Source organism: Apteryx rowi, unplaced genomic scaffold, assembly GCF_003343035.1.
Source record: "Apteryx rowi isolate R43461 unplaced genomic scaffold, aptRow1 scaffold_1313, whole genome shotgun sequence".
Taxonomy (NCBI): Eukaryota; Metazoa; Chordata; class Aves; order Apterygiformes; family Apterygidae; genus Apteryx; species Apteryx rowi.
The window spans coordinates 2,299-73,315 of NW_020447546.1; the positions used below are offsets into that span (position 1 = coordinate 2,299).

The following is a 71,017-nucleotide window of genomic DNA, read 5'->3' on the forward strand; positions in this document are numbered from 1 at the left end:
TGGTAGATAAGTATAGCTAACATTCAGTAATTAAAGTGAAAAAGCTGAATGAGATCTTAATGTTTCAAGAGTTTTAAAAACCTATGTTCAAAGGTAACTTCCTTTGAAAGCATATTTCAATAAAGAGACTGTAATGGTTTATTTTAAAATAGCCTGTATTCAGATCAGTGCCAGCTTATTTTGATTATTTTGTGGTATCTTTGAAATTCAGCAAACAAGCCAAAATATAATTAATTAGAAACCTGCAGTTACATTTTACATATTTAATAACATAGAAACAGAACAACAATTGTTATTGTCATATCAGATTGATTAATTTCTGAGAATGGTGAATTTTCTTATTGATACATTAAACTTCTGTGTGTCTTTATGTTTGTAAATAATAAATATTATCATCTCACTAACTTCATGCATAGTTTAATGCATGTTTTTAAGGCTTCCTTAATAGAAGCAGCACTACAGAAATTGCTTGGAGCAATTCTTTGGTAGTTGGCTTTGAATATGACCAAATATCTTCTCCTTAGGCACCACAGTTGCCCGCCCACAGATGCTTTGAAGATGAATTTATTATTGTAACAAAAATCAACAGTGTGTGGTGTAAGTTTATTCAGATAGCCAAGCTCTTTTTAAAACTGCATATGTAATTTCTCGGTCACTTCCAGGGAAAACTTAATGAGTTTGCAAACATTCTGCATTATGTGTTTAAAGCTGGGGGGGGAGGGGAGGGAAGGAACTAATCACTTCAGACTTTCTGTTTTGATCTATAAAATCCTGGTGGACTTTATAGAAATGTGAAGTGCTTAAGGTAAATCTTACAGATGCTATTAGAGCATTTGGTCAAAAAACTTAACTGCCACTTTTGTGGATGAAAATGAAGACTGATTCTCTAAAATAGATTAGGTGAATGTCCTGCTGTACTTCAGCGTCGTGTTGAGTACAAGAGGATGTGCTTTTTCCACTGGTGGCAAATGCTCGGCGGCTTCACCTTGCCTGTTGCATCTTGTTAGTGCAGCTGGGGCAGCAGCAGCCAGGCTGGCCACCAAGCACTGCTSCCGGCTGAGTCTGTTCTTTTGCTCTGCGCTGTTAGTCTTTATGAAGCATTGGCCATCAGGAAAGTTTGTTACGGTGAAAAAGCTGTTATAATAAATTAAGCCCTTTTTTGGCTTTCATAATTTGGGTTTGGAGCAATTTGCACATCATCTGGCATTAGAATAAATAGCTCTACATCTTCTTCTAGGATCATAACTTATGTCATGTTTTTAAAAGTTGTTCTGTGATATCACARTTGAAAGACCCTTCCATTTGTGATTTCTCTCTCTCTTCATCTTCCCCTTTCTCTCAGTAGTGTGATGCATTGCACACCATAATGCAGCTTTTTTGCGTTCCCTTCGGTTGCTTTCACTGGTTCCATTTTCCGTAGTCTTGCGGTTAAGCCGTGGGCTTGTCAGTTACTTGATGTGCTTAAAACAAAGCTGGGAGGGAATTACAAAAAAAATGAGACCTGCCTTTTTTTTTTTTTTTTTTTAACAAGCCAGCCAAATTTGGTTCAGTTTGGTTTCTTTGTGTGGACATTAGATGTAGAAAGCTATAAGTAGAAGGCTGTGCAGAAGAACAAAGTCTATGAAAGCAGATTTCAGATATACGATCATGAACAACAAAAACGATTCTAAACTTCAGGACAGGGATATGACGAAATGCCAAATGTGCCCTTGAACGGTATGCCCAGAGCCCCAGGGATACCCGTTTGCCTGGATTTGGTGACAGCGGAGGGCCCTGCTGTTGCTGCCCCGCTGGAGAGCGGGCCTGGCTGCGGCCGTCGCCTCCTTCCCCTGGCCCCAGGCGCGCGGGGCTGAGCAGCAGTGTTTGAACAGTAGCCGTCTGCCTGCTCTAGGGATCCCTGGAGATTTAGTGAGGTTGATTTTAAACTGATTTTAACTAAACCAAGGAACCTTTTCCTTTTTAGAGGCAAGGTCTGTGGCTAGCCTTTGTAGACTGTGCCAAAGTGTATCCAGTCTTAGAAAGACTGAGCTTTTCCTGGGTTCTGCTGATTTGTTCTCAAGTTTTGACTGTCGTTTTGTATATAAACTAAAAGAATTAAATTCTGAAGAACATTTTGTTCAAGTATAGTTCCCTTGCTTCAAGAACAGCTTCTATTTGTTATGATTTCTATTAAATTACTCCCAGTAGAGCATTTCACTGTCTTTTTATAGTAGACAGGCTGATAGGACTTCATAACCTTTTTTATTTCTAATTTCTGTGATGCTTTTTCCTCTGGCAAATAAAAGATAACATAAGAGACAGCTGGGGTATTTTAATTTATGGTGATAGGTAGCAAAATACTGAAACTTGACTGTAGTCCCATGGTAAGATGCCAATATTGTAGTATGTGGAAAACGTTTAAATTGCTTTTGTTGAAGGTTGTTTGAGAAGATATAGTGAATGTTAGGAAATGTCCACTGGGAAGTTTCAGCTATTGTGCTTAAGTGTTTTGTATATCATGTCATTCTGATGAGGTATGTATGAGACTTCTCCAGGGAGTTGTTGAGATGTTTTTATCATGTGCAAATGTATCAGTGTAAAAGTTGACAAAGGGTTGTGATTAGAAGTGAATATTTAATATGTGTTAATGTGGATTGTCCTATATTACATGTGTGTGTGGGGGGGAAGAAACTTGCTTTTTTGAAACACCTCTGTGTCAGCGATCAGGATTATTCTAATGCCTGACGTTCTGGCAGTTGATTCTGTTTTGCTGCATAGAAGGTGGCTGATCAAGGGCATAATTCAGATAGTCACTAGATCCCTTTGAAGGGTGATTCTGGCCAGGTCAATATGTTTTTGTGATACAAACTGGCTGATGGTGCAGAGCTTGTGTTCCCATTGATTGTTTGCAGAAGAGAACAACGGAATACCTTTTTACTAGCAGTAAATCCATAAGAAACTGAAAGTAGTCACCATGTTGGCTTTTATTTTTTAACTCTTGGCATGCCTGACATTTTTTTCAAATTGCCCATAAATTTTGTACAGCAATATACAGAAAACAAAGCCGAGCTACTGAATTTTAATCTTCCATTTTTAATGTTCTTTTTTTTTTCCCCAGATCTTTCTATTCTGCTCTGGAAGCCATGAATCTATCTTTTCATCTATGTATGCAAAGTATCTGGGGGGAAATTGAGCTATTGAATTGAGGATCTTTTCTTAATAGCATTAATATTGCAATAATAATATTAAATATGTGGTGATAATAGTTTCTGAGGACTGATAGTCCTGATGCAAAACTTTTGTTATTAATTCCTATGGTTTGGACAAAAAGTAGTGCAATAAATCTAAATGAAAAATTATAAAATATCTTTTTAGTCTGTGGCTGAACATCCATCATTCCGCTACAGATTCACTTCTGTTCTGGAAGCAGGATCTGGAACACCTTGCCTGTGTTAATAAAACATGAATATGAACACGAAACTGGATATGAGCAACAAAAGATACATGCAAAATTTCTCTGCAAGTGTCGTTCTCTTTTTAATGCAGGTTCAGTGCTATACTAGATGTGCTTGTACGTCTGAAAATCATTCTGGATCAGAGATGCTAAAGTTCTATGCTTTATCATGGTGCTAAGTGAGTTGAGAATGCAGAGAACTACTATGAATAGGGAAGATGTTGTGATTCATCATACACAGCTTTGTGTCCTGATGGACATAATTATATTAGTGAATTCACCTAAAAGCAGGTGCAAATTCTTTAGAAAGTGAATGAGTACACACAGAGTTCTCCGATAACAGCTTTTCTCCTCTTCGCACAGCATGGTCAGTGTCTTTGTTTTGTTGAAAAGGAAACTGATGCACTGTCTGAAATTCCTGGAATAATTACTTTCAGATGCTACAATATTTTAAGCCTAGAAAATTGCAGAAACACTTTAATGACTTCCCCCCCCCCCCCTTTCCAGATGATCTGGAGCACTTAATACCTGCAGGCTCTCTTCGTAAAAAGAAACTGGCAAAAAGACCTGGATACATGAGACCAGAAGCTCAGCAACAGAGAGAGTCTCAGTCCCTGAGTGTCTGCAAGCCATTCAACCCAGAAGAGCTCAAACATGGCAGAAAGCATTGTGAAGGCTTTGAAAACTGCCCTCTATGCGGACAATGCAAAAATAACTTTGAATTCTTATGCTGTCGTTCAATTGCAAATAGTGCTGTAGTTCCCACTGACGTGGTAACAACGTTGGCCACTGCTGGAAATATGCCAGGAAGCTGCAGAAATCTTTCAGGTTACAAGAGTCTGCAGGCAGAAAACATAATTACACCGGTTTATCCTGCCACAGCCACAAGCAAAGGAAACATTTCTACTGTATGCCGTTCAAATGCACGTCAGACAACCCATAGTGCTAAAGTAATTGAGCCCCAAAAGATGTGTGCTTTGGATGAGACAGAAGTGAATAGCAACTGTGAATATCAGAGAAAAGAAGTTGCTTCTCATTCCGTTGGTCCACACAATAGCTTTAGTTCAAGCTTCAGCTTCATACAGCTCTCCCTGAACTCAGCCTCTGGAGTAAGTGATGCTGAAGGCACATCAACTGCCAAGGAAACCGAGTATGTTCTGCATCCCAGCACCATGGGAAAGCTGCAGAAACTAGAAAAGAGGGAAATAGCTTGTGAGCACTCAGGAGCTTTGCATTGTTTCTCTAGGCCCAGTGAGGATTTGAAGTATGAAAATGAGACCACAGTGAATGATAAACTACAGGATTGTGAGACTGTCTCTCTCTCAGATACAGATGCAACGTTTTCATGTTCTACAGATTCCTCAGATGCAGCATCTGCTGGTTCTTCCGTCACCTCAGGCTATGAAAGTAGCTTTACTGTTAGTGACCATAACTGGGATACTTTGATGAAAAAATATGAACCAGTGCTACTGGACTGCCTGCTTGGCAACCACACTACATTAAAGGTTTGTAGTCTTACTTCTTCATCTTTTATTCCTCTCTCCCCCTCCTCCCCCCCCCCCCAATTCCCCCAAACCTTCATATTTATAGTGCCAGTACCAATGTCGAAGTTGATGCAGGAGTCAGGATATTAATGACTTTTGTGGCATTTGTTCAGAGGTTTACAGTAATGTGTTAGTATGCAGCGTGTTAAAAGTAGCATGCCAAAAGTGAGGGAACCCTGTTTTCTTTCCCTTTTGGTTGTTTGAAATAAAGTGATGTTGTTGCAATACTTGGTTCCTGTGTTCTACTGAAGTTATGATCCTTGATCCTTGTGTCTAGTATGTCGTACGTCAGTTTCTGAATTGAAGTGCTGTGCCCTTTCAGAGGGGGCTGTTTTGTCTGCTGTTTGGAGTATATGTAGCAGGAACTTTGGGAGTGGGAAGAGCTATTTGCTGGATGCATCATGATTTAATAACACTGAAGTTTGTAATCGGAAATGCGTAAGTTTAGCTAGAGATTTCTTTGAGTGAGGCACCCGTGAAAACAGCTAGTAATGGGTATGTAGATAAGTGTTCTCCCAGCAGGAAAAAAATGGAGTCCAAGTCCCTGCTCTAACTTAGGCTAGGAATTGGGCCTTCTTTTCTTCCACCTCAGAGTACTGTACTGTTGGGTAAGGAGTCTGCCTTCTTGCATGTATATCTGCCAATGTATAGACATGCAGCCTCATTCATTGAATTCTTGGGCGGAGGGAAGCCTTGGAAAGGCTCATTTATGTTCCATCATAAAATATGGTGGTGTTTTTATTTATTTATTTTGATCTCAGGTATTTTGGAGAGTGCAGGGGGGCACCAGAGGGAAACTAATCTGAGCCTACCTATGATAAGGAGCCAAATATGGGCTACACTGTGCATATAGAAAACAGTAATGGGGAGATTAGTGTGGACAGGATAGATTTCATAAATTGGGCGGTGTGTGTTTTTAAGAGTCTCTCCCTAGTGCCCTGGGTGTTCGGAGCAATGTCTAGGATGTCTGTGCACTGCAGGTATGCAGGCACACACAGCTGAGCTAGCGCTGCCTATACTGACTGTGCTAAACCCGGGATGGGCAGCCCTGCAGAAACCCCAGTTCCTGTGACTTGGCTCAGCCGTGCCTGCTGAGATGCGCTGTATCGTCTTTAGGCCTGGCGAGACAACCTGTGCTGGGTCAGCCTGCGGGGAGACCGCGCAGCCCTTCTGCTTAGGGGAGGCAGAAGCCGAGAAACATTGTGGTCACGAAACATTGTTCTTTCTTTACTATATCTATCATCTGACCTGGGCTTGTAACCCTCTCTAATATTTATTTTTCATAGAGGTTGCGTGTAGGACTCAGATTAGGTTCTCTTATGTACTTTTGCAGACTTCACACACGTTGACATGGGGCAGTTTCTTTGACTTCATGTGTGGAATGACAACGCGCTCAAAAGCTGGGATTTTTGGGGAAGTTATTTCTCTGCAAATTTGGGAATATATAACAAAATACAAATGGTTTTCTCTCTTTTTAGTATGCTTTTTTGACAGACAAAGGAAACATTTCTATCTTTAATTTCTTTATCCATTAATTCATGGAATGGAGAATTGGAGATTTGTGTCCTTAGATGTCTGTGCTGTTGGTTAGCCAATTGTGTATGTTTAATTTGAATCACCTTCCTATTGTAATGATAATGAGAGAGTTCTCAAACTTTTCAGAAAGGAACCAAAGAAACTGTAGACAAGAAAAGGAGACAGTGCTTTAGTGAAATTGTTTAAAAATATGCTTTTTCGTATTTAGAAAAGCGGTGATCACATGGTACAGATATAGGTCATGCCACTCTGAAGTGACTGAGCTCTAAACCTCTTATTAGCCTGCAAATAGAAAGCACTTTATTGCGACAGCATCAGTCAGATAGCCGTGGGCATGTGTGTGCTGCAGCACCCCAGCTGCTTTTAAATGAGCTGCCAGGGTGAGTGCATGATGGGGTAAGCAGTGCAGAAAGCAGCAGTGCTGTACTCTAGCTATAGATGGTTATAATATATCATATATATGAAAAAAGTGTCATTTGAACCATTCCCATGGCAAGCTTCTTTAGAACTCTATCAAAAGTATGGCATAAAATACAGAAAATAATTTATGGCGAGGATTCAGAGCTCCTCCCTTCACTAGGTTATGCATTCCTCACCAGCCTCAGTGACAAAAGATTGGTGTTTCTGGGTGTGAAAAACAAATTAAAAAAAAAAAAAAAAAAGCTTGAAGGGGAAGGATATATATGTATGTTTTTTTGGTTTTTTGCTTATGTAGTATTACGTTTGGAGGATCCTATAGCATATTATTAATCAACCATTTTAAATTCTTTCCTGGCTTTGGCTTTTCTTGTTCTTTTCTGACTAGCCTACTTTCACTTACCATATTTAGTAGGGATACCATTAATTTAAATGCCTTGCCTAATTTGTGTGTTGATTGTGTAGTCAAGATAACTGAGTATTTCTATTAAGTTGCTGATTGACTGTACCTATTTTTCGGTGTGAAGTCTAGAAATTTAAAAGTAGAGGTTAAACTGTGAAGTAAGGAGTTAGTGGGGAGGGAAGTCTTTTGTAGAAGCAGAATGTCTCAAATATGGATTTTCTTGCATTGGAAAATGCTTTTCCAAGCGCTTTCAGGCTTTGGGCTATGACAATATATATGCTGTTTGTTTTTCCAGGCATACTTTTCTCAGTGCTGATAACAACTTGTTGGTGTAGGTCATGTACAAATTTAATAAGAAGAAAACATTTTTCAGTTTTATAACTCTAGCTATGCTAGGCTGTGGCTGGTGTGGCAATGAGGAGAGAACTGCATATCTTTTAACCAAATTTCTCTGTTAATAAACTCATAACAGCATTTGAATATGGATCTGGCCTTYCTAATTTTTAGTAAAAGATGAGGCTTTAGAGCTTTGGTCAGGAACGGTCAAGTAACAAAGAGAAGCAGTAACTTTTGTAATAAGACTTTATTCTTTTAAGAGTTCTTTTGGGTGTGAAAGGGAACTTCCTATGTGGTATAGGGTTTTTTGAGTGTGTTTCTCCCCATCTAACGTTTGCAGTGTGAATGCAAATGTTGCAGTGAAAATGCAGGTGTTAACGTTTTGTAGATGAGCCTAAACTATATTTTAAGGAAACCTCTTTGTCTGCATGTAAACACAATTTTCTGTGCCAAGTCTCTTTTTACTTGCAGAAGAAAATGCAGTTTGCATATGCAAATTTCTGGATTTATTCTGTGCAAAACTGATATACACAGAAAATTGATAGAGTGGGCTCAGAAAAGAATATTGACTAGAATGTGAGAACTGAGTAAATGTGATCAAAAGTGGATGCAATGTTATGAGAGTATCCTATAATCAGCTTCACTTTTAATAATTAAAAGGCTGAAAAATATCCTGCAATCATACAATTTCTTTTACTTTTCAAGAAATATTGTTAATCTTTGTAGATATCTGGACTAAAGCCATGCTTGGCTCAAGTAGCTGCAACTCAGCTGTTTTGAAATAGGTGTGTCCACTTAATGTGTGTTGGGCTTGACTCACAAAATCAGGCCACTCTAGTGACGTAATAATCCTGTATATTTATATCGTGTAGAGGTTAATAATGATTTTAAATGAATTTCTTCATAATTAACTCTTTTCTCTTTATATAGATAAAATCCTTGATTTTACGGCTTCAAAGGCTTCAGGAAAAAGCAATAGAGGAAGATGATTATGATAGAGGTGAGACTTTTCTTATTCTCCCACATTCCTCCCATGATCCCCATTGGATCATGCTGTCTTTTTTTCCTTGTTCCTCTATTAACTTTGTTTATATTTGCTACACAGCTGTGGTTAGGTTCAGAAGATAAGAGTTCAATGAACTATATTCTTTATTCTGTAGTGTGGCAGAAAACAAATTAAAGAAAGAAGTAGGTCAGCAGCAGGTAGCAACAGTTTTTATTTTCTTGAGCCGCATTACCATGTGGGAAGGTTGAAATGTGAGTATCCACCATCTGGATCAGCTGTTTTGAAACAGCATGACTTTAAAAAAATACAGAAATGAATGAAAGCCTTGAATGGAGAAAGGAAGGGCACTGCCTGCTGACAAAGTGTGATGTGTTGCTTTCCACATTTAGTCATGGCCTTACAGCAGAGCTCAAGCACAGAAATGAGGTCAGTAGCTATTATAAAAGTGAATGATAYTGTCCTGTAGGATTAACTTGATGTACACTGAGTTGAATCAAAACCAGTTATGGAATATAGTGATAGAGGTGCTGGCAAATATCTGTATTTATTTTTCCTCTCAAAAGCATTGGCACTTCTGATAAGCTGCATATGTGCATGCATGTGCTAATAACTGGGACATTTGTTAACACATATCTGACGTTTCTTGATGTTTCCCTTTATAGTAGTCCATGTTCAGATACTCGTATTTTGACGGTCTTAAAGTTCTAGATGAAATTCTTCCTGCTAGATTTGTCTTCAGTAGGCAGGTACTGCAAACATTTCACTAAAATCTGCATGAGTGCATCTGAGAATGAGGCTGGAGAAAAATAGCTCCTCTCCCTCTATTCTTTTTTCTCAGCTTTTGGGGCTTGGAAAGTGGTCAGGTCTGACTTTCAGGCTTCCAGCTCACCTTTCAAAATTAATGTGTAAAGTCGCATGTTTGTACCATGGCTCTGTTACCTCTCCACCTCGCCTCACCCCCCCCCCCAAAAAAAAAGGGGGGGGGGGCTAGGATGTGTTTTAACACAGTCTAGGGAGTAGATGTGTGACCCTCCTGGAGAAGTGGTTCTGTTGGGCTCTTGAAGGTTGGTCTGTATAGAAGATAAGTCTGCTACTATCCAAGTCATTCTTTTAGTGTGACATTTCCCAAAGGGGTGAAGCAGTGTGTTAAAAGCTGAATGTGTTGTAGGTATTCATGAGTTTATCTCTGTGAAACAGACGTAATTAATGTGTATGTTTTACATGTATAACGCTATATATATATATATATTTAAATATCTGTTGATTGAGTTCCCAGTTGGAGACTTCCTGACAGCTGTGTACTAAGTGCGTGTGGTTCCCACAGAATTCAGCTGGAGTTTTTTTGGGTAGTCATCCACATTGATAGCGATACTTGGAGTACACCAGGTTTGACATCTGCATGTGATGCTGTGTAGTCACTGACCACACGGAAAATCATGATTTGTCTAATCTCGCACAGAAAGCTGTTGTGTGGTTTTCCTGGGTGCTAGTCTGCGATTTTCAAAACAGGACCATCTTTCTGTTGACCCTCATTTTATCAATTACACTTTTCAGTTTCCACCCTAGTTATCAGATAAGCAGCAGAGAAGGCAGTCTTGCATGAATACCCCTTGCAGTAAAGGAGGAAAAGTCTCCTTTGGGGCAGAAGGGGAAGAGGGGCAATAGTATGTGGTCTGTATATTGAAGAATTCAAAAAGCTGACTTTTTTCCCCCCCCCCAAGAATTGTCAAGGTTTCAGTTTAAGGGATACTTTCTAAGCCTTCACCACCACCGAAATAAGCTTGTGTTGGTAAAAGCTTTGGTATTGGTCACCCAGTGAGCTGGATCAGGGAATTGGTTCTGGCTGAAAGCTAATGTCACAGGAGGTTTTGGGCAAAGTTTACATGAACAAGATGGGGAGCAGTACAAAGGTGAGGAGAAGCATCCACAGACATAAATCCTGTTTTCTGTGTTCTGTCTGGCTCATGTGCACAGAAGACGTTTGTCCTGATACGGGGCTAGCTACCGAGGCACTTGAAAGACTTTGCCTTGGCCTCCTGGATCACTTCTAAAAATGGAACTCCAGCTTAATGCAAGTGTTCTCAGAAAATGCCATGTTCCTTTGTAGTATGTGACTATATATCCTTAATTTTATCCCTTCCTAATTTTTGAGTCCTTGACCTACTTTTGATCTTACTGGTCTTTGTTCCTCATCTGATGCAACCATCAACCTTTTTTTTTTTTGTGCCTACTTTTCATTATTTTCCTGACATCTGAACTGAGTTCTTGAGTTTTTTCTTCAGTGTAATGCAGGCTGCTTATCTCCAGGGAAAGGCTCAGATTGAGAAGGTATGGAGCCGCAAGAAGAATTAGAGCTGTGACCTTCCTTCCTCCCCTTGTGGTGGTGGGCTTTTCACCTTTGCCGTTACAACTACATTGCTGCTATCAGTAGAATACCAAGTCCTGCCTGGTGTAAAGTTAAACCTAAAAGCTTATTAAAGAGCTTACAGATTGGCCCAATACCAATTTCTGTGTTGAACTGAAATCTGTAATTAGTCTCTTTTAAAGGGATCTTATTGCCAAATATTGCTAGCAGGGGATGGAATTGCTAAATGTGCAGAGCTATGATGTGGTATATAAATAGAAGTATATTATCAGGGAGTGGGAGAAACTGACAGTATATGCAGAGGTCTGAGGGCATGGTAACTAATAATAAAAAGAGAATTACTGTCCTTGTAATTTGGGGGTTTTCTTTGAGTATAGAGTGAGTCCTCTAATAAGAGAAGAACTGTTTTGAACAGGAGATTGTGGTACTGCAGCATGTGGTAGTAGCACGAGTTCTGCTGATCTGGGAATGTTTCAAAGGAAGGGAAGCTCTAGTGTGATGTGACTGTGCTGGCTGGGAAGTGTCATGTATGTGAAGGGCTGAATACAGGGAAGGGGAGAGCAGCTAAGAGGGGCACAGGTGACTTTACCTGCAAATAGAGGACTGAAATATAGGTAAAGACAATATCATGTGTAACTGTGGTATTAATCGCTTCAGGAGTAGTGGCTTTTTTCCAACTTCAGCAATGAACAGTAATTCAATGGATTTTTCAGACTTTGGTTTTTCAAACGTTACCCAGTCTTGCAAGGAAGGGTTGCACGCGTGTGTCTTTTTTTACAGCAGTTTGGTGGGAAGGAGATCTGTTATACTTTGAGGAGTTTTAAGTGCTTAGGGCTGGCTTCTGCTGTCTGCTACTGCAAATTTTTTAGCAGCTTGGAAGAAAGGTAAGCATATATTGAGTGACATCAATGCTTTCCTGCTCTCCAGAGCTTTTTGAAAGTTGCCATAATTTCTAGTAAATTTTGAAATGGAAATGTACATAAAATGGCACCCTTACAGAAAGGACTGTATTTTCAGTTACTGTAACAAGATTCAGAAATGCCTCAGAAATACAGGCAAGCTTTTCCTGCTACAAAGCCGTGAACAAATATCCTGTTGCAAACAGGTCAGGAATAGGGATACATTTATTTTCCCCTTTGCAGAAACACAAAATAGATGCTTGCTGCTTGGAACTGTTAGAGAATATGTGTATTTTCAGATGGATGTTAATGAATTAGCACTTATTTCCTGAACAGATGATGCAATTTATATTGATTTTTTTAAGGGATAAGCCTCAGCCTTTTCAGCCTTTTTTTTTTTTTTTTTTTTTTTTTTTTTTTTTTTTGGGAATCTATTTGCTCCACCTTTCTGCTCCCCTCGAGCTTGGGATGAGCATGGCAGAAATGGCTTTTGCCATTACTTGTTTACCTGTTACGTACCTTCTTTAAGACTTTCCTTGGCATGGTTAGGGTGTTGGTGTACAGAAACTTCAGTTATTCAAATGACCGTAGTTTCTTCCTGTACTTTTCAGCACTGCCATTTGTATGCAGTATGCATTTGCAGCCTGAGAGTGTAAGCAGGTTGGGGCAGGGGCTGCCTTCCTGCCCCAGGTTCGTGCTCGTCTGGTACGAGATCACCGAGAGAGCGCGGTGCTGGGAGACGTGCAGGGTACTTGCTATTGAGCCTCTTTTCATACTGTAGTGGCCCTGTGTTGTTTCAAACATAGCTGTTTCTTTGCTGTGAAGTGTTTGTGTCAAATGCATATTCAGTGAGATGAATCTCCTTCTCAGTCCCTGTTTAATTTTAAATGTGAAACATTAGGATTTTACATGTTTTATTGCTGTTCTGCAGGTCTAGATGATGAAATGCAATGAAATGGCCTGTTTGTTTCTGTATTTACTTGCAGTCTCCTCTTGATGGCCACACTACTGTGTATTTTCAAAGCAAATGCAATACCATGGGAATACAGTAACAGCCTTTTGCCTTGCACAGCGTATAGTAAAAACTGGTCTGTTCTCCAAGGATCGCTTGGAATGTTGTCATGGCTCATTATTCATGATGGAGCTTGACAGCTCCAAGGTTAAACATGCTGCTGAATACAGGGGAAAAAAAAGCAGCATATTTTTGTGCCTGGAATTTGGGCTTGCAGTGGAAGCAACATAGCTGTATATTTTGCAAGTACAAATCTCATGCCCAGATATTTTATTATCCTTTTCCTGTTCTTTCCCTTGGTTCTTGAACTCCTTAAGCTCACCTAATGTGAGGGGCAGACAGATTAGTAATAAAGGGTCAGGACTGAGCCTTGCAGCTGAACTCCCCTAATGGCTTGCATGCTCTGTTGTTTCTTCAGAAATAAGTTTCTTACAGAATTACTTTTTTTTTTTTTAAATTTCTTGCATGCAGGAATGTGAGCATATGCACTCACTGCTTGCAGCTGGTAGAGAATATTAACTTCCCTGTGCAAGCAGATTACATTCAGAATTAGAATTCTCCAGTGAAGCTGATCTAGTAGATCAGGACAACTCATCAGTCAAACATGCCAGGTTGAATACAGAAACATCAACACTTGCCATGGCAAAACCTGTCCCATTTCAGCAAGGAGACTTGGTACTGTAGTTACCTTTAAAGTGGTATGAGCTTCYGGTTATTTTAGTTTAGGCTGCAGGCCTTGAGGAGTACATACAAGGTGGTGAGCTCTCATGGGCTTGTGCACTGAGTACTCTCCAGAAACAGTCTTTGTGTTTTGTTTTTTCCCCCCCTTTTTGTTCACGTTCTTTGAGATCTTGTCCTACTGTGTGTCCTTTCCTTGTCTCAGGATCTGCAGGACACCCTTTGCCTCTGCCTAAAGGACAGAACGTGTTGTGTAGGAGCTGAAGAGTCTTTCCTTTCCCTTTCTAGACTTGTGATTAAGGGAAGTTGCGAGAAATGACTTTTTAGCAGTTAGGCTTCCTTAAATTTACACTAAAAGAAATGCTGTTTCTTACTTGAGCTGCTATTTGTTTTAAGCAGCTGCAGAGGGGAATAATACCAGAGTATAGTGCTAAGGAATGACTGTACCGAAAATGTCATTTGTTAAATGGTATTTAGAAGGAAGTCTTGGGCCCTTAGCTTCCTACAGCACTTCTTGCAAAAGCTGAATTATGCATTAACCCCAAATTCTTGGCCAGACTACTACTTGTATAGTTCTTTGGTCTTTCCAAAATTCTCTTTGCTGTTTAAACTGAAAAATACTTACTTGGTTAAGTGCTGTTTCTCGCTGTAGCTGTTAAACATTTGAACCAATTTGATCTTTTAAGCGCATGATTTGATCATTTTTTTCTTTCTTGGCAGAGCTCTTTGCAGATGAGGGTTGAATAGAATCCCTGCTTAACTGTACTTGTATTAGTTTGAACTGAAATGCTTGCTTGACAGATGGTTGTTATAAGAGGACACAGAAATGAAGGCAAGTTATTTTCTTTCTGAGGAAGGACAATGAATATGAGAGGCTATATCTAGAGGCTTTATCTATTCTTGCTCTCTTTGAGAGCAAAGAGCAAATTACTTGGGATGGTGGTACTTTCAGGATGGGATGTATCTGTGGGAGTAAAATCCTTAAACATAGCTATATGTTTAGCAAGGCATAAAATAAGTGAGGCTACTGATAAAATAAAAGGTGGTGGACATGGGAGGGGTAGACCTTCTGTGACACAAGAGGCAGATATTATTGGGAGCTTGTAACTTGCAGTTACAGGCCATTGAGTTGAAACTGGGTTTGGGGTGGATTTGACGAATAGGGCTTTCTGGTGATACTTTCAGAGCCTTATCCTGTCATAAACTTGTAGAGACTTTCTGTGATCTGCAGGTAAGTCTTTACTTTTTGGGTTTCATTATTTTTATAGCTTGCCAGTAAACATTTTGGGAGAGGGGGAGAAAAGGGCTTGTGCAAATTCTCATAAAAATTTTCTTTGCAAGGATCTTGTTTATACCATCTTTCTCCGACAGCTCAAATAGCCTTCAAAAAATGTTTTGGGTGGTTAAGGAAAGCAAATGCATACATGAAGTATAAATTAGACTGAATTTTTCTTGCAACAAAACAGAAACAGCTCCAGCCTTGCAATTTTTCCACCTTGTCTGGGCTTCTCTGTTTAACAGACCAGTCTGAAATGGAAAAACGAAACTTTTTTGTCTGTAACCAGTTAGTGCTTGGTGCTAGCTGAGACTGCAGACTAAGATACCACAGTTCAGATGCTTGGTCTTGGCTTCTGTCTAGTAGCAACAATAACAAGATCACCATTTCTTTTTATGTAGTCTGTGTCAGACTTATCCAGTTGGTAGTGATTTTTATCGCAAAATTGGAACAGGAGTTGATCCAGTCATAATTTAGAGGTCTGAAACTCCTTATCCCACTGTCAGTTCTTTAGCTGTCTACCTGGCAGATCTGTTTCTATTTTAGTCCTAAAAGTATATGGTTACGGCCAATGTTTACAAGAAGCGATCTGGTATACATTTCTGAGTGTTCTACCTGATTGTCTGCACTTGTCACATATATGGAGCACATGCTAGAGTACATGCAGCTTCAGCGCAACACTTTTGATGTGTTTACTATCCCCAGTGCTTCTTAGCTGAACCCCCATCTTGGCCTTTTTATTCAGTTTCCATCATGTGAGGGCATGTCTTTGAGGTAGAACAGGATCTTGCTGTTGGTCTGTTTATGCCCATGCATTGAAAATGCAGTTATGTTTTCTGTATCTTTAATTCCTTAGCCAATATTGAAGAGGAAGCTGCTTTAGTCATTCAGTATCTTGCTTAGACTGTGCGACCTAAATATTTTTAGGAAGCAGTAGTGTTTTGTGGGATTCTACTATGCTCTCTTATTTTAATCTTGGCCATCATGAAGATGTTCAGCTACATTTTGTGTTTCTGGAAGCTGCCTGACAAAAAGAAAATTGCTGAAGTTTTGGCATACCATACATTTGGAAGCTTTCTCTACTGCCAGCCATCTGCTGTCTAAAACTGACACCACAGACTACCCCTCCTATGATAGCAGGACTCTATTTCTTCATCCATGATGCAGCCAAGCTGTTCCCAGACAGCCTGGCTAGTCTTTTACAAACAAGCAACAAAAAAACAGGAACAAAATAAGCAATTATGCATAATTTAATAGCCTACTTGCTGAATTGTAGTTCTGAAGTATAAAGTTCTGATGGGTGTAACTCATGGGATGTGTTGATACACTATCTGGACAGTACTAACTGAGTGACATGGTTCTCCTGCTACTCAGCCCATCTGCTTAATTGTCACTTGCAAAAACACTCAACCCAATTTTATATTCAAGAATGACTTATCTTTCTCTTGCTCTTAGAAATATTAACTCCGAATAGAAGAGAATTGTCTCCTGTTTGCAATGTGACCCCTGGAGGCAGTATGACTATTAATTGAACCAACAGTTAGAAATTGATTTTGCTGCCCTTGTCTTACACTTAAGATATAAACTTTTTAAGGGAGTGGGGGGGCACCTGCTCTTTTTAATTATTGTCTGCTTAATAGATGACTGCTCATGGACAGAAACTCATAGATGGCATGGTAACATAACTTCTGTGTAATTGGGGATTAAAAAGATGCTGAATGACTCTGTTTACTCTCTGAATGTGAACATGAAAGACTTATGGTCTGAGTACTCTGTGGGAAGCTGATCACGCTCCTTGCTGATTGCTGGGTTTCTGGTTGAATTCCTTAATAGGATATTTTTATTGGAGACCTCCTTGGGCCTTCCATCGCTTGTCAAACTCATCTGCGAAGTTGGATTGCCTCAAGTCAATTAACTTCTCCCTTCTCCTGAGGTTTTCCCTCTACATGCTCAGACCCAACTGTCCATACTCAGATGTAGTCACATTTCCATACACATATATGCCCTCTCTGTTTCTCCCTTGTGCTGCCCTTCAGCCTATACAAGCCTTTGGCTATTTCTTTCATATTTGTAGTTGGTGGAAGGATAGTGATAGTAAAAGTAGTAAAAAGCACTGGTTTATGGACATCTTACATTTTCTTAGGGCAGTGTAAAGATTGCAGAAATGACCACTAATCAAAATGGTGGAGAGGAGGGGCATCAAAATCCTAGTGCTCTTACACAATGACATGCTTTGAAGAACTAGTTGCTGGGCCTGAAGGTAAGGCTTACAGCAGCAGCATTGAAACTGATGTTAATTCATGCACCCCTCTGGCATTTCCTAGTGCCTCTGGACATTTCCCTGCTAGAGGCAGCTTACTGGAGAAATAGTTTCTTGGGAAAGGCTTTAATGTTTGGATTGCTAGAAGCTGTCCAGAGTTCATCCACCTCCTCGAGGAATGGTATCAGAGGTGGTAAAGAGCACATACAGACTATCTTTTTTATGTGCTTTGACAGCATACAAAGCATCTGTTGCATTGCACCAAAGTGTCATGGATAATGCTGTAGAACAGAGTACCTGGGGAAAATGGTCTCAACAAAAAGACCTGTTTATAAATGGATGGATGTCTGCAGGGTTTATTTTTTGTCATCATGTGCTGTACCTGAAATATTTCTGTACCATCCTAATGTCCCACCTTAGACTTGAAATAGATGCAGCTGACTTAAGTACTAGAATTACAATATCTAAACTGCAGACAATCCTCTGTTTCCAGTTTTTGTCCCTCCATAAACAAACTTTTAAAAGGCATGTTGCAAGGAGGTACTAAATATTGCTTCCAGAAAAGCTTGTGTACGTGAAGCATGTTAAGTGAAAGCACCAAGGAGACCAAGGATTGAACTTGATGTTCATAACAATATAATATAATAATATCAATATGTAATAAGCACTCTCGAGTAAATGTTTTTATAATAATTTTGCCTAGATCTACAATTTAAGTCAAGCAAAATATGATGTGGGATTTTTTTCTTCATTTTCTTCCTACTGTGTAATGAGACAGGTAAGATCAGTCCAGGATTGTAGGCACAGGTGTTAACTTTCTTGAGTTAAATGCATTGATTGCTCAGAGTAGTATTTTGCTGGACTGTTATGATATCCAGAGAGGGTTTGTCACTAGGGGAAATATCTTTAGCAGTCTAACTAAAATCAGACAAGCTTTTGGACACACCATTTTGAGGAAGGGCTTGTGTACCTGGACGTTTGTCTTATTGTTCCAACTTTACTAGTTGCCCTAGTTGACCAGTTGGCAGCGGAAGCCTTGTCCTAACCATTCCTCAGTGTCATGGTAAAATCGGTGATAAGCAATGTTGTGTATGGTAGGCTAATGTGATGCATGTGGGAAAAACAGTTCTAGCTTCACATTAAAAATTGGTAGACTCTGTGCATTGCAAGTTGAAAGAGAACTTGTGACAGTTGCTTCTGTAAAATTTTCTGTAAAAATGTTGGGTTGGTGCTTTGCAGTAGTTGTAAAAGGTAGTCATGCTAGGAGTGGAGCAGGGGACAATACTGAAAACTTGTTGTGCCCCTGTTTAAATCCATGATGTACTTGTGTATATAGTCTTGGTCCCTTCATCTCAAAAAGGATATAGTCATCTCTAAAAGATCCAGAAGAGGACAGCAAAGACATTCAAAGTTACAGAACAACTTCTGTGTAAGGAGTGGCTGAGCAGACTGGGAATTTGCAAGGGTGGTTAAGCGCAGATAGAGTTGGACTGTGTGCGCTCCCTTCTGATATGAGAACTATGGGGCATAAGGTGAGCCAGGCTCCACACAGACCAAAGGCAGTGGTCACACATGCCTGTTCTCTGCTGCATGAGGAGCTCTTTGTCAAAGGATGTTGTGGATGCAAAACCATTGAAGTTTCAAGGAGAGGCTGGACATGTGTCTAAGCAGAAGAAACGTAGCAGGCTTAGGAAATGCCTTGAACTGGAAAAAATCAGAAGCTGGGGAAGTATTTAGAGGGAAGTATGATACATACTTGCCTCTTTCTTTCTTTTTCCCTATCCATTTCCTTTGGCTACTGTTGAAAGGACACTGAGACAGATGGATATTTGATCTAAGCTAGCGTGGCTGCTCTTATGTTACTGTTTAACTACAGCAGGCAAAGTGAGATAGAGCTAATATATGTTTATACAATATACTCTTCTAACTAAAAATCATGAAATATCTTCATGAAAAAAGAGGTGACTCTGAAGGAGGTAATTAAAAAGGGGAAATAATTATAGCCAGGTTGGAATAGCAATTGATAATATGCAAGTTAAAAATTTACCTGTTTCATTATACCTGCATAACCAAAAGAACATGTAGATAACTGAAATAATCAACTAAGAATATGTTCTTTTATGAAAAAGAAATTCACATCAAGTATTAGAAATTTGAAAGTTAAAGAGCAAGTGGTTTGGAATTTTCCATCATGTATGCCAATAGTAATAAAAGAAATGTATCTGGACTTAAAATGATTTCCTAGAGACTTATCCATGGGTTTTTATTAAAATACTATTCATTTTGAAGTCATGCCCCAAGTTCTCAGGTGTAGCTATTCTTTTGGTTTTGTTTTCAGTTAGCAGGTATCTCGGAAAACATTTTTTATGAAGAAATAATACCATTTAACTCTGAAAAACTAAAATTATAACACCTATAGATGGAGAGTATGTCAGTTAAGCTGCTGGATTTCTTCTGAAGGCACAGAAGGACGAGAAGGTAGCACTCAGCGTGGTGACATTTTCATTTTTTGTTTTCTTTATGAAGGGGAAGATCAGCCATGCAGTCCCACCAACAGTCCATAGAACTGTACACATTTTGAAATGAGTCATGGCATCAGAAAAAGGGATGTGAATAGGAATGTGAATATTCATCTAGTTTTTGAACTTAATTCTGTTTTATCTGTTGTTGGAGTAACTTTTTTTTTTTTAGTCCCAAGAGATTTTATACTTTTAAAGAAAATGTATGTTAAAAAATAAAACAACCTCCAAGTGAATTTTTTGCATCTTGTCAAATGCATGTGAATTGTTGTCATGTAATTTTTATAAAGGAAATATTAAAAGAAATGTGATATACTATTTTCATATTTTGCAAATGAAACTTTTCATGTGGTTCTCTTGTATTTATTGTTATATCATTTTTTATTGAGACTTAAGAATTTTGCTGCTACTTGATGTAATTTTTCAGGAAGAATGCAGGGCAACCCTCTAAATGCATACAGGCATACCATGTTGTCCACTGAGGATGTGTTCCCCAAAAGTGTGTCATTTAACAGTATAATGGAGATAGCAAAAAAAATTTTTCCCATAAGAATTAATATAAAGAGGAGGGGAGCACCCCGTAGGATAATGGGAATGGGGGAGAGATTTTTATCACCAGGAGGCATGGTTTAGCATTAAGTTTAAGTTTATGGGTCAAGTGAAGTTCTGTGTAGTTCAGTGCTGGATAGATGTGGCAACTTTACTTCAGACCTCATTTGAAGGTGGAATTTAAGGAGATGTTTCAGGCAGGCTTCAAGAAGGGAAGGGATGAAGATGGGTTGTAGGAAATCAGAAAAGTTGTGCTACACTGAGCCTGACCTTCTCCAAGTGTGTACAGGTAGTAACTTCCATTCTGTATTCATAAACCAAATATCATGCTTTGTTACCCAAGTTCACAGAACGTCTGCTGTGTCCTGTCCTTTAAAAAACAAATAAAAGGAATAAACCAAAAAAGCTCAGTCTTCTTTTAAGCACACATCACTAATTAAAATCAAAATGAAACAATCCCCCTTAGCACAGCACCCAAATTCAAAGTGCAGAGGAACCAGTTTGAAATATTTTAATTATGACCTTAAGGTTGCTGGAGAAAGCAGTTGTGAGCAAGAGCTGAAATCACCCCAGTCAAAGGCCGACTTCAAGAGCTGGTTATTCTGGTGCTGTCTAAGCACCAAAAAGAATGAAAAGAGTGAGGAGTTTTGAAGAAAGAAGTTCCAATCATGCTTAAGTCATCTGCCTGTCAGGACTAGGAGGAGAAGGGTTAGGGTGTATGAGTGTTTAAAAAATAAGTTTTTAAAATTTTCACAATGTTATGAAAAACAACAAGATCATCTAGGGAAAGAAAGGCTGAAGATGCTGAGAAGGAGAAAGAATAAGTAGTATTTGAAAAAAATTTCACTGTAGAATTCTTCCAGAATTGAAATCAATTCTGTTTCAGAGCAGTGTGTCTTCAGAGGCACTGTTACAAGAATAGCTTTCTGGTATTAAATATTCTGCCTTCACAAGWCTGCTCATGTGCAACGGTAGGTAGGCCTTCTGAGTTCTGTGCAGTTTGATATTTTCTGTCTTAGTTGCTTTTTTTGCTGTAGCTCTCAGAACCTGTAACAAGGTATACACAGGATCCGGTGGGATGCTGTCATTTTACTGATAAGATTTCTGCATTTCTTCTTTTGGACACTTTCAGAACGAATCATGCATTTACAAATTAGAAGGATGAAATCTGACAAAAAAACAACTGGTCTTCATTCTTCATGCCATGCACTGCCTTTGTGCTATTATCAAAGCTGTTGGATCTTTTTCTTTTACAATTAAGAGGACAGGGTTGCTGCTGCTCCGTGGTTTCTTTGGTATATTTGCTACTAACACATTCTCTCCTTCTCATGTGACATATGGGCAACTCGGCATGTTGGTTGAACCTGTCTGTTATTGTATGAGATGTTTCTCTCTTCCCTCCTCCCCCTTTCAAAATATTTAGGCAGTGCTTACATAAAGATGTTCTGCTGACTGACCTACGCAGTGGGGGTTTTTCTGGAGGGGCAGCCTTACATGCTCAGTAAAGCTATTTCATTGCTATTACTTCTCTCGGGAAATGGAAGGAGAAAAAGGCCTTTTCTTTTAAAACTTTTCTAAGATCGTATTTCTTTTCCCCCACTCATTACAAAGATAACCTTCTCTGTATGTCTGCCTAAAATTACCAAAGTCCATCTTTAATGTTAAATATTTGCCTGTCATGTAATGCAACAGCACACATTGTTTCAGATATCTCGTATAGCTAGTTAAAAGAAATACCTTTAAATATTACTTGTGGTGCAGAATTTCCTGAAGTWCCCTTTGAAAAGCAAAGAAAGCATTTCTGCAGCCATGGTTGGCAACCAGAAAGGCTATCTATGCCAGAGTACATTGCATAACCTTTGGAAAAATCAAGAGAACAGCGTGAACTACTAGATTTGTTCAACTTTCATCTGCAGGCCAATTGACTCTGACAGTTGGAGGTCCTTTTCAAAGTGATGTATAGCACACAAACCTATCATCTCAGCTTCCAAGTGAGTAGACAGAAGAGACCAGGGCCAGGTAAAGGACACAAACAATACCAATTGCTTCTTCTAGGCAAAGCGGTTTAAAGCAACAACACAAACCTTTTTGCAGAAGAGAGATCCAGAGAGGCTGGATCTTTGCTGATATTAATACTCTCCTCAGCTAAGATTAGCTAGCTACCACAGATTCTTTTGAATGTTAGAATGCAGCACTGGCAATGTTTATTTCTAGTCAGAGAATCTTCTCAGGAACTCAAGGTAAGGTCAGAAAGTTTAATGAGTATTTCATCGCTGCCAGCTCTTGTGAAGTTCATGATTACCCTGTCCGTTTCCTGTCAGTGAGGATGCACTGATTCAGGCCGGTTCAGCCTTCAGTACCTGTTTGAAAAGCATCCTATAGATTCAGAATATGTCCAGCAGTAGTATGACATATTCAGTCCCTTACTGCCTGTGCATGGTCTTTGTACAAACCTCAAGATCAGATGATGCTTTTGCCAAACTTGGTTTTCAGTCCATATTTAGGTGACTGCTTCCTTCTGTACCGCTTAGCTACTTCCAAGAATAGGCAGTTGCTTGCTAGTGAAATTGGTGTGAATGACCACAATCAGAAAGGGAATGCTAATTACTAGAGTAACCCCAATGGAAATTTGAATCTCTCAAAATTGCTATCCATGGGTGGATTCTGTCCTCAGGAGTTTTGCACTTGTTCATTCAGAAATATGCTGCTTGGGGTTTCTTTCTGATTAAAGAAATAACAAGTGGTTAATTCTTCACTACCTTAGCTTTGATGGTGGGGAGCTCCTACTGTGAAAATTAGCCCCAGCAGATGCTGTTTTAAAACTGAAGATTTCTAATACTTCAGGCACGAGAATCATGCACTAAGAGTTCCTGCTGCATGCATAGCATGCTATGAAGACCTCCAGTGACTGTACAGCAGGCAATCGTTGCTTTCCCATGTTTCCCACTCTTATGCTGGCCGCTGCCATGCCCTCATCTTACAACATTAGGGTATCTCCCAGCAGCTTTCCTTCCTCCCACTCTGTGTTTTAGGAGCATGCTGGGCAAGTGGCTTTTGTCTTCTCCCCTGAGCTCCAGCTGCTTCTTCTCCCATGCCCATTCATTCAGCCAGCGAGTGTGGTTAGCCTGTACTGCTGCTGTTTCTGTCTGTCAGCTGGTGAGCAGCACTTGAATTTGCTCATCACCTGTTGTGGTCCCATGGGGGAGGTGGTGGATATTATCAGCCTGCTGCTGTGCTGCTGCACTTTTGGGGTTGTAATTGTCCTCTGCTCTGCAGGTGCAGAGCTGGAGCCAAATAATCGCTCTGTTGTCTCCCTGTAATCTGAAATCAAGATGGGGGCGTGATGACAAGGTGCATCTTCCTGCTCCCCTTCTCTCAATGAGTTAATTTTCACCAGACTGGAAAGCTAGTGACCATTTCTTATCAGGTGGTATTTCCCTGCATTCCTGTATTTGCAGAAGCGCACCAGCAGCCTGAGGAACAATAGTGTGTGTGTGTGTGTGTGTGTGTGTGTTTGTGTTTGTGTGAAAGGAGCTGGAAGTCAGGCCACTGTGCTCTTTAATATGGGAAGGAACCTCATGCACTTTATCTGCTTGCATCAAAATGAAATACTTATGGTTGGATCTGTGCCCTCTGGAAACTACTGAATGGATTTGGGAGATGGCTGTGTGTGTACCTGCACAATGTTTTTCTGCTGCTTATGAATACTTTGGGCCTAATTTTGTATGCCATCCTCAGCACCTAGTGAAGTCCCCCATCCCTTCCTGAAGTTTCAGGCCTTTATGTGTGATTTCAGAGCAAGAATTTTAGCAGGAAGGTGTAACGTGAGGCTAGGTTAAAGTTATCCTTTGCTATCTTGTTGTGTTGTATAGTTCTGGCTTGCTCTTTACCTATTTGTTTTGTCCTTCTTGTCAAAGCTTCCCATTTTGGAAGAATGGTTTTTTTTGTTTGTTTGAATGAACAGCATTTATGTTCAACTATGTATTTTTTGCTTTTTGTCTCTTCCTAGAGATTGCAGAGGATGCATTAAATGCTTGGCCTCAAATACTCTTCTTCTAGCTTTCCTCCTGCCTTCTTTTAGCCTAACATCTTTCCTCAGGACACATTCATTGAAAGCTTTCTCCTCACTGCCATGAGTCTTCCTTCTTTTGTGCTTTGTACCATACCTTCTACTACAGCTGGCAACCTTTTCGTCTTTTTAATCATTTGCATCACTGTTCCCTTATTTCCTTCTTTATCTTCCCTGTTTCTACTAACCCAGTGTAGCCTCTCTTCCTGCCTCTAGTATCTCTAGAAAATTCCCGGGCTACCCTGAGCACTGGAGGTGGAGCAGCCATATTGAGCTATAAATACACATCTCACCTTACCTGGTTTCAAAAGCTCACACAAAGGTCTTTATTTTTTCCTTTCCAAATCGCTGCCTGGAGCTAAAACCACTAGCATCCTGAGTGCTCTCTTCTTTAGTCCTGATGTGGCAGCAGACATGTGGTAGCTTGCAAGTCTAGGATTCAGCTGGAGTTGCACCTTGCTGTAACAGTGCTGAATGAGCTTAAGCCAGTGCTGATGCAGTTGGTCTGCATCCACTGCATGGGGATTAGTGTTTGAGCTCCCTTTCTCCTTCACATAATTTAGGTGATGTAATTGGAAGTCCTTGGCCCAGTGAGAGCCTTACAGCCAGTTGCCGTAGAGAAAAAAAAGATTTTAATCCCATTCCAACCCCTTTCCCCAGAATCTGAGGAAATCTGGACCTAGTTTCATAGCTAGGAGTCATCTTTAATGAATTTAGTTAAAAATGCTAAAGCCTCGTTTATATATGAAGAAAATAAAGCCAAGCTAGGAAAAGACAAGAAGCCTTAGTATTAGAGCATATCTTAATATCTAAATATCTTAATCTTTTCCTTAGAAAAGAAGTAATTTAAAGATTCAAATTAAGTAGAAGTGCAAGTGCTGATTTGTTTGAATTCCAGAGAAAGATTTGTGAGACTGGATGAAGTCACCAGGAATGTCTGAATTGGAGAAGAGACTATTTTTTGCTACTCATAAAAGATTTTTATCTCCTACTTCTTGGGAGTTTTATGTTAATTCTCTTGTCTAATGACAGTGAAGTGGAGAAAGAAAGTGAATATAAATCAGAGTGATAGCAGTGCAACTTTAGCAGCATCAAGGAGAAGTCCTCTTGAATGTAATACAGTAAGGTTCTAGGGAAACCTGTGTATTTCCAAAAAAATAAAAAAATGCTTTTAATCATCTGTGAAAGTCAGTAACAGATATAATTTGGTAGGAGACAACGTAGCTGTACAGCATTATATTTTATAGAAAATTTTGGAAAGGGTAGCATTCAGACATTTACTTTCTTTGAGACTTTCTGCATATACTTTGTTGCATTTCAGTTCCTAGGGAACAGGTACACAACTCTGAAAATCCATTTTCAAGCACTTTTTTGTTGCACTCTTTTATGTATTTAAAACAATTGGTATTCTGCTGTGATTGCAGCTTCTGCTCAAATCAGTTTTAAAAATGTATTTATGAAAGAGATTTTGAAAACTTAGCACAGTGGAATGTTGAGTGTTTATTTTCTAATGCTTGTTATAGCAGAATTGCATTAAGTGTAAAAAGTTACAACCTCATGTTCATGGAGCCAGCTGAAGAGATCCGAAGGATTTCCTGGCACTAGAACTACGTACAGCATTTCAGAAATTGGCAGGCTGCCCTTAGAGACCTTTGTATCCATCCTTTGAAATTCTGAAACATCCACTCATCACTGCTGGAGGTGGGAACCTGTGCTAGATGGACCTAGCACGATAAGGAAGCCCAAGGCCCATTTGGAATTAAATCTGGCAAGCAATGTCAAGGACAACAAGAAGGGCTTCTTCAAATACATCAGTAGCAAAAGGGAAGACAAGGGAAAATGTGGGCCCTCTGGTGAATGAGGTGGGTGCCCTGGTGACGAAGCATACAGAGAAGGCAGAGTTACTGAATGCCTTCTTTGCTTCAGTCTTTACTGCTCAGGCCAGCTCTCAGGAACCCCAGATCCTGGAGACAAGAGAGAAAGTCTGGAGGAAGGAAGACTTTCCCTTGGTGGAGGAGGAGTGGGTTAGAGATCATTTAAGCAAACTTGACACCCACAAATCCATGGGCCCTGATGGGATGCACCCACGAGTGCTGAGGGAGCTGGCGGACGTTATTGCTAAGCCACTCTGCATCATCTTTGAAAGGTCATGGAGGACAGGAGAGGTGCCTGAAGACTGGAAGAAAGCCAGCGTCACCCCAGTCTTCAAAAAGGGCAAGAAGGAGGACCCAGGGAACTACAGGCCAGTCAGCCTCACCTCCATCCCTGCAAAGGTGATGGAGCAGCTCATCCTGGAGGCCATCTCCAAGCATGTGGAGGGAAAGAAGGTGATCAGGAGTAGACAGCATGGCTTCACCAAGGGGAAATCATGCCTAACCAATCTGATAGCCTTCTATGATGGAATGCCTGGCTGGGTAGATGAGGGGAGAGCAGTGGATGTTGTCTGCCTTGACTTCAGCAAGGCTTTTGACACTGTCTCCCATAACATCCTCATAGGGAAGCTCAGGAAGTGTGGGCTAGATGAGTGGACAGTGAGGTGGATTGAGAACTGGCTGAATGGCAGAGCTCAGAGAGTTGTGATCAGCGGTGCAGAGTCTAGTTGGAGGCCTGTAGCTAGCGGTGTCCCCCAGGGGTCAGTACTGGGTCCAGTCTTATTCAACTTCTTCATCAATGACCTGGATGAAGACACAGAGTGCACCCTCAGCAAGTTTGCCAACGATACAAAACTGAGAGGAGTGGCGGATACACCAGAGGGCTGTGCTGCCATTCAGAGAGACCTGGAGAGGCTGGAGAGGTGGGCGGAGAGGAACCTCATGAAGTTCAGCAAAGGCAAGTGCAGGGTCCTGCACCTAGGGAGGAATAACCCCATGCACTAGGACAGGTTGGGGGTGGAAAGCAGCTCTGCYGAGAAGGACCTGGGAGTGCTGGTGGACACCAAGTTAAGCATGAGGCAGCAATGTGCCCTTGTGGCCAAGAAGGCCAATGGTATCCTGGGCTGCATGAGGAAGAGTGTTGCCAGCAGGTCGAGGGAGGTGATTCTCCCCCTCTGCTCAGCCCTGGTGAGGCCACATCTGGAGTACTGTGTCCAGTTCTGGGCTCCCCAGYACAAGAGGGATGTGGCACTACTGGAGCAAGTCCAGCGAAGGGCTACAAAGATGATTAGGGGACTGGAGCATCTCATGGGGAAGGCTGAGAGAGCTGGGCCTGTTTAGCCTGGAGAAGAGAAGGCTGAGAGGAGATCTTATCAACGTGTACAAGTATCTGAAGGGAGGGTGTCGAGAGGATGGGGCCAGACTCTTTTCAGTGGTGCCCAGTGACAGGACGTGAGGCAACGGGCACAAACTGAAACACAGACAGTTGCATCTGAACATGAGGAAAAACTTYTTSACTGTGAGGGTGACAGAGCACTGGAACAGGTTGCCCAGAGAGGTTGTGGAGTCTCCTTCTCTGGAGATATTCAAAAGCCGCCTGGACGCAATCCTGTGCAATGTGCTCTAGGTGACCCTGCTTGAGCAGGGGGTTTGGACTAGATGATCTCCAGAGGTCCCTTCCAACCTCAGCCATTCTGTGATTCTGTGACCTCGAGTCTGATCTAGTCTGGCAATTTTTGTCAGTTCAAGATTGTTTTCTTAAATTCTTCTGCTGGTGTAATATGCACATGTTGCGTTTGTTGTACATGCTCGTGCACTGCTGGATTGTACTTGGGAAGGTGTAAGATGTAGTTTGTAAACTTTTCTTTCCAGTCCTTTAAAAAAAAATCAAACATTTTTCCTGCTAGAGTTAGGCTTTTACAACCACTCTGGTCTACAAACAGGGTGTGCATCTGGGGATCCCACTGACTTCAGAGTGCTTCAGATTCTTTATATTTATATTATTAAATATGGATTTTTGAGCCTTCATCTAGGCATCAAGGAGGAAGCTGACCAATGGTAAATTTTCTTTACACAGTAATACATTTATTTGATGAAGTGTCCAAGTAAACATAAATACAGCTCCAGAATGGGAGGATATATTATGTTGTCGTAATGCAGTTATAATAAAACATCCACAGCTCAAGGGAAATTCTGCAAATACAGTTCTTTGTTAACCTAAAAGTCAGAGACTTAAAAATTGTATTTCCTGTCCTTCTTTACTGAACAACTAGAAAACAAAAATCATTGAGGCTTTAATAAGGCTTCTGGATGTGCTTTACTGCAGCCACTTGCAACCTAATGTTACAGTGCTGCCATCATTCATAGTACTTGTCACGGAAGAAACCTACAATTCTATTATGGCTTTCTAAGGTCTTGATAGTGTTGTTATTGAGTATCTTTGAATAACTAGTTGAATTTGACACACTTAGGAAACATGCCAGAGAGTAAAACAAACATCACGCCCATTCTTTAATGTGGCAGCTGAAGTGGCAGTGAAGAGGTCTGTGAAGAATGCCACCCCATCCCTTGGCCAGCTTCCAGGTTCCACTTCACTGTGGAAGTGAAAACCTATGAAAGGAGCTATATGTTGGTATGCTATGCCAGATTATTTTGTTTTAATGAAGTAATAATGCTGTGAAAGAGAGGTATGTGGCTTCAGCATACCTGTACTGTCTGTCTTACAGTAATTACCCACAGGATAGCCTCATTCTGCTATTCATGTTGATAGTGTTAAAGCTTCCATTAGCCTCATTCTGGAGGTGTTCTGGTGGTTGGTGCCTGGGCTGTAGCATACAGACAGAGTTACAGACATCTCGTTTACTTTTCATTCCTTTCTTTCAAAAGTTGTTTGTTCTTAGTTGAATCTAAAAGAGCCTGCTCAGGGTACACACAGCTTTTGGTTATATTCAGGTGGCATCTGGGAGATCTAGTAAGACCTAAGCAACTTTGCAACAAATTCAGAAGCCCGGTGCTTATAATCAGAGCACTGATTGCATAATATTGTGAGAAAAGTCCTTGGGTTTTGTGCTTTTAGAGTCCACTGTGTAAAATCTTTCTACCACTATTCCCTGAAGCTGGAAAACTTCTTCCAAACTTGTCTTGATAATGCTAGATGTGAACCCTATGCACAATTTCAATTGTGTTCAATGTTAATCTTTCATTAATAATTGGAAACTGAGAGTATACTGAATTGTGTATGAGCCTCTTTTGGATTGATGTAGTGAGACTAGGTGAACCTAAAAATTTTTCTTCCCATTCTCTTCCATTATTGCATAACACAAAGCTTCCTGTGGTGATGAGGGTCATGTGTGCATCTGCATAAATCAGATTGTTGCTTGTGTAGCCTTATGACTGCTTCTCAAGCATTAAATTGGTGTAATTCTGAGTTCTGTATTTGTACACATCAATTTCACATTTTAGGACTTACTGTGATATTCCAAACAACAGAATGGTATTTTTGGAGAATCAAATAGAAGTCTTGATGTGAAAGAATGAATTCTTATAGAAGAACAGGGAGCTTAAAAAATGTACGATGAATTTCCTTTTTGTATGTTAGTCTATGTGATCATATCTGCTTTTCACTGTGAACTGTAGGCAAGTTTCTTCACTCTCTGCTTCAGAAGAGCCATCTGTAAAATGGGTATATTTTCACTTACCATACAACAGTATTCAGAGTTGTAATTAAAGACTGGAAAACCCTTTGAGCTTCCTACGATTGGAGCTTCAGAATTGTAATGTATTATTACCCATAAATACAGAGATTTTAATTTTCATGTTTTGCAGAAAAGCTGTCCTCATGTAATTTATGTATTATAATGCTGTACTTAAGTGAAAGCTATAGAGTCTATAGGTTAGGCTGTTCTAATTAAATTGTATAGGCTGCAAGAAAATGACAGTAATGTTAATTCATCATGTACTGATTTATCGTGATATGAAAAGCTTTTTTTTTTTTAAGCATGTAGATTACAACAAAGTTATTTTCTGTACTAGGAATTATTGTGTGGAGTGACCTTTACCAATTTATGACGTTGATGTAATGGAAGGGACATTTTTCCACTTGACCTTTATACAATGTGTCAGCTTGTCCTGTAGCACAAAATGAGTTGCAATTGACACATTTGATGGAAAGCTAACTTGACAGGAGCTTATTGTCTGGAAGAAGAAATGTGTTGAAATGTGAAGCCTGTAGTAAATAACATGATAATTTTTGCATATCATCTATCACTAAGGAATGTCTGGCTTAGAAATGGCCACTGTCTAAATTGCAGTTTGAACATTGATTAACTCAGTTTCTAGCAAAACAGACATCAAATAATGATATCTCAGTCAGATCTATTTGTTTTAAATCTTTCTCCTTTCTTCATTATTCTGTAACCAACTAATGACTTTTTTCCTACATTTTAGCTTTGCTTCTTGTCTTAGCACCTCTGTCCATAAAAGGAAGAGGAATGCAAGTCAGATGAACAGTTTTCAGTATATGATGAGGAATACGTGTCATCCAAGAGGATAGTATCTCTTGAGTAATAATTTCTTTGGTTATTTATTCATATATTAAAGAAATATTCTTCAGATATAATTCTGGAAAGAGAGAAACACTGGGGATGGGGAGGAATGAACAACTTGAAGGAAGTGTTAAGACGATGATTAGGGTAAAGATAGATATTAGGAAGAGAGCTGTGAGGAGGGTGAAACTGTCCCTGCTCTACTGCTCCAGCTGTGAAGTGTAGAGGGCAGAGTCTACTCAGAGCTATTGAAATAAAGCAGGAAAAGGATTGCTCCTTTTGAGGAGAAATTTAAAAGCAAAGAATGCCAGTCAGTTATTTCAGGTTTCTTGTTATAATTCTAGTATTTGTTTCTGTCCTGCTTTGAAGGTTCTGGTACTTTCTGTAAGTAGAAATAATTCCACTTATAAAATAAGTGGATAAGACAATTTTTTAGTAGAATGGAGGATATATCCGAGAGTATTCAAGTAATGAATTACTATGATTTTTAAAAACCACTGAGCAGCAGGAATGATAAAAGAGCAGCAAATACCATCTGTCTGATCTACATATTTTACCACAGTTCTCCTCAAGCTGTCCGGTTGATTGAAAGTTTAAAAAAAAAAAAGGGGGGGGGAGCCGAATGGGTGTGGGAGGGGAAAGTAGCTAGTCTTCTGTTGCATTTGCAGGAGGTATTTGAAAAAAAGTTTATGGTGGTTGCTGTCCATCTACATTCATTTAATCCCAACTCATTATTTCAAAGACATACTGCTCAAACAGTTTCAATAACAGAGGATGCTGCTGGACAGAATCAATGTGGGATGCTGGACAGCAATGTTTATTTTGTTATGCTAGAACAGTTTTTAGCATGTGTATAAAACTATTAAGGTGTTACAGGTGTACTGTCATAGTGTGAAATTCACAGCAAAATTCACTACTGTAGCAATACTATTTAATTGTAACTCATGTAAAAGGTACGCATTAGTTATTGTGAAACTGTGTGCTGGTAAAAACATATTTTTTACAGTGTTTTAATTCATAGTTAACACATGCTATGGAAAAGAGTAGGCATTAATGCATTTATTTTACATACTTGCAGGAGATTGGTGGAAAGCTCAGCTGCAGGACTGGAAGTAGAACCTAGGTCTTCTGAGTAGCAATTCTGGGACCTACCATAGGATTACACTTGGAAGACATCCTGTTTTCTGTATGCGAGTTCATATTGAAATGGCAAATCCCTTGTCCTTTCTGGAGTACCTCCTTTTCAGAAGCCTTTCAGGAGTGCATGGTAAAGGCTGAACCTCTGTCACCCAGGGCTGTATTTCCAGCTGGTGCTTCTCTTCTTGTTTCTGCAGCTCAAGTTCCATCAAACTCTGCTCCTCTTTCCCCTTCCCTCCTGGCTCTAATTCTCACCTGGCTCTCAGTCAACAGATATAATGATCTGGCAGCTTTAATTTCCAGCCAGAGGAAGCTCTGATGAGCAGGTGGAGAGGTTGCTGGAGGCAGTGAGACTTTGCAGGCTCAGGCTGCTGCGTGGGTGCCAGTATTTGTTGGAAGAAGGCAGTGATCCTGTATTTAAAATGTTAAAATTTAGCTGTGCTAAGCACAGAGACTAGCAAAGTTGCCTTGACGCTGTTGTGCTCAGCTCAGGTTAGACATGCAAGATGCTTTCCTGTGGATCTGTGTGCTGCTGCAATAGGAGAAAGCAGGGGGAAGTTCAGCTTCTTTGCAGCTGCTGCCATTGAGTGGTGGCTGCTGTTCCTACAGGAACTCAATCCAGTGGGACATCTAACCATGCTTAGTGGTCAATAGGGCATTGTCTCATGCTTAACTGCGTTGTTGAATTGGGACCCAAGTGGAGTTTTAGAGCTGTGGAACTTGCATAAAAGCCTTTTGGTCTTCTCTGTACTGACCTGTGCCAACATCCTTCTGTGCAGCCTTGCTGGGTGGTTTGTGTTTTCAGGTGGGTAATTTGTGTGCACGAAGCTCTTGGACAACTTCAGTGCCGGGATTGGGGCAGTAGGGACAGCTGCAGAGCCAGGATGAAAAGAATGTCATAAATGTGAAAAAGATGAAATGTGTGTATGTAAAAGGGAGGAGGGTAGGGGGAAAGTGATAAAAAAGACTGCAGGATCCTTTTTGTTCTAATAGGAAAAAGAAACTGGGCTTTATCTTTTGAAATGAGAAGATTAAGAGGTGACTCCAGGAGGTAATACAGTCTTTTATAGGGAAGAGAGTCCTGTAAAAGAATAAAAGGGCACTAACTTCTAAGAAAAGGTCAAATTAGGAAAGGGATAATACAGAGATTCTTGTGCAAAAAGCAGTTAATATTTTGTAATTATAGCAATGCTTTTATCTGAAGATCTCACACAGGTGTTAATTAAGCCTAATGAGGCCCCTATGGAGTAGTTATTACAATCCACATTTTACAGTCAGAGGACCTAGAAGAAGAAGGAAATTGGGTTATTTGTCTGAGATCATGTAACAGTACTGTAGAATTGGTGCTCATAAGCGAATACAAAGTGTGTGACTTCAGGCCATCTAGCATAGCCATAGGCAGAACTCTTTTTCCATGAAACAATGCTGTTTTTACCTGATGCTGTTTTTACCTGAAAATGTAGATACATGTAGGTGCATAGAAAGAAACTGTGGACTAAGAATAGTTTCTCTTTCTAGGTGGGCTTTCTTGATTATTTCTGTATACGTTCCTGTTTTTTTTTTTCTTTTTTTTTCTTTGTCAAATGTTAGGCTTAAGATTTGCAGGATTCTAGGATGTCTCAAAACACTGAAAGCATTTCAGTGTTTTGAGAGACTTATGAGAACCACCAATACCTATGATGGTGAGGCTTGTGTGTGCTCATTTCTTTCTTTTGTCCATTTCAGGCTTTCCAGTGCAGAGCAGACTGATAGGTTGTTTTGTGAGGTCCCTATAGGGAACTCAAACAATTCTTCGTTGTTGTTTTCCTCCTAAAAGATGTTTGAGCTGTTGATATTTCTACAATAAATTCTATAAAAATTCTGATGGATGGGTGAGCGAAAAATTGAGAATTTTCGGGCACTCTTAGAACATTTTGTTTGTAGGGTGTTGGACTTTGAGTGAGTCATCTAAGCTTTTCCTCTGTTCTTGACCATACTCCACGTACTGTGTGTGGTTGCCTGCTTCCTATTTAGTTCTGTCTGTTTTTTCTGGTGGTGGAATTTGGGCAGTTCCAAGCCTAAACCTGTCAAAATTGCTGTCTTCATTGTGGCTAGAARCCTCCATAATAGGTTGAATGTGGGGGGTGCACTGTCTCTGCCACCGCCATGGCGCATTGGTATAGATCTGTTTCAGAGAGGCAGTGCCCCTGAATTGCCAACTCTGCTTGCTGCATCCTATTGTCCTGGCATATAGACTGGATCGTTTATAAATGAAAGTATATTGTGGTGGACCTCTCAATTTTTCAAGGCTATTTTCCTCACGTGGTAGAGAACACAGCTACCATTTCAAGGGAAACATGTTAGATCTGCCTATCTTTCATAATAGAAGCTTACAGGCCACAAAAAGCAAGCCAAAGTAATTTTTAGAATAAAAACCTGCTGAGCTGGATTTTTTCTGTTTTAAGATGGGTCTAAATGAATGGCAGTTCATGGAATTGTATCACTTCCATTATGTTAGAGGGATGCCTGGGCCCTTTATGTTTGCTGCTAAGCAGCTGGCATGTGCTAATTGTGAAAACATAATCACTCAGCAACAAAATGGGTAAGAGTATTTTTCGGAAGACTTGGAAAATATTTAAAGGTAAAGGCTGCTGGGGGCAGTTTGTCTCCCTTGGATTTCTCTTCCAGTTCAGGGAAGGTGCTTCTCACTTTGACACAGTGGAACAATGTAGGACTGTGAATAGACACCGAGAAGGTTGTAACGTGTGCACAGGGAATGGAAAAAGTCTTTGTTTCAGAGCAGTGTTATGGCAGAAGGCAGCGACTTGCAATGCAATACATGACACAACTGTGAAGCCGCTGACATGAAGTACAACCTGATAGTGTAGAGGAGGTGTCTCAACTGTGGTTATTATAGCGAGACACATCTTCGTTACAGTTCAGCTTGAGAACCCATTTCTGTAAAGAAGTTTACTTTTCACAATATTTTGAAACCCATAAACTTACAAATTTTTTACCAAATTTGATATTCCTTGTGGATATGTCAGGAAATATTTAATGTTTTGAAATTTGGGTTCACTTGAACAAAGTGTATTGGCGATATGGCTTCCTGGAAAAAAAAAAGAGGAGTTACAAGCTCTTACTTGACAGCCTATCATTTTTTTCCCTCCCAGAGCTGTGAGATCAAACTCCAGTTATGAGATCAAACTACGTTGTCACTGTGCCCCAAATGATTTCAGTTATTTTGTGTTTACCCCATATAATGCATTGGCACCAAAGTTGTCCTGAGGAAGGAATGTTGAAGATGGTATTTAGGAAACAGTCAAAAGCTCAGTATTTGCAGCCCTAATGAACTGTGCATGGTGTAGGTCAAGTAGCTAAAAAGCTTTATGTCCTTTGTTTTACTGTCTCTGTCTGTGCCCCACCAAAAGTTAACTTTATTCTAACCTTTGATCACAGCCTGGAATGCAGTGGGGGGGGGGGGAAGGGAGTATTGATCGAGGTCTGTCTAAATCTGGCAGTATAATCTCTGTCTAAATCTGTCTGTAACTGTAAATCCATCAGAAATTCAAGAGGAACCCAAATTGCTTTCAAGAAAGAAAGTAGACTAAACTGCTAGCTGAGATGGAGAGTGTGTGATGGGAATAGGATTAAAGGGCAGAGAAAGAGAGGAGGGAGAGACTGTGGTAAGGGTGCCTAGAAGTTGCTGAGGAGAAGAAATTGGGTTGTAAGGCCAGGTTGAAAGGGAAGGGACTTAAGACACCATTTATTAACAGTCAGCAGTTATTCTGTGTTTAAATGGTATGGTGCTTTTTGTCATTGAATTCTGGTTCCTTGAGCTGGTGAAATTATTGGATCTGACCAAATTTAGAAATCTGTGAATTGATCCTGATTTATGGGGAGGCAAAATAGTCTGAGAACAAATCTCACATGTTATAAACTGTTCTCTCTTATTGTTTTCTTGCTTAGAATATGATCTCTTCTGGGTGAAGTATAACAGAATAGCTTTTAGGAGCTAGAACAGTGATGGATGATGGAAATTGGAAAAGTGTCTAGACTGAACTAAGCTAGCATCTTTAATAGATTTTAAATGCTTTTTGGTTTTGCATCTACTTATCCAAAGTGCTGGGAAAGGGCATCACATTAATTCAAAGGTGAAGTTTTAATATCTGCAGGGCATCAGAGATAAGGAAGAAACAGAAAGGGGAGAACAGGGAAAGAGGAAATTAGTGGATGTGTATATTTGAGATATTAAATGTGAGAGTGGGGACCTGGAACGTGATAAAACATTGAACACTGTTGTGGGAATTCATGAAGGGAAACACAGGGAGTGAAAAAAGATTTTTGTTTAACTAAAAGCGTATTGTGGCATCCCAGTCCTTATCCATAATGAATGGATGCACTGTTTTCAGCTCAGCTGCCACAAAGACTTCCTTTATCTACTTTTTCCCTTTTTGTTTCTAGAGCAAAGCTTCAAGTTTCCTTGTACAGTTTCCCACTGAAGTTTTCAGGGGAATCAGCTTGGGGTTGTTTATGTATTTATAATTTCTTTATAGATCTCTGTATTCATTCTGTAAAAAAGAATGATTGATGCATTTTTATCAGTACGCCGTGCTGCAGAAGGAAGATAATGTTGTGTAATTGCATTTTGGTTTTGATTATGCTGATCTCTAGCTGGTGACTTAACCGAAACTGCAAGCTTATTTCTTTACATAGAATAGTCCGTGGGGACGTTGCACAATTTAATATACTCCATATTATAAAATCTGCGCTACTTTCTTTCAAACTTCATCTTAAGGCAACTCTGCACCTACTCTTTGGTGTTTCTTAGCCTTCAATTTCTGCTGCTTTGTTGTCCATTTTTACAGCATGTTTTTTTTTTAATACTAAAAAACCCCCACCTTTGTAGAAACCTTTGTAGAATACTCTTTATATTATCTATAATAGTTTTGGACTTTATTGCAAAAAATAAATTTATTTCAGACTGTATTTTAGGATGATATTCTCTGTATATTCAGGGTAGGAAATAACAAAGGAGCCCGTTCTCTGTCTGACAGCTGGGACACAGAACTTTAGATCCATAATATGTGCTTGAATAGAGGCTAGTTTAAAAAAAAAAAAAAAAACAACATAATCTGCCTGTGCCTTTAGTTATAAAATCTTTGATGTAAAAGCCCAGGCATTGCCCATCAGATGTTTTTATTCCTTGCAGAGTGTTTAAAACTTGCTTTATAAAAATGACTGGTAGCATGCAGTATAATGCAATTCACTGTAGAGTACTGCATTTTTTCTCTGTTATTTGACTGGCCCATCTCTAACTGACCAGTTGCATTTATTTGGAGACAATGAAGAAAGGCAGACATTGGCTTAGAGATTTTTGGAGCAAGGAAAGGGATGTAGTGGTTTGAGATTGATTCCTTCTCAGTTGAAATTAATATATTGCTGACAGTTGTCCATGTATGTGAACTGTACTGATTGGGAACCTTTCCCAAAGTTCTTCCTCACCCATCTGCAATAAAAGAAAGAGCTGTTTTGCAAGCCGGTGAGCTTTGTGTTGTGATTTCTTCTAGCTTCCCTGTTTTGAGTGATCTTTTTAAGAGCAGAATTTAATTCAGAATAGAGATTGTCATTGTGCTGTATATCTGTATATATCTTTTAATGCAGATTCAGCCTGGAATCAGCAGGACATATTTTTCTTTATTTCTATACAATTTCATATGTAGTGACAGTACTGTCATCACTACTTACAAAATAATGTTGATATCAAATAAAGTGCACCAGCAATCAACTTGTTTTTTTCTTCTAATGTATCTTTTGATGTTATTGTAAATTATTTTTACTGTTAAGTCATATTGGAAAAGCAGACATCTCAGTGGTTTCATTGGAAATTTGATGCCTACAACAGAATATGAAAAGCAAACAGTCAACCAGGCATTGTTTATTTTGTACTGTGAATTGATTAAAACAGAAGTGATGTCTCCAAAAAATGCCTGATGCATTAAAACCCTTACAATGTTTGAAACAATTTACAGATTCAGTAAATCTGAAGATAATGTCTATATGGGGTAGACACTGTATAGAATTGTACCATTATTTTAATGCAGTTATAGAGATGAGTAAGGGGTTGTCACATGCTGCAAATTGTTCATTATTTCAGCAACTATTATGCATGTTAYAGGTAGTTTTTAAATTGTAATTACTACAGCATTTAGTAAATTATGGAAGTAGCTAGTTTATGTTGCAATGTAAAATACTTACAAATACAAAAAGCTCTTACTATTAAAATGTTACTATTAAAATATTATTAAAATTTAATGTTTTCAGAAGTATCAGATTAAGAGCAGTGGAGATTAAGTTGCTGGTATACTGAAAATATTGTTTGTCATTTTGACCTATCTTGTGTGTCTGCTGCTTTGTCTTCTCCATTTATCTTTCAGCTGTTGTTTATTTAGATTGTAAGCTTACTGGGGTAGGAATTGCTTTTTTTRTGTGCATCTACTGCGATTAGGTTCTGGCCTAGGACTGAGGCTCCTCTGTGAGATGGTAGTAGCAAATAATAATTACTTTGCTCGCAGGATAGTGATGTTACCGGAAATTGCGATGCAGGTTTATCTGGATACTCCTGATGTGCCTTCAACTCAGCCTAGAAAGAACAGCTGGGAGGGTAACGCAGCCTGTATCAGCTGTCAGGTGATAATGAGAAAGAAACATAGGAAAACAACATTTTTCTAACACTGACCAAGTCACTTATGAGATGAATCACCCTTCTGAGTGTCCTGACGCCTCCCACTGGACGCTCACCCCTTGCCTTGCCGTGGGCCTGCTGGCAGGACCTTTCTGCCTTCCTTCTTACTGATCTTCCTGCTGAAGCTTCAAGTAACTGTACCTACATCCTCATGAAACCCACTGAGCCCTATAGCTTGTGCCCATAAATCACCACTCAGTTTAATATTACTAAGACAGAGAGAGCACGTTACAGATCTCCACGGCAGTGTGTTAGTGATGGGGCTGCTGTGGATGTTCTACAAAATAGGGATGCTGCTCAAAATTAATGCTGCAGGTCTGCGCTTGGCTTGGACTGGTGCCCTTCAGTCAAGAAGTTTCACATACAGCATAGGCTTTTCAGTGTTGAAATGTAAACGTAGGTAGGAAGCTTGGTATTGTGGTTTGGGGAGGCCTCTCTGAAACTTCTGAGAATTTCACTTCTTGTTCAAAGCCTAAATGAATACTTTCAAATTCAATGTGAATTAAAGGAGAAAAGTCTATATCTGCCTATGTGCCAGGTTTCTTTTTGTATGATTTATAACAGCTGAAACATGTCTGTATTTGTATTTTAAAAGCTTTCAGCTCCCCTTCTCCAAAGGAGAGGTAGTATTTCCTACCTTCTGGGGATTTGGTGAGATAAAATTGCTGAGGGAAAAGGGTACTGCCCTGTATTTAGTCATGGTGATGAGAAGAGTGCTTACAGCTGGGTAAAAACTTTTAAAAAGAGAATAGCTAAAGAGGTTAGCCTAAGCAAAGACCACCTGTGACTTTGAGGCCCTCTCTTCTCTCTTGGCTGGTGGAAGGAGGAGAGCAATGGAGGATTCCTGTTGTAATGGATGAAGGCAAAGCCTCTTGTGTTCCTTCTACTTTTTCCCTGGTATCAACTTTGTAGGACAAACACTGAGGAAGGCTGACATGGTTTAATGTGAACAGGTTAGTACAACCCTAAACATTGTTTAGTGTTTTGATTATATATATTTAATTTCTTTTCAAGCATTAGTTTCAAAGTTTGTTGTTTTTTTTTTTTTTTTAAAAGCACCTGCTGCCTGTGGTGTGTGTAGCTGCTTCACACTCTGTGTGTTAGTGAGGCCCTTAAAGTTCAGGGGATAATCAGTACAGTCCATGTTCTTCTTCAGTGTTTGATAAAGGAGCAGTAATGTCCTTATTCATGAGAAAGGGGGGCTTGCGTTCCTGATTTATGATACCTAGAGATTCTTTGGAAATGATCTACCTAGCTGTTCTAACACCACAGAGAGTCCTCAAACATTTCTTTCTTTGTCTGTCTGCAGTGGATAGAGTGAGTGTTGAGCAGGAGTGAAAAAGAAAATGAGGAAATTGCTCTCCAGAGTCATCAAATGATGCAGTTGCTGCAACTCTCTTAAACTTCTTTATGCTAGCGTTCTTCCGATGCAACTTTAAAGTTTTATTTCTAGAAAATTTCTAGGTTTAAAGTTCATTTCTAGAAGATAGTCTGAGAACTCCATCTACTTCTTGACTGTGATCAAGATTTAGGTCTGGAATATTTGAATCAATATAGACATGACTGTTGGTAGTTTATATGAAATGTCAAAGGCCTAAAGCTTTCTTCTTGATTCCTCTAAGATTCATTCTGGCATCACATTCAATTTACTATTCTCTTATACTCTTCAGATTACTATTCTTTTAACTTTAAATAGGATCAGAGGCAAACACCCATCTAGCATCTTAATAGGGTAAGGTGGGAACTAGAAGGATTTATTGCCTGGAGTAAGAATAGCAAAAAATGATGACAAATGTGCACAAAACAAAGAATTACAGAATGTGGTTAGCACTTTATAAAGATTTTGACCCTTTGGGTTTAAGGTGAATTCTGGAGCAGGTGCTTCAGACTCCAAAGGATATTTGAAAGCCAGGATTTCAGTTTGCTCAGCTGTTCTTTGAGGTAGACTTCAGAGTTCAGGGGCACATAACTGGAGTAATGCATTTCACAAACTTGCTGTGTCAGTTGGAATGGGAAAATTGAGTGGTGGGTAAATGGGATATTTGCATTATGCTCTAGCAGCCGTTGTCTGCCTTTTGTCATCTGAATACAAAACAGGAAAAGCGTTTGGCTGTAGTACCAAATGGATATAGCCTTGTCTGGAAAACCACAGCCTCTGCTTTCTGTCCTTTACAGGAGCTGCTTTTTTCACTGACTGCTAGATGTATTCCAGGGACCCTGGCCCAAATAGCTTTTTAGTTCAAAATAGGTGTGTGCCTTTGAAGAGAATCTCCCAATTGTGCTATCTACTGTGCTCTGCTTAGCATTGTAGAGCAGTCTTGGAGGGCAAGAACTGGCTTCCTTTCAGATGAAACAAAGTCTGAGGATGTGCTCCAGGGGTGCACCTGAGGCACTCCAAGTATTAAGTGGCGCTCAGTCTGCAGCACTACACTAAACCTACTCTGAAGTGAGACCCTCTGAAATGTGGATGGTGGGTCCTCAGTACCAATGGTTTCACTCTGCAGATGTGCTCCTATTAGTCCTCATAGTTAGCAGGGCCCGCATAGCTCCTCCAGTGTGTGTCCCCAGCCCTGTGCCTTTTTGGAGCCATCCCTGCCTGGGTGGACAGCTTGACTCTGCACTGGGTTTATTTTGCTGGTGTCCAAGTGCAGGGCTGAGTGGAAGGTATCGAGGGTTTTGCTGAGTACCAGTGAGCAGACAGCGCATGGTGAGGGCTGGCTGTCCAACAATCCATATGTAACCTAAAGTTCCCTTATATGTATATCTGGAGTGTTTGGACTTGCAAGGAATTTAGTATCTTCTACCATGCATCTGTTTAGCACTGTTAATTGGTTAATTATTTTATCCTTAAATTAAACACATCTGTACTCCAGTTGCTTCCAGTCCCTTGAGTTCTGTTCACAGTATATGTCATTACGTGTTTTATTTGGACATTGATTGGTCTGCATGTTCCTCTGTAAACAGTTTTGCAAGAGACCAGTGCTAGTCCTTGGGCTGTAGACTTCTTGCTTACTAGTCTGTTATCTGGCTGTATTTCAGTCACGTATTCAAGCTCCCCCTTAGACTCCATGCTTCCCAGCCCTTGTAGCATTGCTTTAGCTGATATAAATCTCTGTCTTGGAAAATGAGTGGTGCAGACTGAACACAAAGATGTCTAAATTATTAATGGACAGGGAGAGTGAAGAAGAAATGCACTGTTATATTCACAATATAAAATTAGGGAACAAGGGGCAAGGTTATCAGACTTTAGGTATAAAATTAATAGAGGGGTTATGTGCTTATATAACTCATAATTCCATTTTGAAATTCTCTTTCATAGGATATTTTAGAAACCAAAAGCATAGATAGCCTCAGAAAAGAACACAGAAATTTCTTGTGCATAGAAGTCTACCCACTGTTATTATTATTTTTTTTTTAAAGCAGTGATCTAGGAGTAGTATCTTGCTCAGGAAGTCTTTCATATGACAAGCATTAGAGGCTGTGAACCAGTCCCAAGGTAAAAGATCACTTTGTGCCCTCTTTCTTAGTCTTCTCTCTACAGGCCTGCTATAGTGTGACAGGATGCTAGATGGATCTTTGGATCTGATTCTGAGAATCTTTAGTTCTTGCAAAATAGATAAAACAAGTAAAATACCTTTGAGACTGAGTACGCAGAAACACTTCAGTYGTGGAAGCTTTAAGGTTTTAAGAAAATGAATACTGGGAAGGTTAGCTGGCTCTGGAAGTATCTAGCAGATAAGAAAAAGCTTTCAGGACTGCAGTTTTGGTTTTACACATCTAAACTCTGCATAAATCCTGTTTTAGATCCTTCAGATTTTTTGTGGAGTGAGAGAAAGATGGAAGGAGTTGTTTGCAAGATTATGGGGCAGGATCAAATGATCATTTCTAGCTGAGCTAGCTGAAGAGACGCTTTCTTGATATAACTGTCCAGCAGTTTGTGGAGCGGTATGATTAACCATCTTCTCACTTATCAATAAATAACAGAGATAAATAACCATAAATATATGTAGTATATAGCAAATAAGGTTCTACCCTAACTGTGATGATCTTCTTAAATGTTTTTAAATGATGATAAATATTTCTCATAAAATAAAATTGCTCTTCATGGGAACTGAAAAAAAATCTTGAAATATGTAAAAAGCAGAGAGGTAGCCAGATGTTCTCATATGGTCAACTGAAAATTATGGAAATTGCTTCCTTTGCCCAAAACTATTACAAAACATGATCCTAAGAGACAAAGATTTTCTTCAACCGCTGTCTGTTTAATTGAGAACAGCAGTTAGTCAGCATCTTCCAGATCTGTACTCTTGGTTAGCTTTAAAATTGGAATGTTTGAAGTACGCAGGACAGTAACTGATTGGGATGAAGGGTAATTAAAGATTGTCTTTTGCTGATTGTGCAGAAGTAGTGAGCTTCAGCTGAGGTATCCATAGGAATGCTGCAGTGATAAAAGTCAGCAACAGAATACAGTGAAATAAAAGGCTGATAAAGAGAATTATGCCTTATTTCAAAACACTTCTCCATAATACAGTACATATTGAATACATCAAAGTTCCTTCATTTAAGAACAGTAAACAAATGTCATATATGTCTATCATGTTACTTCATCAAATGGGGAAGTTGTTTTTTTCATGTAAACTGTATTTTAAATGACTATTACTTTGAGGTGAAGTGTGGGATAGAGAACAAAGTATTACACCTTTGTTTGTGATGTATATTTTTAAGTGTGTGTGGTTTCCTTCAGTATCTCAATTCATCAGTGAGCTCTGGGTTTCTCTGAAGGTCTTTTCTGTGTTGGAATAACACGCTTAAAAGACTAAAACGAGGGTGAAAGAAAGTGATGTCTTTAAGTCTGATGGCCTATGAATAGCAAAGGCCTGCTGTGACTGCTTCTTGGCTAAGAAATTCTAGAAAGCATGGTAGAAAAGGAGGACGTGTCCTTGTTGAGATCTCAACAAGAACACGTTCAGTTGATCTTGTTGACCTCAACCTTAAAAACTATACCTAAGCTATTCCTGACAGATGTTTGCCTGACATGAAAACCCCCACTGATGGAGATTCTCTGGCTCTCCCAAGCAGTTAGTTTTAGCACTTTACCATCTGTAATATTTTTCATGATCTCCTTTGCTGTAACTCAGGTCTGTTACTGAGGACTCAAGTTCTCCTTAGACATAAAAAGTGTTTTGTTACCTCTCTCTTTGCAGCTTCCTAATATGTACTAGTATTGAAAGTTATTCCCCTTGGTGTTCACCTCCACTAGATTAAGGAATCCTGCTTGTTGCATCCTTTTTCACATGTTATATTTGCTAGACTTATGATCATTTCCATTACTTCTCCTTGGTCCAGATCTCTCTTGAACTGCAGCATGGAAAACTGGACTGAGATGAGCCTTATTTGCATGGTTCCCTGATCAGCAGCTGGCACTCTGAGGTGCCTTTATTTCTCTATGCACTAAAGGCATCAGTGAGGTCAAACAGAGGGGTCTCTCGTCTGGGAGAAGAGCCTAAAAACTGGGTGCTGCAATGTTCAACTTGGTGGTGCTCTTTGAACATAACCCCTAATGACAATGCTGAAAGGATAAACAATCATTTAGTTTTGAGAGATGACAAGTGGATATGGCCAGCAGTGCAGCTTATAAAATACCATTGGAACAAATTATTTAGAAACATCTGTTAGTAGAAACTAATTGAATTCCATGTAGACTGGAATATATAAAGCAGGCTGCAGCCAAGAATTAATGAGAGAGAGAATGAATTGGCATGTGGATTCACTCATCTGTTTTCCTTCCAAAAATAGCTTCAGTTTCTAGGCCTAGGATGCTTAAGGGTAGAATGATGAAACAGCTGGACACAAACACAGGGTTAGCATCATTACGTTGAAGAAAGAGTTAGTGTCATAAGATGGATTTTATTGATCTGCTGCTTCTTCACTGCAAGTTTTCCAACTGCTTGCCTTGGGTATGGAGGAGAAGACCAGTGTGCCTTTTCCTGGAGCAGCTGGGTTTTATAGTATGGAATACCTGTATAAACCTGTATTGTTAACTCCTCATTTTTCAGTCACAGTAGTACCTCTGAATCTTGTCTCATGAATCTCAGAATAGTCCTATATTTTCATGCATTATATAAGATGTCAGCTCAAACATAAGCCAGTTTCTCCCTTCTTCCCAAGCCATTGTTTGTAGCTTACTTTGCAGTTTGGACTTAAAATCTTCCTTGAAGACTGTCATTTGGTGATGCTCTATTATAAGTGAGTACTTGGGAAGCTTTGCAACAGTAATTCTTGCTGTTGTGCCCCCTGAGAAGGGGAAAGCGTGTCCTCCCATGTGTCCAACCTCTGAACAGCTGTAGAGGGTCGCCACGGCTTAAGCTCAGGTAGCATGGGGAGTCCAAGAGTGAGAGGTTTCAATAAAGGGAGGTATTCCTGTGTGCTTTGGCATTCTGAGGTCACTGGTCACAGTTTAATCCTTCCTTTTCTATTTGTAATAGTGATTTTTTTTTTGATATCTGTGTTTGAAATTCCACATAAAATGTAAATGATCATCTTTTTTTTTTCTTTCCGAAGTACTGGCTTGGGAGTCTCATCTGGACCCTCACATCCTGTGGAGTTGCTGACAAATAGGGGTTTCTGAGATGTCCTAAGAAGGAAAGTTCCCGCCTACTTTTTGTCATCCAAGATCACCTGGCATTTCTTTCCAGAGCTGGCTACTAGGTGTATATACAGTGCATTTACACACATTAGAAGAGGTTCTGGCTATATATTGCTTCTGACCTGAAGCCAACAAGTCTGTATGACGCTGCTCTGTGTAGACTTTGTGATCTGGGTTGGCTCCTGGGGGTTTCCCTACTGCCCTCTTTTCTCTGTAAAAGATAGCTCATATATCCTTGCCCAAAACTCCTTTCCCCTGCTGATGATAACCGTTGTCCACTGTTATCTGCTGTCACTTGTCTGCCACATCTGCTATGACAGAGAGCCCTAGGTAAAGAAAATTAACTCAAGACTTTTCTACAAGAGTCAAGGGATGCTGTTGCCCTAATTTCTGATTCGTATCCTGTAGTTGGGGTCAGGGCATACGGAGCATTTCTATGTCAGAATGCCTGTATTGCACCTTGCCTTCCTTTGGGCCTTGTTCAGATCTCAGTTCTATTTTTCTTTTGCCTACATGCATCTCCGCTAATGTCAAGGGAACAAGGTACTACACTTTCTTGCCTCTGGCAGCAGCAGAAGTCCTACTTACTAACCCATAGCTGAGGTATGCAGGAGCTGGTGAGTGGCAATTCCCTCATGTTTTTGCTCTCAAGGTTCCTGGTTAGGTCAAGAAAAGCACATACTTGAACAATCTAATAGTCTAACGGCAGAATGGTCCAAGAGAATCAGTTTCTTCTGCAAGTCTGTCACTGTGTATCCTCTTCCTGGGGTGTATGTGGGGTTTTGTGTTAAATACTTATGTCCAAAAAACTATGCATTCATATGCCTTGTGCTCCCTAGTAAGGCAATAAATGCTAGGAATGGTTGTATCCCTCCTTCAGTCCTCACTTGCTGCCAAATTCTTCACAGATTCTGAACATTATTTTTTCCACCATCTTCACATCTGCTGTGTTATGGTAGTTTGTTGTGCAGTTTCCTTGTGATGGCAAGGACAGGGGAATCTATTCAGCTGTGGTCCCTGAGAAATGCACCATGAATGTGGTTCACTTCCACAGTTGAGAATGTATTATTTCTGAACTAGTTCTTTTTCATATTCTATAGTGAAGAAATTTTATGTTCACCTTTCTCCTCCCATAAAGTCTATTTTTTGAAAAACCAGCAGGAGGGGTGGATAGACTCTATAGGGTGGGAGCATGGGATGGAACAAATCATCTAGGGCTAGATTCTCAGTGTGAGAATCTGGGACCAGCTACAGTTATTCATGACCACTCTGAGAAAACAGAGTTACATATCTGACAAGGATGATACTTCAAGACATTTCATGCCAGCATGGATATCAGTTTAGGTACAGATTTGACATGTGCAAAATTTCTTTTTTCTCTCCCCATGTAAAAACACTGTGTTAGACTGTGCAAAAACCTCTTGGTGCTCTCAGCCATAGGTGCAAAGGGCAGGAATGCCACAATCATCTATTCGTTCTCTTGGAGGTTTAAACAGGTGATAGATAAACACCCCCCAAATGCTGATGGACCACCACTGTTCCTTCTGCACCTATTGCTTCCTTGAGAATACAGTCCCTCTATGTGCACCACATCAAAGTGGTGGGCAGGTGCTACAGTCCAAAACAAGGGCTCAGGAAACTCTAAGAGAATCAAATGGACATGGCAGTCTTGCTTTCCTCCATCTGCCATTTAGTCTGACAGTTAAGTACGATGCTTAACACTGAACAAAACTCAGGGCAGGAGCTACCAGCAAAACTACGCTGCTGCAGTAATCCGCATCCAGACTGTAAAACACAAACACAGCTGGGGCTGTYGGCAGAGAGATCTCATGTGCTCAGGATTGTATTAATACTGCAGTGGACAGAGTGGACTTAATCAGTGCCAATTTTACCAAAGAAAATGTATTTCTGCTTTGTGCGAATTGTACACACATGCATGTGTGCACTGAGGTTGTTGGGGCAAAGCCTGTTCCCTGCAGTAAGCTGTGTGGTGCTGATTTCAGTGAGAGCCTTCTGGCCACATTTTATGACAAAAAATAAGAAATAACGACATCAGTTTAATTACACTGGAGCAGTCTGCTGGCCTAGGGAGAAGATCTATCCCTTAATGTTCAGGCAGTCTCGTTAGTACATGCTAGTTGTCTTTATTCCACCTCATCCGCACAGTAGCAGAAGAGAGATCAATACTAATGATAGATTATTGTAAAAATGGATCATTTCATTAAAACGAGCAAAGGTAAACAACCTCTCTTTTGAGGATAAGGAAAGAAAATAGGCAATAAAGGGCATGCACAGATGGATCTTATTCTAATAGTAACGTATTGTAGTGAAAATGTTAGAAGAGGAGGAATGCTAATCACACAAAATTGTAGACATCACTGTCACAAGAAAAGTACCAAATCGTAAAGGTTTTCCATTTGCGGACTAGCCCAAAACTCTCAATTTGACTAATGTATCATCAAATGTGTTCTGACTTGGATCAACAAGGCTTGTTATCTGTCATGTATACGATTCTGCTAATATACTTGCATTGTAGGAGTAGAGGTTAAATATACCAGAAATAATCTTTTGTACTTGGAACTATATTCATTTGTTTTATATGTAGGGAAAGAAGACAAAGTAAGGACTAATTTATATAGGGAAGCATTTACTCTAAGAAACTAGTAGAGCTGTGGTAGAATCAAAGCGCTCTTTTGAAACTACAGTTATTTTTCCTTGAAGTTGAAAGTAAATCCTTTTGCTGGATGACAAACTAGGCATAACTCAGGAGAGGCTAGAATGAGACAGTGGTTAAAATTCCTATAAATACACATGCATTTTCTGCTGAAATGTATTGCTAGGATATCATAGCCAGTTCTGTAGTTCTTGATCTAATAACAATGCTATTTTTTAAATGGTCAGTTTTAGATGTGTAACTACCATCTATGATTCGTTTAAAACTGGAGCAGTGAAGAGTAGGATTTGCTTGGAATTCAGAGCTGTTACTCTAAGAAAAAACATGGATGATAACTGCGAGCAAAATCTTTGGAGCCTTACCAAATTATAACTCTGTGAAAGTGATGGGAAGTCTGCAGTTTTGTCATTAGCATGGCATAAAGTAGTATAGCACTCTGGATATCTCATGTTGTCCATTGTAGCCTTAGTAATTTCAACCTAGAGGAAAATAGACTGAAATATTTTATTAAAAGGGAAAGCATTATCTGTGGGGTGGATTTTACTTTTTGTTGGTCAGTCTTTTTTCTTCTTCAGGTAAAATAGAACTTTTTTGTCACTATTAAGTAACATTACCTTTTTTGTAATTTAATGTCTAGCTGATAAATTTAGACGAAAATTAGAAGAACTGGAGAAAGAGAAGAATTCTTTAAAATTTCAGCTTCCTTCAAGACATCCTTCAATTAGCAGTTTTTTGGACAGTTTTGTTACCCAAGTTCAAGCAGCATTGCACTGGGCCACAAATTGGTAAGTTTGTTAGTTCCTTATTGTATAAAATGATACTTCTGTTTTTCTTGAAACGTTGAATACAAGTTATGAAAAATTTAATACAGAATTTTAACAACTTTCTAGCATATCGATATGGAGCATGTTTATGAAAATTTATCCCATTTTGTTTTTTTCCTACGACCCTTCCCTTTCAGAATTGCCCTAAAAAAGACTGGTTGTGCTAAACTGGTGAATTAAATGCAACCTTTCTCACTGATGTTGAGTGAGAATGGGATTGAATCTTGATACAGCAGTTTAAATATACAACAGCAAGGCAGCCTGAGCGATCATTCTCCATGGAGTTAATTCTGATGCTCATTTTCAGGCAATGGATGGACATTTAAATATTAAGTAAAAATAGATTCCTCTTTGAGATGCACATATCTTTGGGAGCCTCCTTTTATGCATCATTTGTTAAGTGACAGTAATGTGCTCAGCACTGTACAAAGTCACAAAAATAAAGTCTCAGTGTTTCCTTGAAGGGATAACAACTACAAAGATGGGGGGAATGTAAGATGCATCAGATGAGCCAAGGGAGGTAGTTAGTTTAGGAAGAAAGAGTTGTCTGTATTTCTGGGTCTTTCTTCAGCTACACTGTTGCTTGAATTTGTTAAAAGTAATAGGGTTCTACGTAAGTATTGGAAGTTCTTTAATGCTGTAGAACAAATGACCAAAAAAAAGAACACTTTTGTATAAATGCAGCTAGCATTTATTAAGTCTGCAGTGTGCTAGTCAGTAAATTTGGGTGTATTTTTTTTTTATGTATGAGAGAAGTAGATAAAATCAGTAGAGGTAATTTTATTGATTTTATTGAGAAGTTATCGGTTGATTTTTTTTTTAAGCCTTTTTTAGCCTCTATTTCTAGTATTTAGTAATGAGACATGTTTAAAACTGACAGTGCTCCCTCAGAACTATTTCCTTCTACCTTCTGAGCCCCTAAGAAGCTGTTTTATGATTCCATAAAGATTAGGATACAACGTTCTGTGTTTTGCCATTAAGATGTGTTCCTTCTATGCATTAATTTGTAATAATGTTTTTGGCCTTAGAGGCAGTGTTTTTTTTAATGTCATAGAAATTGATTCACTAAGCATCCTTAAAATATGCAGCCTGCTTAAAATATTTATTTATTTATATAATATATACATTTATGAAACTGTTCCTGTTCCTCTGGTGGTTGTATCTGTAGTTCTTTTCTTTGCACAGGTCTAAGAGCAGTGCCATTCTTCAGGGTCAGATGATTATCTTCTTACTGTTCACCTTTCTGCCTTGCCTGCACTCCTGTCTTTGAGCTAGACTTTGACTATTGTTGTTACTGTGTCACCCCTTCTTTTCCTCATTAGAGAAATATCATTAGAGATACTGTGTTTGACACCACTTTGTCTGCAGTCTGGCCCTTCTATTGATGTAGTGAGCATACCCTTTCTCTTTGATGGGGATGTTTAAAATGTTTCTATTCCAGCAGTATTTGTAAGCAGGACAGAATAGAAAGCAGGGCTACTTCTTCATGGAGAATTTGTAGGTTTCTGTCTTTGCTTTCATTCTGAATCAGAACAAAAAGAAGATATCCAAGATCTTTTTTTCCCCTGGAAAATGAAAAAGATGAGTCAGACATGCCCCAAAAGGCTAGAACATTGCAATTTTGCTGTAGTCAGGCCAGTCTGTCCTTCTTCATGCTGAAGAACTTTTACAATGAAAAGTGTGTTTGGTGGGTTATTTGTTTAACACACAAGACTCAAATTCTTGTCCTGCTTTTGTTTTGCGCTATTAAATCATGAGACGAGATTTTAGGTGGGCACATTAAGTGTCAGCATGGGATATTGTGGGCAGCTGATACAAGCAATGTTTAGCATAGGCACACGGGTTTGGTGAGATCAGAGATCACGTTTCTGTTTCCTAACTGCCAAGTAGATAGGGGTACGTTTGATTTTCAAGGAGCTTCTGAGAATAACCTTTGTTTATCATGGAACATTCCTCAATTTTTCATCAGCCAGTCAGAAATTTCTGTTGCACATAGCTCTCCAAAAGGTGCAGCTCTTACTAACACAGGAATGCTTCAGAGCTGCTGCAGAGGGAATTGCGGTTGGTTGAAGTCGTAATGATCTGTAATGACTGTAGGGCACATACATGGTGATGGCCTGGCACCCCCCACACAGATGGCTCTTTGTTCTATTTTGTTATTGCAGAAATACTGATACATAGTCATCACATCCATTTTGTTCAAGTGTTAATGCCATTTATGTTAGAACTTGGGTTTTTTTTGTTGCTTTTGTTTTTAGTGTGCTCTTCAGCCCATAGGGAGGAAGTAAAATATGCATGTGTTCTGCAGAAAAGACATGAATCTCTTGTTCTATGCACTTGATAAACATCTGTGCATGGAGATCATAATTGTGTGATTAGTCATGTTAAAACCAGACTTGTGATGCGTGTTTTGTACGTGGCATGAATGTGTTTATTTTGCAAGATTGTGATGGGAAACCATGCTTCAAAAATGTCCTTCATTTGAGAGAGAAAGGTGTTTTTTTTTTTTTTTTTTTAAACAAGATACTGAAATGCGTCTTTACCCTTTCCATGGAAATACATCTACGTGTCTGTAGATACGGACACAGAAATGCAATTATTTGTGCAATTGCACATGCCCTCATGCAGAAATGTGCATGAGAAAATAGGTTTGCATTGTTTGCAGGTGCATTTTGAGAGGTTGATCAGAAACTCGACACAATGTAATGGACTGATTACCTTGGGGTCCAATCATGTAAAGATTTACAGCTGAGGGCTGTACCGACCACTGTGAGATTTGATTTTGAAAGAACTCACTGTGGAAAAGTGAAGTAAAATTTGGCATCATGGAGCAAACACTCCAGATGATCTCTAGTGTGAGCTCGAAAAACTGACAGAAGCTGCAAAAATGGCTTTGGCAAGTTTCTAAACTTCTGTCTAAAAGAGATTTTTCTCTATATTGATAGAAATTACACTCCTTAGTTTTGCCTCTTTCAAGGCAGTGATGGATAAATTTCTGAAAAATGAAGTAGCTGGGGGAAGCCTGAAGCTATACAAGTTTTCCTTTTTCTTTCTTGAGCATGTTGTAAAAACAGTGTAAATGTTTGATATAATAAAGGAAGATATGCCAAGGAAAACCTCTTGTTCTCTAGCTGTGCATCTATTTCAGATATGATCGTTACTCTGATGATGGACTGTTATGACTCTGAAGGTAGCATATAACATTCTTTTCTCTTTAATCTTTGAGAAGTAGGTACCCAGTGATAACACTGATTTTTAGTTTTTGTCATTTTTCAAAGGGTTAGAAATGAAGAAACCCAGCTCTGGCAAGAAAATGAACATAAACTTTTGCGATCTACCTACCAAGAGAGGATTCAGGTTTCGGCCACAAAACGAAACCAGCTTTTTCAAGAAAAGAAATGGTTACAGGTAACAGGACTGCAAAGTTGTCTATAAGAACTAGTGCTGCRGGGGGAAAAGCTTGTAAGCTGTCAGGCAGAATTAAATAAACTTATTGTAATAGTGACTTTGCTTCTGTGTAGCAATTAAAGCCTTGGCTGTAATCCAGCTGATAATCTAAGTGATGATTGGAGATGGCAGCTGCAGGAGCTGTCTTAATCTCATTACAGAAAAGCAGAACTGGAAAGCTCAGTGGATTGTGTGCATGCTTTAACTTTCCTCGTTAGGTTTTTAAGTGTGCTCTTTCTGTTCTAATTTGCCATTTTTTAATTTCACTGATCTTCAGAAGTTTTTATTTGAAGACAAAAAGTGTTTTTGAAGGAAACAATGTCCCATTCAGTTCTGAATAGATTTGATTATCAATATGGGATTTACCAGCTTTACCTTTCATGAGGATGCAGCAGTCATCACGGAAAAGTCAGCACTTGCCAGCAATAACTTTACATTGACACATGATGTCACAATGTGGTAATGATTGGCAAATGTAATGTTTTTAAGGTGGCTTCTGGCCAAATTGAAATGTGCAAGTCTTTTAAGCATTATTTAACTCTTTCTTTTCACTGTTCTTCAGAAATCTCAGTTTATTTTCTAGTAGAAGTCTTACCTCTACCTCTAGTGATCACACTTGGCAATGTGACATCTTAGAGAACTAGTGGTAAGGTCTGGTTTTCTTTATTCCTGTGGTCTTTTCTTGAAATCTCATTATTTTTATACTTTTCTTCCTTTTGTGGATCTGCCAGTATAATAATCTGTGTGTGTGTGTACATACCTGCATACATATACATATATATATGTATGTATATAAAGAAAGAAAGAAAGAAATGGAAAAGATCATCTTAGATGATGGATTTAAAGTCTTACTTAGATCAAGAAATGTCTTTCCATCCTATTCATCACCTTTGCATTGTTTGGATTTATTTCATCGGTGTGTAAGAGCAGACATTGTCTAGTTTAACCTTATCAATGTCAATTATCAACTATTTCTGGTGATCTAGACATCCAGGCAACCATGTTAAGTTATTCCAATGAAAACTGCTATACTTAAAGTCCTATGCCAGCTAATATTTCTGTACTTAATCCAGGAGAATTTTTATTTCTGAATAGTGATACTAGAGACAAATTCTCCATACTATTGTACATGAATGCCGTATACGAGCATGGCATGATCAAAATGACCATGAACTCTAGATTCTGGAGAAGGCTGATTTGCAATGGGCTCCCAGTATGCCGTAAGGATTGCTTCTGCCCAAAATCTCATGTGATTGGAAATGAATTTTTTTTCTCCCTTACTTTCCCTTTCTTCCTCTCAGTTCTCTTCTCTCCTCTCAGTTCTCTGTTTGCCTTCAGTGACTGGAGAAAGCCTGTGGCTACCTAAAATTTGTGTATTAATGTTTCTACTGCAGCCTCTGCTTTGTGGACAGCAGCAGCCCATTGCTGAAGTTAGAGGTTTACAATCAGTAGTGATTAGCTGTCATGTTAGAAATCTCAGTTTAAATTCAAATCCACGTAGTAAAACTCCAGCTTATGGTTAGTGAGCCAATTACCATCTGTTGCTCCATGCTGAGACTTTAAGTCCTTTTTATCTGTCTCTGGAGCCTGACCAAGAGCACATTAAAGGCTTCTTGGCATTTCTGGAAAAGAATGAGAGAGAATTCCAGTTTACTGGCTAAAATTTCCATTCCCCCAAGAATGCATGTGAAGTATTCCCAAGCAGAGTAGCTTTCTCTCTGTGCATAAAAGTTCTGTGCTTCTGGTACCTATTTATGTTGTAAAAACATTTCAGTATGAAAAGTGTGTTGTAAAAATCAAAGTCTGTTCATCTTCCTTTCTGTTCCCATGCAGGCTGCTTATTGTAGTGATTACAATTACAACATTTTCAAAGAATATGAAGGTCTTTGTATTAAGTAGGGCCTGTTAAGATCTTGGCAGTATTCCCAAACCAGCAATACAGGGACAGAATTGTCCTTTGTGCACACTAAAAGCCTGATTTGAGACTGAAAGAAACAAAACTGATGTTTTTGGCCTGCTGACCTTTATCTCCTTGACAAATGCCCGTGAGTTGAAACATGGGCCACTCTGTTCTCTTGTAGCTAAATCTAAAAGAAAAAAAAAAGGAAGAAAATAATTGATGCATCTAGTGCACAGCACTAATACAAGTTGAATTCTTTGAGCCAGGGCTCAAAGGTGCAAGGACTGTTTCTTCTTGTTTTAAGTAATACTAATGGAGAGTTGGGGAGCTTGTTGCAGTGCTGCAAACCTGAAAATACGTTTTTTTAAAAAGTGAGCATTAGTAAAGTAAACTTCACTTAGATTACATTTTAAACATTGAAAGAATGTTAAGGTTTCAAAGTGAAGCACTCACAAAGCAAAGGAAGTTATCTGTGCATAGTATGTGTGTGTTATGAAAATCTTTAATTATATGATATATTACATACGCCTTTTTTTTTTCCCCTGGATCCCTGTCTCGTACATTGCTGAAGATGGAAGGTGCTTGTTTGGATACCAGAGTACCATTTTATCTTTGTTATTCAGTATTCAGCCCCACAACCTTTTCTCTGTATGCCACTTAAACCCTCTTTTGGATACAGATTTATACATTTGTGAATGGGCTCTCTTTACAGCATTAATCAACATGGCATCTGAGTGATTCAAAACCACTAAATTTTCTCTGTGCAACATTGCTTTGGGGTAAAGGGATATTTTTATTGCTATTTTACAGATAGAAAATGAAGAAGTGAATTGTTGTCAAAAACCATGATAATGTTCATTTTGAAATGCCTAATTATTTACCTCAAAAAAATTTTTTTCTCTTTTACTGGACTGAATATGGTCAGAGCATAGAATTATGATGAGARTATTTAGATAGCACCTCAGGGATCCTTCTTGTTGGTTGTGCCAAAAATGGTGAACATTCAATTTGTGGCTATATGTGAAGACAATAGTTTAAGTTGCTTGCAAAGTTTCACAGAGATCGTAAGAAATGTAGGAGTAGAATTGAATTCTCCAGTGTGACATTCAACTACTTAGACAGCAAGGCTTTTCTCTAGTTCCCTTCTTTAATTTTTTCCTCAACTTTCAAATTCTGGGACAAATGAGCCAAGGGCCATATAGTAAGTAACTGTATTAACTCAGCAACCCAGACTCCTTCTGTAAGTGCTCTCTTTAATGGGTGCAACCTCTCTTTGGGGTTTCCAAGGGAAAATTAGGATGTGCTCTTGTAACACATCTGTATCATAATGCACGAGGTTTGTACTTCTGCCTGGATGAGTGCACTTGAGGTTGAAGTGTTGGTCATTTTAAGTTAAGGGGGTAATTTTATAAATGTTTTCAGTTGAAATTAAATAGTAATATAAAAAGGACTGGGAAGACAGACAGTTACCCACCACTTGCATCCTGTGCGTGATGTTGTTTTGGAAGCCTAGAGGAACTATTGCAGGGATATTTTTGCAACAGGACTGTAGTCTTCACTTTAGGATCACTTTAGCTGCCAGTCTGTAACAAGATTCTATTATTATGTGTCAGCTGAGATTCACGTTTTTTTTTTAAGTTTGTAACTTAGGAAATACTGGCATATTTTTAAAGGCAAAAGGTRCCTGTAGCAGTTGATGCTGGAGCAGGAACTTGAAATTTGGTGTTGAAATGTAAGTGGGGAGACTCAGGTTGTGGAAGTGCTAGTGTGTCTAAATACAACAGATGTAAGAATTTTTGCATGGCAGCAAAAGAATTTCTTTTCCTTTAACGTGCTAAAAAGAGCCAAATTGCACTGAAAAAGAGCCATGTTTTTGCCTAAATTTTCTGAGAAAATTCAGCAAACTCTCATCAAGTATTAACAATTTCTGTTAAAGTTTGCTAGAATTATAAGCTGCCAGAAACAATATTAGCGTTGAAGTGTGTTGGACAACCTTAATTCACGCTACTTTTGAGGCTTGTACTCTATTTTTCTAGGGACAAAGCTTTTTCTTTGATGGGATTAATCAATAAACTTAGATTTTCATTCTGTGCAGAAAGAAATTGAAGACCTCCGAGCAAGGCTGGCCATATTAGAAGCAAAAGATAAACAATTAAGAAGAGAAATTGAAGAGCAAGACAGGCTTATTCAGTCTCATGACTGTGAGCTGACTGCTTTGCTTGGCTGTGTTTCTTTGAGAGAGCTACAGGAAATAAGCAAGGCCGTGGATGACACTTTAGCATCGTCCTATCAAATTCCATTCAGTTTGGATCTTCCGGGGACAATAAAGAGGTATTTAATTTTCAGTATGTTGTCAGTGATGTACTGAGTCTCCTGTCTTCCCAGTGTATTGTTGGATTGCCTGTCGGTTGTTTTTGTGGTAATTGTGCCAACTAATTAGCTGGGTTCGGACACATTAAAATTTTCTAAGAACAGATGTCAGTGTTCTAATAATAATATGTTTCCTTAGGAAAGAAGATCTTGTAGTTATTTGAAGGTCTTGCACTTCTTATTTTTTTATGTTAAAGGGCCACCTACAGAAAGCATTTGAATCCATCAACTATTAATTGCTATCATAAATTTAAGTTATTCCTTGTTAACTGATGGATTTCTTTTCCCCGGATTTGTAATGCAGTAATTACATGTTTCTCACAGCCTGAAAATGTGTGCTAGGTACTATCCAAACAAATATTAGTGATGCTTCTTGCTTCAGTGAACTTTCAATCATAATAGAGTCAGTGGTGATGAGAGAGGAGCTCAGAAAATGGACTTGAGGTAGTGGGAGAAGGGATACAGCACTAAGATCTTGAGGATACCTTCAGTTAAATGCACAGCACATGGTTCCTCTAAATGAAGAAGTAGCTACATGTGGTAACCTTTTCAGAATTACCTCTGTTTACAAAAGGAAGAGAAGTGCTTCAGGGCCTAAATCATACTGAAGGGGTGGTGGATGTTGGTGGTGAAACTCTGAAAATGTTGATACTTCTATGTCTGTCTCACCAGCACACAATAAAACTCCTGTTTATCCGAACTTTCATTCCTTCTAGGTAAGCAATATATATGTTGCTTACAGTGTTTTTCTCCCTTCATGTTTGTTAGATTTAGTTTGATTATATTAACATTCATGAGAAAGTGCTCATGTGTTCTAATTTACACATTTTTTTTAAAGTCAGCAGAACATCCTAGAGAGAATTTATTGTTCTCTTTTGAAGTTTGTTTGAAAGTTTAAATTAGGTTGTCTTTAATATTTTTAACAGTCATTTATACCTGTGTCTCTGAGATTGAGGAATAAAAGGTCTCAAGCAGTCTGTGTGAAAACTTTTGCTGTGATTTGAGTTTTCTCTTAGTTTTGGACTTGCTTGCAAGAGAATATTCTTTTTTTTTTTTTTTCTCTCACACTGCTGATACAATATTTGAGTTGCACTTTAACGCTTTGTCTTTGGGAAGTTCTTCCAAAAAATGTCTTAAATTAGTACTGATTCAGGGAGAAAGTCTTGCTCTGGATTCTTCTGTCACCAGCACTATGCATAACACAATCACTTGAGGGAAAGCATGGGTTCATTGTTGGCAGTGGGTTCAGAACTTTAATGGAGAAGATGTATAACTACTTTTCTTCCATTCTCTTCATTTTTGAATGGTGCCTTGAATGCTACATTTTTGGTTTAGTTTTGTTTGTTGATCGAACTTTGTGTCACCAGCGCCAATAATCAGTTAGGTGCTGCTGTTCTCTTTACCGCAGCTGGAGTTTCCTTGTTGCATGTGGGGACAGATAAATGCCGAATTGGGATGCACAACGAAACGCACTTAGGCAGGAATCTTTGACAGCCTTTGGGAACAGTTTAAATCTCCTACCTCAGAATGTAGTTGCCTGCTCTTGTCAAACCTAAAAGCCTTCTCTGACCTGAACTAATGACAACGATGCAGATGCCCACCTATGGCACAGTGACCTGGTGGCTAGCACCCTTGGTTTAGGAAGCAGAAGCTCTGAGACTAGGCCCTCCTTGGCCTGACTGTATTTGAACCTCTGGCTCCCACGGCCTCAGAGCTGGCTCTTATCTGCCAAGGATTTCAGTGTCATGAGAAGCAGCGTGCTACATCACAATTCTTAAGTTGGACTGTGATGTATCCAGGCATGCAAGATGTCAAAATTTGGCAAAAGGCTGGAAGGAGAATGGCAAAGAGGAGGGCTGACTCTGGGAGAGTGGGGCTGGAGAAGACTAATGGTTATAGCACTCAGCTGAGATGGGAAAGAGACCTGGTGGTCATAGTTGGAAGGTTGCCAGCTCCCTCAACATCAGTGAGGTGCTAGATGTATTTTTCTTTTCCAAAGTAGAGATGAAGTCAGCTTGTAGGAGCATGTCACAGCCTGGTTGATGCAGCCTCTCAGAGAAGCAAGGTGCCACTCACTATCTGTTCAGCAGGTCCTTGCCCATGCAGGAGATGATGGTTCCCTCTGAATTCAAAACTTAGTGGGAGCTACTGTTTCTTTAGATGTTTTCTCAACATGATGTGGCTCCTTGGTCAGCTATGACCTTTTCAAAATCTGCCCAAGGGTTGTGTTTGCTGTGCCTGGTGTTCTACTGAAAAATGAACAAGCTGTCTTAGGAGCTAGGACTGAAAGCTCCAGTCCAGCTGTGTGACCCAACCACTTGAATTTGTCATGTGGCCCCTTCTTTGCCTTGATCTGCCTTTGGTTCTTGGGTCTCTTCCCCGAAACTACTTGCTACTTTAGGTAACTGAAAGCATTCCAGAGCTGTGCGGCATCACGTTCAGCAAGCACAGGTTTCTCTGCCACTTGTTGCTTTCAGGGCATGCTGTATGCCTAGATGGGCTAAAGTGGGGAATATGCTCCTACAACAGTTTATTAATGGTGAGAGTCAGACTTGCTGTTAGACTGAACAAAATGATGGGTGCCTTCCTTTTATAACTGTGCAGTCCATCTTACCTCAGCTACAGTGATCTTATGTGTCTGCATCCATTCATGCTCTATTTTCTTTTTCTATAATATGAAAAGCAGCAAACAGAATAAGATATCTTGTGTGGATATACTTCCTGTGTGCCTATGAAAGTCACCTATGTTGTCACAGAATTAAGGAATAATTTAGGAGGGTATCTGGTCAAATCCCTGCTCAAGCTGGGCCGACCTCAAAGTTAAATTCAATTTCAGAGTTAGAGCAGGTTGCTCAGAGCCCTGTCTGGCTGAGTTTTGAGTATCTCCAAGGATGGAGATTTTGCAGTCTCCCTGACCACTCTCACTGTGAACTTTTTTTTTTTTTTTGCCCCCTGTCTAGCCAGAATTTCCCTTGTTGCAACTTGTGTTGGCTCCTAAATCAGTACTTCCTGCGAAAGACAACTATATGTTAGGTAAGAGGTTAAACACTAGGCAAAACCACTTGAGCTTATTAGGTGCTGTTAAGTTTTAAATTCCTAACACCTGGGGTATTTAATGTGAAAGAGATTTTACTGGAAACGTACATTTTATGAATCATTATAGAGGGAAAAAAAAGTCTTTTAAAGTTAGGACACTCTGTGCGGGCAATAAAGTTTTACCCAGGCACATGCACTAAAGATCAGTGCTTACATAGCCCTCATTCAGTACTGATGGGCTGTACAGGCCAAATTCCTGGCTGCTGGTTGCAAGATATTGTGTTCTTATTCTAACTGCATTATGCTAGTCAGTGAAGTACTGCTATAACGTGTTTTTGTGCAATTATTTGTTGGGCGCATGAACTCCATTCAGCACTGGAATAGCATAAGGCTGAAGAAGCATCTCTTAAAACAATCTGTGGTATAATGAATCATATTGAGTAGCTTGCAGCTCACTATAAAATACAGATAATTTGCTTTTCTTGGTCTAAATGTTATTAAATATACAATAGCAACTTGTTAAAGCCAACTTTCTGGAACATGAGAAAGCATCTTAAATGAAGAATAATTGCTCAGATAGATTTGTGCAGAAGCAAGAGTGTAAAACAATGTAACAGTAGGTGAGTGTTGTTCCAAACTTGCTTTTCTTGTCAAGCATTGTTATTTTCAGGGAGATTAATACCCTTTTGTTTTTTCTTGTTTATCTTTTGTATATGGTGGGCGTTTTGAAAACAAAAAGCTTTTGTCAGTAACTGTAACGTGCTTTGAGTTTGAAGAATTGAGAAATGTTACAAGTGTTACCTTGGGCCCTGTATTCAGGGCTGTTGGAAGCCTAGGTTAAAAGATGGCCAGTTCATGTGCAATCAAATATGTTAGCTTGCATTTTGACAGGATTCTCTTAAAGCTGAGACCACAAACTGTGATCATCTTGCTCATGAAGACAGGCATAATTGCTCTTGGTAATCTAAAGGCAGTAATAATTATTATAAAATGAGGAAATCGAAGTACAAAAACTCAGTTTGCTTGCGTAGGGTTGTGTGCTAAAGCTGTCTTTAAAATGTGGGAGCAGCTGGCATCGCATGCCACTACACGTTTTTGCTTTAACTAAAGATGGCATATTGGAATCAGAAAAAAAATGGGTCTGAGTGTTTGAAGTGTTAAGTGTACTCTCTCCTGGAGATTGCAAAGGTATCATTTCAGTGTCCTCTACTGAAGAGGACACAGTTTCAGAAATACATTTTTTTCCACTGTGTAACTTGAATCTTCTGCTTACTAAGACAGTGTTAAATCATTTATTCTCTTCAATGCTGCCTTTTTCCTTTTTTGTGTTTCTTTCCATTTCACAATGAAAACTAGGGAAGTCTGTTCCATTTCTGTTCATATTTAGTTTCATTTAGTATTTTCTCTTTTGATTTTACCGATATCTGTGGATGATGCTATGTATGTGACTGTACAGCATGTCATCCTTAAAATAAATTGCATGGTTTCATATGGACTATTGTCTGGCCACTGAGTGGTGGTTGAAAAAAAGAAATTCAATTAATTATCTTTCAAAGTATTTGAATATACCATCCCTTCTTCCACTCTTCCCATAGAACAATCTTTAATTAGTAGGAATTTGTTCCATGGAGTGTGTGGGATGTTCTGAAGATACGGAATTTTCAATTTTATGTATTAGTTATTATAGTACTGTCATGGCCAGTGGCGCAAGGAACTGAACTTGAAGTTTTATGCAACCAGTTCACTCTGCTTTAGTGATGTCTGGAGCTCATCTAACAAAGATTAACTTGAAGTGAAATGCAAGTTCTCAAGGGTTGAAAGCCTTATTAGTTGGAATATACTCGAACCATTCAGCAACTTCAGTTGAGGCCAAAGCCTGACTGAGCCAAGAAAGGATGTTTTTTTAGAGAAGTTGATTTACTTGTGAAAAGTGGGTGGAGGGGGGGAGATTTACATGCCATTTCACATTATTCACTTTGGAAGAGGAGAGCTGTCATTCAGAATGGGCTACTGTCATTTGGAGAGTCATTTGCACATGTTTTGTTGCTCTTCAAAGTACATCTCCACATGACACTCCTAGTTAACTTAGTGGTTGACAAGCTACCTTAAATTACTGAAGAAATCTGAATGCAGCCATATTTGTTTGCATCAGCCTTTAAATAAAAATCTCAACTTTAATGAATAGTAGTTGGAATAAGCAGAACAAATTGCACCTTATCTTTTCAAGAAGATATCTGTTGTTTGCTGCATAATACGCTGTCTGTCTAGGAAAGTCCTTTTTAAATGTAGGATTTGAAGTTTTCATTGACTATTTCTGTGAAAATGCATACATATTGAAAATATCCTCTGGAAATAGAAGGGTAGTGCAAATACAAAGAGCAAGGGGATGAAATGTTTTTATAGTATCAGAAAGTTTCTACTAGAGAGCACAGACTACTAATGTTCCTGACTGATGGGCCTATGTAAAGGACAGCAAAGAAGTGAATTGTACTTTTGATGCCTGATACTCTTAATGTCTTTACTTCTGGGAGTTTTTTGGCTTTCTGGTTGTTTGGGGTTTTTTCTGTTTGCACTTTTTCCTGATTTCACAACCCTAGTAGACCTTGATTGCACATAGAAAGTGATGTTGGTAGGTTTAGACAGAGGCAGAATAATTAATTTTTTAAAAAGTTTTTCCTGAATGTTTTCAGGAGAGAATCCTATGCCATTTACGCATCACGCCTTCAAGTCCCTATGGATTAGTAGGCCTTTAAGCACACTGCATCATTATGAACCTTCTTATGGCCTAATTTGGTGCTGGGAAGATCTTAGCTGGTCCTGGGCCTGGAAATACATGGAGCTGTCTTCAGTAAGGTGCTGTTGCTTTAACCTTCTCATGCAACTTATTTTACCCGTGTCTTTCACTTGGTGGATGATTTTCACATGACGTATTGTCCTGGCTGCCCTTTGCAGATGTCAGTAATTGCATGGTGCTCTCTTGGCGGAAGGGCTTGCTGCCCTTCTAACCAGACTTTCCCCCTCCTGCCAATGGTTGTCACTGCCTAACTGCCATTTGACTTCCTGTAAATAGYTATATTTTACTGATGATGGTTGAAGCATGTGTTTTGGTGTGTATATGCATGTGTCTGATCCTAACATTCTTGCCCCTATTCTGTGCAAGAGAATAAAGTTTCTGGTCTCCTTCCTCTTTACTGTTTCTTATTTTGTACACCAAACTTTCTTCTTTACCTCTTCTCAAAAATCAGTCTCTCTCTCTCTCTCTCTCACTCACTCATATCCATGCCAGTATCTTTCCATGTGGTACTGCTGTAAAATACTGAAAATCCAGGCAAAGGTTAGTATTTAAAAGGGATGCAAGTGATTAAAAAAGCTGAGAAAAGAGGGCTTTTTTCCTTTACTGTCCCGCTTACAAACATACACGCACTTAAATGAGGTTTGAGCTGTGTCAGATGCACAGATGAAGCAGGTACCTTGCTCAGTGGCCACCACAGCTAGGGCGTAATCACCTGGTCGTGGGAGTGAAGAGGGAGCCCTCAGTCACCTCAGCAATTCAATTACTTCAGTACCTTCAGTCTGCAGGAATTGAGAGGCAGTGTTTGCATGTGAAATGCACCAAGTGAAAAAGTGCTGCACAGCCTCCGGAACAGCTCTTCCTGTTGTTCACTTGTGTCCCACTCATAAGCTTTGGACATGGGAGGCTTCAGGGCTTGTGACAGCTTTGCTCCTCCCACAGGCCTGCTTGTGCTGATTTAATTTGGATCAGTGGTGAATCATCTTCCATGACATGAAGATGATGCACAGGTCACTTTTGAGTATTCACCTTATTGCCTTGACTTCGGACTCTTTCATGCTGCTTTGATTTCATTTTTTTTTTACAGCTTAATTTAGAATTGTGAAACTGCTCTGTGCTAGGACATGTGTCTCTGTCTACTCTGTGTGAGATGACCCCAAATACAATTATGGGGTTCTTAAAATACAACACTGCTGATAAGTGCCRCTACTATAGCTAGGTATAATGAAGATGGCATTGTGTCCTGTTTATTTTATTGTAGTTCTTTTGTTTAATGATCTGTTGATCCATTTTATTCTTTATGCTAAACTTCAGAGAGCTTCACAAAGACTGTGGCAGTCTGCTTGCAGCCAAGGAAGCGAATCCAGCAGCCCTTCCCTGGCCCATCGGCAGTGCCCTGCCCCAGGGAATTCCCCGGGCTTCTGGCCTGCGCAGTGGCTGGCTGCCCAGCCAACTGCCTCTGCCCTGACAGGGTTTTTGAGGGAAATTCCAAAATTTGTGTCAAATTTCAGACCCCAGCCTGAGCTGTGATAGTATGATGCTCTAATTTTCAGCTGTGTTGCAGGGCCAGGTTTGCATTTTGAGGAGGTTGTTGTTTTAGCTTCCTCAAAGAAGTTTGCTACAAACTTTTCTGAGTCATAGGCAAAATAAGATTCTTCTCTCTTGCCTTGTGACCTGAGTGGTTAGAAAGCTCATCCTTCTTTTTGTAGATAGACAGGTAGCAGTTTCCCCTTCTAGTAATGAGGTTAATTTCATCCCCTTGTTCTCTGATTGAAAGACCCTCTCCTTGGGCAAGTCGCTTTGTTTCTTTTTTCTCACTTGGAGCAACTCTAGAAGAAACTTTCTSCCAAAATCCTAGCATGCCAAACAATGTGCTTCTGAATGTGAAGTGAATTTGCCTCCTGTGAGGCTGCCAGCAAAGGGCATCGGGCAGGAGCTGCCAGAGCCAGAAACTGTGGCAAAGGACTTCTTTGTCACGTCCCTGGGGGCCTGGTGCTGTGTGTGAGCCGAGTCCTTTGTGCCGTGGCTCCACGGTTCAGATTGCCTCTCGTCCCCCCGGTCCTGCTGGGCCCCCTTGGTGCAGGGAGGAGCAGGGCTTCTGTGAAGTCTGGGCCTGGGCCGTAGGCACTGGCCTTCCCCACAAAGAATGGGAGAGCTCAGAAACCCAGTAGGGAAAGGAGAGAATAAATCTTCCAACTCTAAGGACAGAGGCTAGCAATCTGAACTATTTTGAAGCACTGCTGGAGGCAGTTTTTCCTCCTTCTAAAGCAGAATTTTTGAAGGAAAAAGTCCCAGCAGAAAGATGAGTACTATCTGCTAGTGTACCCATGTGTGCAGTGTAGTGAGGAATCTGGTTTCCCCAGCCAAGCCGCTGGTTCCCCCTGCTTGCCCTAACAGTTTCCAGTGGGGTGCAGCAGCCTACAAAGTCTGGGCCACAGATGGGCTAATTCCTCTGTGTATGCAGGCAATGAGCTTTATTTCTCTTTAGGGAAAATCGACCAGCTGTCCCAGTCAGCGTATGGTACTGAATACTGCTGTATATGATATAGAGAAATGGCTAACAACAATACCCAGGGATAGACCCTTTCAGGCAGTGTAGTATAATGATTTTTATTCTTAGGAGGATAATTGCAGCTGCAGTCGGTAAGCTATAGTTTAGATACAGTTTTTCTCATGCACTCCAGAAAGATGTAGTAGAAGGATGGGAATCTCTTGGTGCACCAGCAAGTCTGGGGAAAGTTTTTGGATGTCATGACCTGCGGCTTCAGAGAGCCATTTCATTGCACCTTCATTCTTAATCTGTTGCTCCTGTTCCAGGTACGAGCTGGGGCCGCAACTGCCCCAACCTCTCTGTTGCAGCAGGTGACAGAAGACTGATGGGAAGTAAAGCAGTGTGCAAATGGTTGGCTGAAATAAATAGTGAGTTAACAGATTGCCAGTTCAGCTGCCTGTGTGCTGTTTTATAAGGCCAGAAGATTTCTTAATAATTGACAGTGAAATTCAGCTTGGAATCTTTACTAAAGATGCCAGTAGTATCTTCTAGTGTCTGGGAACTTGCTGTTTCTAATGCAGAGATTTTATCTGAAAAAAACAGCTACCATACTAAGCAGACTTTTCACAGCAGGTGCTGCTTCAGTATTCCTCTTGGGGGCATTAAAACAAACAAACAAACAACAACTTTCTTATTCCTTCTTGCAAAAAAACCACAAAACGTCTTCTAATGCCCTGATTTTTCTCCGTGCCTCCCTTAGTTAGGGCTAACAGCAAGTAAGGATCTTCTCAATTTAGAATTCTTGTAAGAGCTTCTTCTGGGCAGGATGGTGAGTTATTACAGTCCATTTCTTGTAGGTACAAACAAGGTGTAGTCTTTGAGACTAGATATGGACACAGCACCCTGTGTTTCAGTGGGAAACCTTATTGGTAAGCTGAGGTTATGCAGAGGCACTGGGAAAGTGTACTTTTAGTTCTGCCTCCTGACAAATGCTAAGTGGGGAAACACAAGTATTGAAGCAATCCTTGACGTAAAATGAAACAAAAAAATACTGCTCAGCAAACAATAGCCAGAAGAAGAGGAAATTGCTAGGACAAAATCAACTTTCTGCTGTTTCAGAGCTAGGTGCATAATTTTGGATTCTCATTTGTATTCCTTGAAGATGTGTGTATACTGAAAATGTGCAGAAGGTCCTGTGCTCCTGTACCTTAAAGTACATTTCCTGATAATTGTTGTCTCAAATCAGATTAATTTTTGAGGTTGGAAGCTTTCCAAGGTGACGCTTTGTATTTTACTTCTAATTCAGGTGACTAGTCCTTGTAACTGCCACAAATTTCATTTTCAGTATGAATTAAATGCAACTTTTTCCTCCTACTGTTCAGTGTCAAAGTCCACCCCTCAAGAGCACTGACAGATTTAAGTAGAGAAATTGTTTTTTCACCATATCAATTCAGCAGAAATTTGTGTTTTTTATCTGTGTTTAAGCAGCTCTATCTTCTTATAGAAATTTTCTGTGAGCTGTATTGTCCAAGGAAAAAATGGAGTTTAGTTGGAAAACTTGGACTTTTATTTAAAGGATGACTTTTGGTTCCCAACCTGAAGCTATGCTGCTGTGAAAAATCCATTGTTAAAGTCCCATGGATCATTGCACAAAGAAGAGGAACTTCTGTGCTTATCGGAAGAGCTGCTTTCCTGGTATGGTAATATCCAGATGTATAGCCCAGCAGGGCTTACAAACAGATCACATAGAATGAAGGTAAATTTGACATCCAAAGATTTGTTTGATTAGGTAGAATTCTTTGTGGTGGAGTAGTAAAAAAAAAAAAAAAAAGGTGCTGTTGCATGATAGTAAATTTAATGCTTTAGTTCTGAGATTTCTTAATTGGACAGAACAGTAGGGCCAGCAGCACCCTTGTAGGTGTTCTGCTAAGTAGCTGCACATTTTATCTGTAATCATGAATCTGTTGATTTTGTTCAAAATTTTAGGTACAGGAATCTTTTGTTATTCTTTATTTTAGTCAAAGTTGCACATATCTGGGTTAAAGCTGCCTCTTGTTAAGTAGAGCTTTGTTCAAAAGTGTTTTTATGTTTTTTTTTACTTGTCTTCAAAACATTGTGAGAAATGCGCATCAAGGGAACTGTGAAAGTACAAGAAAGTTATTGATTGTTTGATTTGATTTTGTATTGTGGACTTCTTCCTTGAAGGCCCAGGAAGTTCCCTAGACTTTGGATTTCTAGTGGATTTTTATTGAATTTTTGCCTTGGTGTAGACTGTAGCAGACGTTCATGCCAAAAGTTCCCTGAGTAGTACTTCTGATTTCTTTTGCAAAGGACCGGACAAAAGCTTTTTGGAAAGTCAACTTCTGTTTGCAGTTAAAATCAGGACTACAAGCGTAGGACTCGGTTTATATATTTTCATCTTCTGAGAGAGTAGAACTTTTTGTTACTTAAGGATCAGAAAAGGAATTCTGTTAGGGAAGTTGGAGTTGGAAAGTCATCCTCTTTGCAGGCTGTGACCATTAGAATCAGGTAGGTTATCTTTTGCAGAAGTCTTAATACTCTACAACCAGATTCAAACATACTCCAAACTGCTTAAATTTGCTGATAGCCAAGGAAATACTTTTTAAAAATCATTTTAACTAGCAGGGAAATATTCATATGAATTAAGGCTCAGCCCATCCTGTTTTCTCATACATTTTAAACTTGCACAATCTGAGCCTAGGTTTCTAGGCAGCAACTCTTGAATTCGAGATTCAAGTATGAGCAATTTTAAATTGTTCTGACTTGTGCTTACATTTGAAGAAATGGAAGTGTTTTTTTGCTTAAGCACTGCAATGTGCTATGGTGATAGGGACTTGCAACAGTGGGACCTAGAATAATTTTATAGGTGGCAGTAATGTAAGGAAGAATATTTGCTGTTAAAGGGCACCCTTCTGTCTTTCAGTTTCTTCAGGCATAGATCAGAGATGGTCTCTGATTTTCTGTAAGAAAATAAGAATTTCTAGTATAGGATATATATATATATTCTTTTACGTTGGTACTTTTTCATAATTTTTAAACCACATGTAGTATTTTCTCTTGTGCAGTTACAAAGACTGTATTCTGCATACATTTTTTGTCATCGTATGTATATTTTGCAATTGATACAGGAACTGTTTCTGTTTAAGCAGTATATATATTTATGTATCTTGAATGTAGAAATCAGCATGACTTGCTTTTTGCCCATTTTCATTCTTTTAATTTTTTTCTTAGGAAGCAAAACATAAATACACAATAGCCTAAGATGCAAAGGGAAGTATACTGGCAAAGCGGAAGGAAAGAAATTCAGAAATGTTCCTTCCTTTAGTAGAAAGCTCTTCTTCCCAGTATTATACTTCTCAGCCTTCCTCTGAAAAAAGCCACTTCCGTAATGTCTGCCATTCCTTCATGTATATCATAGCTTCTCAGAATATTCTTTAAAATGTTTTTAAAACACTAGCTCTTGTATTACGATATTTACTGGCCTCTGGGGTCCTGTAGGAAGCCTGTGATAGAGCGAGGAGTGTGTGAACCAGACCACTCGATTCCCAGTCTTCCTTCTCTGTCCCCTACTGCACTGCATTGTTTGTGTCCTTATTTTGCACATGGATTAATCCTAATTATGAACATCATTGTCTCAGCAGTTTCCAACTGAGTTTTAACAGGTTAACATATTCAATGCCTGTTTTTCTTTAAGGTCATCAAAATGAGATGCTTACAAGGCACTGGCTTGCTTGAAGTATTTGGACCTTTAAAGTTTTCCCTTAGTCTGTTATTACATGCTATGTCAGCCTCAGATCCTAAATATGCAGCCGTCCCACATCCTCCTGCAATTCTCTGGTTGAAGTCCATGTTTTGCCAATGTATTACTTGTTCATCCTCCAGAAAAGAGTAATTCCTTAGCTCCTGCCTTTCTAATCTGGTCTAGTGGGTATAGAATGAGGCCCTAAGATATACTTTGCAAGTCTGCATTGCTTTTCTTTTCTTCTCTCCTCATTATAGATCCTAATGTGTGTAAATCCACTGCAAGCAATTTAAATGGTAGGGCTACATGGCTATCTGCATGAATGAGGAAATTGCATATGAAGTATAGATTGCTGTCAGTTCTGCAAGTGTTAAAAACCTTTCTTTTCTTGCCTTTAGTCAGTTAAATTTGTGCTAATTGAATTCCTGTCTTATTCTAGTCCTTCCATCAGCGAGGTCAAGAACTTTGCATTCTCTGTGATGGAGTTAGCTTATACTGAATTTGAGAAGTAACTTCTAAATGGTCCTTATAATAGATTGCAGAGACTGTGAGGACAAGCAGTCAAATCTCTGATTAGCTGTTCTGCCAGAGAAGAATAGCAATGAGTCAAAAGTATGGCTATCTTCCCAGACAAAAATTCAGTGTTATTCCAAGGAGCTCTTTTTAAAGCAGTTTTCCCTGGTAGTCAGAAGTAAAGCAACTTCTAAGCAGACAGAACATCCCTCTTAAAATGAAATACGATGCTCCAGGGTGCTGGTAAAAGAAAATACTATTTCTGGTTCAAGTCACTTGTAACAGATCATGGCTATTAAAACCCTTTGTCCATCGAATGAATCGGTATTGACTGACTGGTTGCTGCTGTGGGTCAGCTGGAGCATTAGCTTGTCAGATAATTGGAAGGCTTGTGAGGGGCTTCTCTGGGCTGGTGTTTTATGGCAGAAGAAAATGTGGGAATAAACTGAGTTAAAAGACAGTAGTTGGTAATGCTGACTGATTCGTACAGTTTTGATTGTTGCATGTGAAGCATGTGAGTTAATCTCTAAAAGGGATAAGGAATTCCTACAGTGTCACTCTAAAAATTAAATAAAATGCAAAACAAGGTACCACTCTGAAACTCATAGCATAAGTGATACAATAGTTATAAGAGTCTGCATGAATGTAATAACTGTAATAAAAGGGTTCTTCAGATTCAAGTCTGTGTGGTTGATGTGGCTATCACTAGCGTGGATCAATACTATGATTAACTGATACTGTTAGTTTTTATTGATATTCTCCAGATTAATGTAAAATTGTCTCTTAAAATTACAGTTCTCCTCTCAATATAATGGCAATGTGTGATTCCATATATGTGTTTTTCAGTGACTTGATAGATATTTCTAACAAGAAATCTGAATAAAAAGAGGCTTGCTTTTTTATCCCCCTCCACTCTCTCTTTCCGTTCAACACTGGACCTGAAAGTCCACATGGATTTGTGCATCACTGTTAGCAATAAGGATACTGCAATTGGGTTGTAGTTTGTTTTTGGTTTTTTGGATGTGTGTTTTTAAAAAAATTAAAAATTGATCTCACTTCCTCTGCAGAGGAGTGAAACACAGCGTGAATCTGTGGAGGCTTTTTGTCAGTAAAATAAACAGATAGGAGGAAATGCACACAGAAGAGATTTGTTAAAGACAGAAGTGCCATCTTTATACTGTTGTTCTTCTGGCTATAACTGCACTTTACATTTTATGATGTCTTGGCTCCTTAGAGTGGAACTGTATAAGCCAGTTACAGACCAGTCGGGCCAGTCTTCTGTTGTTCATTCAGTTACACACTGCAGCCGGCTGCTCCCAGCCGACATCCCTACACAAAGCGTAGCTCCTTCTTGCAGAACCTCCCCAGCTCAAATGGTGGGTGTGGTAGATACTTAAAGTCTTTGGGAACTCCACAGAGTCTGAGACAAGAAACGACTGCGTAATTCATTCCCTCTGGCATGCCCAGAGACAGGCAGGAAACTGATAATGGCATAATTTTGCATGTCATAGTTTGGTTTTTGCCCATATATTGCTGTAGCAAAGGTTGGTAAGGGAAAAGTTTGAGAAGGAGCATGTGGGAAATGTTAAACTGCTGTTGTGTGATGGCTAGCTGGCTGTTTTTCTGTTGGCTGTTTTACACTGGTGTTAACTTACATAGTCAAATGCTATTTCTTCTGAGGGGGCTGCCTCATCTGGAGCTGGAGGGGAGCCAGTGTGCTGGGGGGTTAATGAAGTGGTTGGCCTTGTCGTTGTGTAGATAGAAAAGGTGGGCACTCCAAGAAGCAGGGCATTAGGGAGAGAAATACAAATAGCTTCATCATTAGCACAATTAAGTGATACAGTGAATGGCTGAATTCTGCTGCTGAGTCTGTCTCACTTCCTTCATGAATCACAGAATGGCTGAGGTTGGAAGGGACCTCTGGAGATCATCTAGTCCAACCCCCCTGCTCAAGCAGGGTCACCTAGAGCACGTTGCACAGGGT

General features: G+C 39.5%; 1 protein-coding gene across 1 annotated transcript; it reads left to right on the forward strand.

Moving 5' to 3' along the window:
• Positions 1–3,993: 3,993 nt before the first annotated feature.
• Positions 3,994–56,400, forward strand: LOC112961373 (disrupted in schizophrenia 1 protein-like; the record flags this gene model as incomplete). Its single annotated transcript, XM_026056476.1, has 5 exons — positions 3,994–4,938; positions 8,600–8,669; positions 48,536–48,683; positions 52,001–52,130; positions 56,165–56,400. Coding segments are annotated over exons 1-5 (1,514 nt in total), but the record flags the coding sequence as incomplete, so codon positions are not given.
• Positions 56,401–71,017: the final 14,617 nt, after the last annotated feature.